Genomic DNA, 72089 nt, shown 5'->3' on the forward strand with positions numbered 1-72089 from the left:
TATCCTTCTTGTGTCTCTATGGTTGAGACGACATTTAATTTGGTCCAGCTGTCCCTTAAAATCAAAGAGTGTGAAATCAACATATATCCTAAATACATTAGGTTTACCCCCTTATTGTACACTACAACTAGCTTGGTGTTTATATTTACTGGAAAAATGTTTATGGTTTTGTGTTGTCGTTTGTAAATGAACCAAAAACATCAATTTGTAAAAGTTTCTATACGTCGTAGACCACAAAAATGTTTTGTACATGATTGATTCGAATTATAAAATCTTAAATGTTTCAAATCCTCCAAAGCACAAGCTTTTACACAGTCTGGAAGTGATTCTGATATACAATCTGAAATATGCGAATGATTTTGGATTATATAATCCGAATCATACCATAATCCAGATAGTGGTTTGGTTAGAAAATATGGTTAATTCCATGAATGTTACATATTTATGTGACTTGTCAGTAATGTTGACCACATGTTTCAGACTCACCTTGACTTCGTTACAGTCTATGTTTGCATAGTGTCTATAAATACCCATTCATATATTCTTCACAATTTCACATTCCAACTCACATTCTATCTTTTTCTTTCATACTTTTCTTCTAAGTGATGGCCCACTCTGCAAATTTGCACCAGATAACATTTTGGATCCACAATTCATCTGAATCTGGGGTTTCTCATTAGAGTCTCCTTCTCCCACTCATCATCTTGTATTCCCATCTCCTCCCTTTAGAGGATGTGCGGGAGGGATGACAAGCCTTTTCCTATTTCTCTCGCAATCTTTTTGCTCTACAACTTTAGATTGGGTGTGTAATATTTTGTTGTAATAATTGTTATAGTAATGTAAATATTTTATGAATTCTTGATCAAATAATAAAATATATTCATTTCTTGCCAGTTGTATTATATCTCTTTAAATTTTTGCATATTCATTTATGTCATTTATAAATAGTCCTTTAAAATATAACCGTATTACAAAATCGATCGATCAATTTAAAGATATTATAATAGATCATGTCTATAAAATTTAACATATTAAAAAACATTTCATATGTTCGTCAATGAAATACATCAAAATTAACGTCATATGAATTTTTGAAAAACAAGTTAATTTTGGTATATCTTATTAACATATCAAATAATGTATGATTAATGCAAAAATTTCTAGACATGATATATATTATAATATTTTTTAATTCAAGGATCGATTTTGTAATAAGGTTGTGCTTAGAGTTATATATTGAACCAGTTCCAGAGTAATATAAATACATACTTCTTGGTTGCATTTTTTAACAAGAATAATCCTTCCTTGCCAACCAAAACATATTTTAAGAATACATTTTATGAGCATTTTAAGAGTGAATATTTATGTATATTATATACCAATTTTTTCATCAGCCAAACAAACTTCCACATCAATATCAAATTCCAGCAAAAAGCATGAATGGCTTCCTCACCAAAGTTTTTATATTTTAAGTAAACTAAGAGAAGGTAAAAAAAATTAGCACCCAGATATTATCATCCTCTTTAAAAATGTAACGCCTCAGATTTTGATCCAAGGACATTACGCCTAAATTATTTTTTTTTCCTGAAAAAAAAACTACTATTTATTTATTTCATCAATAATAAGTTCTTAGTAAAATCTATATAAAATTCTTGACATAATTTAATAAAACTCTTAAACTAATATCCTTCAAAAATTTCTACTAAAGTTACATTCCAATCAAAAACTCAATTTTGTTCCCCGTACGTACTTCAAGCAAAAACTTCAAAGCTCAGATCATCTCTTCTTTGGTACCTAAAATGTTAGTGTAAGGGTCAATTTCCTTATTCAAATTGATTCATACTCAAAGCACCAGAAACAATGTCATGAAATAGATAATATCAAAACTTATCAATCAAAAAGAATTAAGAAAATACAGTCAAGTCATATGCTTCAAAGTAAGGTTAACACACATCTTATTTGCAATAAAATAGTTTTAAGTCAATAATCAATCACATGTATACAAAAAGACTCAATGCAATTATGCGTAAGATGCATGCTCTTATAACTATATGATCCGAATATAATTCCCGCCACTAAGACATCCACACAGAATATAATTGCAATTTCTGCCACTAAGGCACCACACAGATGCATATACCATGCATGATCATGAATGCAGACTAAAACCCGCCACTAAGGCACCACACAGAATATAATTATAACCCGCCACTAAGGCATCATTTCACAAACAAAAAATATAATTATTAAATCTATAAATATACTTTGAAGGCCATAAATAATATCTAAAATTATCGGAATGTTACAAAAAAAAAATGTGTTATTTGGCAACACAAAATGCGACATTGTATCCGATATTATATAAAATAAACTCTCGAATCTATCTTGTTTCCATCTGGTAAGAGAAAATAATTATTAAAACAGTCGCACCATACCTAAGTTATATGCTTATAGAGAAATGATATTTTTTTGTATAAAAAGAAAAAAAGAATTTGTAAAATGATTTTGAAACAACCTTCTTCCCTTTTCTTTTATGACAAAAGCAATGGAGAGAATGGATGGAAGAGAGAGTAAAAAACATAGTGAAAGCGAGAAAGAAAGATTGTTATCCTAAAAATTGTCTCAAAATAATTGTATTGTTTATATTATCTAGCTCGGACGTCAAATTGGGTGTCCACATAACATTCCTACTAAAAAAAGAAAGGGCCCTAATGTTTTGTCAATAAGTAGTGACTGTTTCCTCTGCATTGAAAGCTACATAAATCTAACTGCAAATTATAAACTGAATTAGCTGTTAATTTTCTTGACCAACTAGTCAGATGTTGATTGAATGTCTAAATGAAATAAATAAATTAAAAAAATAAGAAAATTAATGTTAGGATGATCACCCTCGTGAGAATGATTTTATTCCTTTTGTCTCGAATGTTTAATAACCACCAGACAATTGAACAGAACGTTCTTAGGTATATATATCAATTGAAAATAGGCAATCAGTGGGTACCAAAGAGATTTAATTATGTTCCTACCACATGAGGATTTCATTCAAATTGTTTGTACACTTTTAGACGTTACATGGTCCTTAATTTCAGTTGTTTTGCATTCGTTATATCATTGCAGAAAATGGAACAATCAATTTAGGTTAATTCTTCCATCAAATCACGAATAATTTAGGAGAATTCGAGTTTGATTTTTAAGCAGAATAATTCTTAATCAATTTTTGTTAATCTCTAATTTTGAATAACTTGGGCGTGTAAACTGTTCGGATAAAATTGATAAATCCAAAAGGTCAAATAGAGAATTACCCATTTTTTTTTCAGTTTGAGTCAAAAATCAAACAAAATAGAAGGAAACCGAACTGGTTCGATTCTCTCGATTTTCAATATACAGGTGAACTAAACCGATAAATTTACTAAACCCATTTTGTCTATGTTCAAATATGTATTCGTATAATGTTTACTGAAACTTTATAAATTCTACTTTCAATATTTAAATAACTAAAAGTATTAAAGCTTTATTTTTTTAATTGCTTTTTCAGGCGAACCAATAGCCGGACAAATCAGTATATCATTGATTTAGTTTGGTTCGGTTCACTTATGAACGCTGACAACCAAACCAAACCGACCTTATGTAGATTTAGTCGTATTTGACTTTTCTTTATTGAAAACACAACCAAACCAAACTGTTACACCCTATGGATAACTAGCAAATACATTAGACAAATTTGGAGGCCTTATACTCCCTCCGTTCCTTTTTAAGTGTCACTTTTGGAGAAATTTTTTATTCCTATTTAACCATCACTTTCAAAGTTCAATGCAACATTAAATATTGTTTTACCAATATTATCCTTAGTTATTTATTGCGGAGAGAGAAATATATGAAATGAGATATTAAATGAATAAGGTCATTATAGTAAAAGTATAGTTTATTGCATCAAAAGTAGTATCAATTGTTGATTGTCTTGGTTTGTGTAAAGTGTCAAAATGTGATAATTAAAAAGGAACGGAGGTAGTAATAATGAAGTGCACTGGCAAGTGTAGCAATAATTGATTAAATCACCGATTCACTTCTTAAAATTATATAAATCAATCAATTTACCCTTGGAATTTACGAATATGCAAGAAATCCCTGATTTTGAACGTCGTCTGGCAAATTGGTCCTTACATTAACTTGTGCCATTAGAGAGAATATGACTAGGGCGTGAACTGGTTATACGACAAGACCATATGTAATTCAACTCATTGTCACGTAATAAAGACTAATTTGTCGGATTTTGAAAGAAATTGAAAACTCATTTTACTCTTCAATGATAATAATTCCCCAATATAATGGTGACTTCATCCTCTTCAATTGTCTTGAATTTCTAAGAATATGATATGATGGACGGGGATTTCCATTTACAAAGAGTTGACAAATTAAACCAATAAGAAGTCGGTCTTCTTCTCCCTTAGATGAAAATATGAAATCTAATTTTCTCAAGTTTCACTTTGAGAGAAAGATTATTATTCAAGTAGTTGGAACTTTAGACAAAGAATTCTTCACATGACCTTTGCCAAAGAATATCCCTTTATTTCTTTTGCTTTCTCCTTGTATTATTCCCCATCCTTAAATGCTCTATTTTTTCACCTCCTTAATAGTGTTGTTCCTGTCAAAGGTGGCGGGGCTTTCATTGGTGGTTGAGCTGATGTTGTTCTTCCCATGAGTGGTGAAACTTGTGTAGGTCCTTTAAAAGATCGTGGACCTTATACCAAAACTGTTAAGGTAAATTCTTAAATACCTTGGAGTTTGATTGAGAACTGGTACTCACTAGGTAAAATTTGTTTAACTTTTAAATTTATTTTAAAATAAATTAATATATAAAAAATATGGACTAATACCTCAAATTCATCCTTGAATTTTCAAAAATCGGCCAAATTCATCCCTGAATTTTGCGAAATAGCTATTTTGTCCTTGAATTTACAAAATATCAATCAAATCGGTCCCTCCGTTAAGTTGGTCTGTTAACGGAGGTGATATGTAATGTTGACCTCTTACAAGACTTACCACGTCAGATGTCACGCCGACCAAATTGATTGATTTACAGAAAAATGTCAAGGACCAAATTGATGGTTTTTCAGAAAATTGTCAATGGCTCTTTCTCCTCTTTCTCATTAAAGGCTCTTTCTCCTCTTCCTCATTTACGGCTCTTTCTTCCCCAAATATATAAATTTGGAACCCTAATGTTATAATTTGTCACCCAGAGTTCAAAATCCCCCAAATTTCTTCCATGAATTGATGTCAATGTTCTTCCCCAATTCAAAAAACTTAAAACCCTAATTTTTTTGGATTCAATTCGAAATTAAAAAAATCAGTGGTCATTGTTGAAGATTCAGTGTTCAGAAATGATGGGTGGTGAGCGTATAGGCAAAAACAACTACAACAGTCGGTCTTCATCTTCAAGCTCTATGTACAATGATGAGGTGAGAGAGCTTCAATGTTGGTGTCTTAGAATTCGTGTTTTAAGAAAAGCCAACACTGTCAACAATAGTTATGTGATGTGTGAATAATTTGTTTAAATAGTACATATTTTGTCTTTTGATTGTATAGGATGATGGTGAAAGTTGTAAATTTTTTGTGTGGGTTGATGAAGCTGAAGAACTAGGCTATTTTAAAAATAATGGTGCTGGTCATGGAAGAAATAGAAGGTTGATGGAGAAGCCAAAGGATAGGGGGAGAGAAGAGGTTTGGAGGGCAAGGTTGATGGATAAAGTTGATTGAGTAGGAAGTGAGCTTAGGTTGATTAAGATATTGATAGGATTATTTTGTTTGATTGAGTTGTTTAAAATGTTATTGCATTGTGCCAAGTTCATGTAATGTTGTAATGAAAAGAGGTTGTCAATGAATGAATCAAACCTTTTTGTTAAAAAATTTCAATCAAATTGGTCCTTGAATTATATACATATCCATCATGTAACGCCCTCTTTGAATTATTTGATTTATTTAATTATTTAATTGAGTCTAAAATTTATTAAGAAGAGTTTAAAATATATTTATTTGATTATGTGATTTATTAAGTCGCTTATGTTATTTAAAAAATTAAGATTTGAAAATAGAAATAAGATTGAGTTGAGAGTTTGTTATGAGATTTTAGAGAGTTTTGGGGGAGAAAGAGAAATAAGATAAAATAGAAAAAATGTTATAAATAGGAGAAACCTAGTTTAGAAAAAACATAACGTACGACCAATTTTGGAGAAAAGGGAGAAAAAGCCAAGAGAAGGGAGAAGCACATAGAGGCTGCGATTTTCTTATTCTAAGGTAAGGGTGGGACTAACATTCAATAATCTTAAGTCATTGATTCTGAAAATTGGATTTAACATGTTGTAGGTTTTAGTTTTTGAGAATTTGGAAATTAGGGTTAAAAGTGATTATTTGATGATTTTCTAAAATAATGTTTTGGGTCAAATTTTATATGGTTTCGAGTCTCTTTTGATGTATATAAATGTTTAGACAAACTTTGGGATCAAATTTGGGCATAGGGAAGTTAAAATTGGGATTTTGGGGTGAAAAGTGTGTTTTTCCCGAGTTGCTCTCTGACAGCATGTCCTGTTTCATGTTCTTGCGTCTTTTTCACACGTTTCTGTTTTGAATTAGCCTTTAGTGTAAACATGAAAGTTGTAGATAATTGTGTTAGCTTTCCAGTGGTGTCAGTTTCACTTGAAAATGATTTTCGGTTTATGAGTTATGGTCAAATTACTGCACGTAGGTCACAGTGAATTTTTATGAATTTCAGCACAACTTTGTCCGAATTGAAATGAAAACTGGTATTGATTGGTACATAATTGGTCTTAGGTATAAACACGAAAGTTGTAGGTATGGATGTTAGCTTTCTAGTGCCGTTGGTTTGACTTCAAAAGGATTTATAGAACTTGAGTTATGGTCAAATTACTGAACGTAGGTCACAGTGAATAATTGATTATGATTGATGAATTAGTATATGTATGTGTATGTTTGTGAATATGATATTGTCCATGATTGATGAAGTGTTATATGTATATATGATGTTTTAAGATGTTGATTATTATTTGATGTTGTTATACTGTGATATAATTGTATATGCATTACTTGAATTATATGTGAATAATTGAGACGTTGTTGACTTGCATTTGATATTATTATGTCATGCTGTTTTTGTATACTGTTGTGTTGCTGTTGTTATTTAACTAAGCTGCATGAGTCGGTCTAAGTTGATTAAGATGATGAAGTTCCAAATTATTGGATTATATAAGAGGTTGTCGATTAAGATGTTTAAGAGGTCGAGTCCATGCATTAGCATTCAGCGATTGGGGCTTGATGCTCCGGAAGTATAATAATACTCAAATAGCGATTGGGGCTTGATGCTCCGGTAGTATAATAATACTCAAATAGCGATTGGGACTTGATGCCCCGTATTGGTACCACATGCATGATTAGAAGATTAAGTTGCATAGTCAAGAGGTTAAGTTGTCAAGTTGTCAAGTTGTCGAGTTGTTAAGTTGTTAAATCATGAAATTGTTTAAAGCTGTGATTCTTTATATGAACTATTAAAGAAGTGAATTATGATATATTATTATCTATGATGAATATTATGATGATTACATGATGTTGTCTATGAGTTGTTAAATATGATTGATGATGCTTATGTTGTTAAATGTAATTGATGAATTATATGCTTAATATTATTATTTGTGAAATCTCACCCCTTCTGTTTGCCCACCATGGGTAACTAGCAGGTAACCAAGAATAGTTGATGTCGTGTGAGCTTTCTTTCTCGTGTGTCTTAGGTGCTCTGATACGTAACGGGACGGGAACTTTGTTATTGCTTTTCTATTCCTTACGTATTGTTTTTGAAGATTTATGACTATATTTTAGATTGGATTTTTATGAGACATTTATGAAGAGGCCTTCGTGCCAAGGACTGTTTTAGTTATTGAATAAATTCCGCTGCGAAGTATTAAAGATCTTGTATTTAAATTTTAAAGGATAAATAGTTATTTATTCAGTTTATGATTTTAAGAAAAGAATGTGACATTCCGTTTATGTTGAAAAACTCTGATTATTTATGCGAAATTTTTATGTTGGGAAAACGGGGTGTTACACATCATATCGATCCTCACTCTCTCCCTCTATATCTCTTTTTTTTTTTTTTTTTTTTTTTTTCTTTTCAATATTCTCTTTAGGGGCAAAAGTGATCAAACTTTTTTGGGGTAAAATAGTGAGTAGCCGATTTGGTGAAGTGATCAACCATTCTGATAAGTTTAAATCTGTTTTTTTTTACTCCTGAAACTTTTTACCATGGGTAAAAGGATTTTTCTTGGGGTATAAAAAAAAAACCAGATTTAAATTTAGCCCAAGGGTTGATGAGGTATTTTCCTCAAGAAGGTTGCTCACTATTTTACCCCAAGATGATTTCACTTTTTACCCCAAAGAGGAAGAAAATAAGTAGATTTAGTGAATTCGAATAAATTATTGTATCAATAAAAATAAAAAATAAAATCTTGAAAAGATTAATATATATCGAAATTTTTTAATAATTAATATATTTAGAAAAAAAATCAAATTTCAAGATTTTTTTCAATACTGTTAAAATTAAAAAATTATGGAAAAATGGAAAAAATTCATATTTTTTTTTCAAAAGTAACAACTTTTATTTAAATCTTTTCCATAATTTTTTTCGAAAATTTAGTTTTTTTAAATATCATTAATCTTTTTTCAAAAATTTTATTTTTTTAAAAATGATTAATCTTTTTCAATTTTTAAATATGATATTCTGGAAAAAAAATTCAAAAATTTCAATATATATTAATCTTTCCACAATTTTTTTTTAAATATTTCCAGATTTTTTTTATAATTTTTATTAATTTTTCCAGATTTTTTTCATTATTTTTCAATTTACCAGATTTTTTTTTATTAATTTTTCCATATTTTTTAAATTTATCGGTATTTTTATTTTTAAAAAAAGCACAAATGCCACGTTTACCTAATAAAAAAAAATTAAACAGTCAGCGCGCCACGTAATTAGAAAAAGGTGACGAATCATGCCACATCATCAAAAATGCACAGTCAGCATGCCAAGGGGGGTATTCTAAAACAAAAAATTTTACAAGGATGAAATATGACAAAAAAAATTTACAGAGGGGAAAACCAAAAGTGACATATATTACAGGGGGTAAAAGCCTATTAACCATTTTTTATTTATTTAATGATTTGGAATTTCATATATGAGTTTGTGTTGTATGTTTGAAGATTTGTTCTTGTAGTTGCTTGGTTATGAATGAAAAGAGAACATGGAAAAGGAATAAGAGAAGTGTGTGCGGGTTGTGAAGACGTGGGTTTTGAAGAGGGAAGAAGAAAGGGGTAGAATGGTCATTTTGCACATGTCTAGTTTAATTAAGGGCAGAATGGTCATTTTAGATGGAATTTGTTGTGTCAACCATGTCCTTTCCCAGTCAGATTATGCCACGTCATCGCCACATCACTTATTATGTGTCACATAAATGAGATTTGGACCAAAACTCAAATGATTAGAATTTGCAGGGAAATTTTGGGAGGATTAGTAAGTACATGGACTAAAATTCAATTGAGCCCTATTTGCAGGGACTATAGTTAAGCCATATTAAAAATATCCATTTTAACTCATTTCAACCATTCCAAATTTATTCAACACGAGTTTACCCCCAAATGACATTTTCTAGAAGGATTAAACTTACAAACAATACTATATGTATTTTCATCATGTTGCCCAATAATATTATAACAAGTGGACTCACTAATACACCTCATATCATATCCAACACTATTATAAAATAAACTCCATTAATTACTTTACAACTTTCTTAGACTACGCTAATGGAAATGTGAATTCAAGAAAATCTCAATAACTAGTAAAATTTCAACTCTATTTCATCGTTTTTCGTCCATTGGAATCAATACTATTTTCCACCTCCACAGTACCTATCATCAATCACAAATCGCATTGCGTTTTTCCACTACAATCTCTAATTGCATTTGATGGGGAAACATATTTTTCCACTCCGCTAATTACAACAATTGAGATTATTTTTTATTCGCTTTTTGATGTATTAGAAGGAAGATGTTGAGATCATTCAAAGTGTTATTCCTCGCACAACAAATAAAGAGCTCTAGTCACCATCTTCAAAGAACAAGAGATTTGTAGACATTATTGTCTAGGTGCATAAAAAAGAAAAAAAGGATTATGTGACAACTAGTTTTGTTTTTAAACAGCAGTTTGATTGGACTTTTTTTGGTTTACAATTAGTAAGCAATAAAAGAGAGGACAATTTGAAGAGATAAAAGTGATCAATGATTGTTATGGTTTGGGTTTAACCAACAAGTGATAAAGTGTCACTGTTTTATAGCAATACAAAAATTATTTTATTACATGAAGAAAGTAATTTTATGTCATAATATATTACAAAAGCCATCTGACAATGAAATGAACTACACTTAGCACTTGTAAAAATGCCAAAAGAAATAATAATTGTTATTGCAATTGTCCCAGGTCACAATAGTTACAATAAAAGAGTGTCACATAAAAAAAAATTAAAAAAAATAAGAGTGTTGGCAATGCTTCCTTATAAAAAATCTGATACACACCTTATAAGGACATGTGTCATGAAGATGGGGAGAAAAAGCCACGATGAAAATGTAGTGCCACCATGCATGGAGACATGCTGTTACTAATGTCATAAAATTATGTAAGAATGAATAGTGTTAGGATGAATAGTACTATGATGAAAAGTATTATGTATGAATAGTAGTAGGGTCTTTTGACTTACAAATAAGGGCTTCTACGAGAGCAGTAACAAGCTATAAGAAAATCTATCTTTGTTCTATGAAGTTTCTCTAAGAAAATTCATCCATCCACTTACTCAAATTTATTTAATCCTCTTATTACGGCATATTATCCACTTATTACTACATCTATATCCACTACTATTCCTACTTATAGCTACGGAAGCAGCGATGGACCAAACACTAATTTATCGAAAATCATAAGTAGGTATATCTACTTAACTTTGTCTAACTTAATTTAAGCTTTTATTATATATATGTTATAATGCTAGCTCTTATGTTTCATTTATTATTATTTATTATTATGTTTAAGTATTTTAATTTTGAGAACTAGTTAATATAATTATCTACTAACTATGGGTGATATAGAACACTTAAATATTACCTAAGAAGATGAAATTATAAGGGAAGTATTTAAATTGATCCCACCCTATTTTAGAAAATACAAAAAGAAGATCTAGACTTAACTAAAGATGCTAATATGAAAGTAAAAGAAAAAATTGGTTGAATTATGAAAAGATTCAATCAAAAGGAGAACATTATATACTATATAAAATTAATTAACGATACACCTAAGGATATTGCGGATGCTCAAGGACATACATATATTCAGCTATTAAATAAGAAACTTATGGAGTTAAAAAGAAATATAAAGAAATAAGAACATAGGAATAAGATAGGATATATTCATATAGGAGCAATAAAAGTTTTAATCAAAGCAACTTTTCAAGAACACTACAAGAAAACATGGTTTTAGACTCCAATTTTAGAGTCGGCCACCGACGCTAATAGCGTCCATGTAGAGTCGGCCTAACACACTCTACAATAATTTATAGTTTTTCTTTATTTTTTGAAAATATTAGCGTTGGCCCGGCCGAGGCTACATGTTGGGAGACCCGCAATTGACTATTTGAACAAATGTAGAGTCTGCTTATCCGACTCTATATTATTTACTTATAAAAATTTAATTTTCTAATTTTTTTTTTTAACGAGTTTTCTAAAATTATTATTATCACGTTTTTACTCAAGTCAATAAAAATACACTACAAAAAAAATTTCCCTCATTACTCACCAAAAAAATTTAATCATTTTATAAAAAAACCTCCACCCACTCACTCATCTAGAACCTTATCCACCAACCTTTCATCAACCATAGTCGTTACCCAGAATAACAAAAACACCTCCACCCACTCAACCCTTAACCAAGAAAAAGTTTTTGTTCCATTAACTCTGCCTTGTCGTTCATTCATCGCCGAGAATCGTTAGGATTACGATTACCGCTGCAACATTCATTACTTGGGTTCGTCCTCTCCTTCGATCTAGAATCTCCCCGACTGATTCAACCTTCTACTTTTTCTACTGTGAGTGAGTTCTGTTTTCTCCTTTGACTGATTCGTACTAACCCTTCCTTCAATAAGGAGAAGCTTAAGGAATTCGTCGATTGAGGAAAAATAAAGTGAAACAGCTTCACCACCGTGGAGAAGCTTCATCTCTTCTCCACCGTATTACTGATTCACTACCATGAAACAGCTTCACCCAATCCGCTTCCCTACCGTGAAACCCTCCGTGTTATCCATCTCCACCACCGTCTTATCCTTCTCCACTGTGAAACCCTTCGATTATGCGATTCACCATCGAGCTCCACTCTGAGATTCACCATCGATTTTGAGATTCACCACAGCTTCTCAGCCAAACCCAGCCGAGATTCACTTCACCACAACCGTCACACCAATTATCTTCTCAGATTATCCACCATCGAGCAAAGGTAAATTCAATTTTGCAGTAAAATTCCCTTTCAATTTTTGGGGTTGTGGCTTTCGGCATTGTGTTTTGGTTTTAACCTTGGGTGTTGTTTTTGTTTGTTAGCGCTGTTTTTGTGCGGATTTGGGTTTCAGTTTGGTATTAAGGCTGTTTTCAACATAGGGGTCTGTTTTGGTTATGTATGCTGATGAGTAGTATTTACCATGTATTTTTTTATTTTATCCAAAATATATCTTGGGATAATTTGCTAGAATGTAACTTCTAAAAGAAATAGTTGCATTTATAGATCCTGTGAAAGGACCCATCCTATTTTAAGGCTTTCTTTTGTGTCAGGATTTATAATACTGAGAATTTCTTGTTTGCTCTACACCTCGGATCAGACCCTAAATGAAAAGGTGGGCTCTTAGAGACAGTTAGCACATCGGTTGTATAGGACCATGGTGTGGAGGGTTTATGTTAAGAGAAATAGTGTAAGTAGGAAATGAATTGTGCAAGGGGATTTCTGTTATGGTTGAGTGGAGAGAGAAAGGTATCGAGAGGGATCATGCAGTTTGTTAGGGGCAGAGAACATTAGTTCCTTGAAGCAGCTTAGCTCTATGGACAATAAGATCTAATGCTATTGTATTTTCCTTTTATTTATGGAAATAAAACTCTCTACTTTCCTTTATTGGTTTATTTTATTCTATTTGATGTTTATGTAATATGGGTTTGCATTAACCTCCATCATATATTTAATCTGAACTTCACGTGGACATTAGTTTAGCTGATTTTGTATGAGCAGGATTTGCCGTGGTCATCAAGTTTATACACAAGTTTGTGCTTCCTGCCATTCCATGTGCAAATAATAGCCTTTTGATAGCATAGGTGATGTTAGTTCAATATATTTTTTTCTACGTAATTTGATTTTAGCAATTACTTTTCAATATAATACTTTTTATGTGGATGGCTTGGTGAAACAGTATTCCAGCACACAATATTAATGTTTCTTTACACTTATATCATATATGTAACTTTAGTTGTCAATCATGCACATATATGGATATTGACGATAAATGATGAACTTCATTATACTTCCTCAACTTTGGTGTCAGTACATTTTCTAGTTTATATATGCTTCTGTATGTGCTTTAAAGCAGCTCGATCATTTAAGAAAATGCCTAACTTTGCTGTAAAATGTTAGTGTGTCTCTATTGTAAATCTCTTTCAAATTCCTCTTTCTTCAAATATGAATATTAAAATTTTGAGAGCCATGTCATGGTATGAGCGTATGATTTTATGGATCAAGATGTCACCTCTAGGACTAGGCGTGTCGCGGTGTCGGACACGCGTTGATGTCCGACACTCCTATGATACCCGTACGACACGTGTCAAACCGGTGTCCTAAATAATTGTTTTTTTCTTTACTTCGACACGCCTATGATCGGTGTCCGACACCTATATAACACTCATACGAGTTGTGTTGAACAACTCAAACAACTATCTAAAACAATTTTCTCTCTCTTGATTCCGCACACCATAGATACAAGAGTTACATATGTTTTGAGAAATGTTGATCAATTAGGGGTTATAGACATTATAGTTGATTATATCATTTTTAGCTTTTTCTGACGGTAGATAAATAAATAAAGGTCAAATACTATAATATCTTGTTGTAGAACTTTTTCTAATGACTAAATTGCTCAAGTTAGATGTTTATATATGTATTTTAATTTTTTATTTTGGACCGTCTATAAATAAATTAATATATATCTAATGGTGTCGGTGTCCTAGATTTTTTTACATTAGCGGTGTCGATGTGTCCGTGTCAGAGTCCATGCTTCATAGGACTTGAATACTACCTTTTTTATTAATCTGATGACTTATCATGTCCTGGTATATGTAGAAAGTTTTAAAACTTGAATTTATCAATTCTCACTTTTGAGAGCTAACTTATTTTGATTGTCGTAGAGTATTGTATCCAACTATTGACTCCTTTTAATTCTTCTTTATGAGAACAACTAATGACTATCCATTAGAACTTAAGCGAGCAAGCTATAAACTGTCATGAGTTTCTTTCTATAGGTTTTGTTGCCTTTTTTTTCTTCGTTTTTTGCTGCTATTGTTATTTCAGTACTTTATAAGTCCCTACGTCTGTTTGATAAGTTTAACTTCTGAAATTGAGTCTCGTTTGTTAGGTTTTGTTGCATTTATCTGTTGGTGTTGTTGGGTTGATCTATGTTGTGTTTTCTTTATATGATGTTCTTTCTCATCTTTTGATATATATGACTTCAGTAAGAGATGGGATAGACGAGTTTTGATGATCAATTACTTGTTGTAGGATGCTGTGAAGAGAAACGATGTAGGAATATTATGATGCAAGGATTATGGAAAAGTGAAAGACGGAGGGGAATACACTTTGAAACACTGCAAGTGCCATAACTTACTAGAGTACCTTTTGAAGGTTTAGGGACAAACCTGAAAGTTAAGCTTTTAGATTTTTCTTGGTGCTAGTTTTATTCTTATGTTGGGTGAAAGACGGAGGGGAATACACTTTGAAACACTGCAAGTGCCATAACTTACTAGAGTACCTTTTGAAGGTTTAGGGACAAACCTGAAAGTTAAGCTTTTAGATTTTTCTTGGTGCTAGTTTTATTCTTATGTTGGATTTCGTATGCTATTTGCTTGACTTTAAAGGATTGACATACTTGCAAATAATAATCATGAGGAGTATAATTATATCCATACAATCATGAGGATTTCATATGTCGTTTTCATGTCTATGGAAGATCCAAACATAGATATAACAAATGTGAGTTATCAATCTCTTAAGTTTGCTAGTAATCTTGTATCTTTGCTTGTTGGGATCAATTATGATACTATGATTGTTTCCTTTCTTCCTCTGTAGCTACTATGTACTAATGTTATTATATGAGAACTGTCCCTTGAGCTGTAAGCAGTTATACTTTTAAATAAATGAATTTTTAGCTACCGGCCGCCTCCCATCCTCATTATGATCTTATAGTCGTAACTTTGTTATTTTTGTTGTTAGTCCACATGGGTTGGCTCGTCAAGCATGTTAAAATGTAGAGTAATCTGCCAACATTGAACACAAATTTCCATAGAGTAATCTGCCAACATTGAACACAAATTTCCCTAGAGTAATCTGCCATATATTTCAAGAACCTATTTCACGTCTCTTGACCAAACACTTTGATTTTGGAGAATACAATATATTATTATAGTAATGTTTATATTTTTTCCCTATTGACCAAGATTCATTTAAAAAGAAATTGAGTACATTACAAGGGTCTATTAGCACTATTGGAAAATAGGGTATATGGTAAACAAATATATACTCCAATAAAAAAAAATCTTATAGCGTCGGCCTGACCGACTCTATATATTGGTGACTTTTGAATATTGACTTTAGCATCGAAGTAGCCGACTCTTTCAAATATTGTTGACTACTTAATTCTTGACTTTAGAGTTTACCAGTCCGACTCTACGTTTATCAATTAGCGTCGGTTTGGCCAACTCTACATGATTTGGTTGACTTTTAAGATGCTGCAACTAATAGCCTCGGCTCATTGCCGACGCTGCATTTGCCTCGGAGTCCAAACAGCCGACGCTATATATTAACTTCGAGTTTTTTAGCCTTTCCCGACCCCGACGCTATTCCGACTCAAACAGTGTTAGCGTCGGTTTTTGATCTGTTAGAGTGGGTTTCAGCCGACGCTAAAACACAGTTTTCTTGTAGTGGAAGGAATTAATTCTCTGGTAGAACTAGTATTAAAGGATGATATAATCACATATCATATTGATAAAATACTCGGAGTTATTGAAGGTAATCCAGCCTATATCAAACTAAAATTTGAAATACATCCTAATATAAGAATCCTTTTAGATACTCAAAGATTAGACCAAGCACTCATGAACATAGATTTTTTAGGGGAAATTTAATGAGACCAGGCGATAAAATATTTTCCATCACTTATTGTGTTAATTATGCATTAACAAATTCACATCATAGTATTACTTTTAAAAATAATAATAGAATAGATGTCCGTAGTCTATTTGAAGATATAGGAAAAATTTATTAACCAAAGAGAAATGAAATAACATAATTAGGAACTTTTATAAATAAATCAAAGATATTGGAGTTAAAAGGAACAAGAATACATAAACCGATGAACACTAGTTCTGGTTCCTTGTTATAATTCTGGAATCAAAGATATTGGAGTTAAAAGGAATTAGTATTAATTGGTTTATGTATCCTTGTTCCTTTTAACTCCAATATCTTTGATTTATTTATGAATGTTCCCAATTTTGTTATTTCATTTCTCTTTGGTCAATAAACTTTTCTTATATCTTCAAATAGACTACGGACATCAATTCTATTATTATTTCTGAAAGTAATACTATGATGAGAATGGGTTAATGCATAATTAACACAATAAGTGATAGAAAATATTTTATCACCTGGTCTCATTAAATTTCCCCTTAAAGATCTATGTTCAAGAGTGAGTGCTTGATCTAATCTTTGAATATATAAAGGGATTCTTATATTATGATGTATTTCAAATTTTAGTTTTACATAAGCTGGATTACCTTCAACAACTCCGAGTATTTTATCAATCGGTTCTGTGATTCTATCATCCTTTAATACTAGTTCTACCAGAGAATTAATTCTTTCTTTAAAAGTTGCTTTAATTAAAACTTGTATTGCTCGTATATGAATATATCCTATCTTATTCCTATGCTCTTCTTTCTTTATATTTTTTTTAACTCCATAAATTTCTTCTTATTTAATAACTTAATATATATATATATATATATATATATATATATATATATATATATATATATATATATATATCCTTGGGCATCCTCAATATCCGTAGGTGTCTCGTTAATTAATTTTCCATAATATATAATGTTCTCTTTTTGATTGAATCTTTTTATAACTCCACCAATTTTTTCCTTTCCTTTCATATTAGCATCTTTAGTTAGTCTAGATCTTCCTTTTGTATTTTTTAAAATAGAGTGGGATCAATTAAAATACTTTCCTCATAATTTCCATCTTCTTCGGTAATATTTGAGTGTTCTATATCACCCATAATTAATTAGTAGATAATTATATAAACTAGTTCTCAAAATGAAAATACTTAAACATAATAGTAAATAATAATAAATGAAACATAAGTTCTAGAATTATAACATATGTATAATAAAAGCTTAAATTAAGTTAGACAAAGTTAAGTAGATATACTTGCTTATGATATTCGATGAATTAGTGTTTGGTCCACCGCTGCTTCCGTAGCTCTAAGTAGGATTAGTGGTGGATATAGATGTAGTAATAAGTGGATAATATGTAGTAATAAGAGGATTAAATAAATTTGAGTAAGTGGAAGGATGAATTTTATTGATAGAAAAGTGATTGCAAGAGAAAAGAACCAAGGTGCCAACAACTAAATCCTAAAGGACTTAGACAAGTTTCTTAGATAAACTTTATACAACAAAGATAGATTTTCTTACAGCTTACTCCTACTCTCGTACAAGCCCTTATTTATAATCTAAAAGACCCTACTACTATTCATACATAATACTATTCATCATAGTACTATTTCCGAACACTATTCATTCTTACATAGTTTTATAACATTAGTAATGGCATGTCTCCATGCATGGTGACACTACATTTTCATCATGGCTTTTTCTCCCTTTCTTCATGACACATGTCCCTATATTTGGCACTTGCTTCAGCCTTTCCTTCATGCATGCATCGTTGACAAGCATGATTAATACTTTCTTTGATACTTAAACATAATTCACTCAAAATGCTTGGCTTGTAATTTAATATCTCCTTGTCCAATTAGTAAAATGGGACTTCAAAACTTGTTAGAAGTTGCATGTCCTTCTCATGGATTAGTTTGCCACTTGTTTTGCTTAAGGTCAACATATTTTTTGTTTTGCTAAGTACCTTAATATATGAATTCTTATTAATTGATTGATATTATGAATATATGCTTGCTAATTGATTAGCAATAATCATATTGATTTGTTCTTCACTAAAGATTTATTCTCTTGTTTCATATCCATTAGTGGATATTGATGATTACTTAATCCAATGTAAACACAATGCATGGCTGGCTGATTTGTAGATAAATCGGGATATGTTCAGTAAAATTTGAGATAAATAACTCTTTCTCTTGCAATATTTCTTTTGTACGATTGAACTACTTCCTTGAGTGCATCCAAAATACAAGCAAAATTCTTCAGAATTTGCGCTTAGATAAATACATTCAATAAGTTCAAATTGAAAAATATTAAATGCTAATATCTGTGAAGCTCCAGGAGTGATTATGGCTTTAAGTCCAAAACCATATCTGCCTACCATATAAAAACAATTAATTTTTTCTTCATTCGTCTCGTCCTCATATCATATAATCCGAACAAAATAGGGTGCGTGACAAATTAATTGGGTGGAAAAAGAAGGAGTGTATTATGGTTTTTGGCCTCATATTATACACAATAGGCCTCTTGTTACTTAGTATACTGGGCCTTTTTTTATTTTAAAAAACTTGTATATTGGGCCTTTGAAAGTTAAGTTATTAGAAACCTAATATGTATTAACCATTACTTTTTCAACCCTATGACTTATTCGCACACCCTATTTTTTATTTTTTAAAATTGGAAAATTATTCAGAATTCTACGAAAGTTATTCAGAATTCTAATAATTGGGATATATCTCATTTTAACTATTCGATTTATCTATATGGATTTTTATAGAGGTGTCTATTTATTCTTTCAAAAGCGATTTTGCGCGTTTCGGTCGAAAAAATAAAAAAAAATCGAGACTTATTCGGAATGTTACGAAACTTTTCACATCATCTATATGTATTTTTATAGACGTGTCTGTAAAGTTTCGTAGAATTCTGAATAACTTTCGATTTATTTTTCAACCCTATGACTTATTCGTCACCTTTGACCATTCAGACAATCTCTAAAATATTAGAGTAACCTTTTTGTATAAAAGACCAACGATGCAAGCACATTGTAGAAGAAAAGAGAAAACGAGAATGTGAGATGAGTGAATGGGAAATTGTTGAGGATTGATGAGTATTTATAGGGGAAATTTGTAAAGAATGAGTGCATAGAGTGTAACGATTCATAATATGTGGGTCAAAAAACATGTTCAACTTGTTTGACCAGTCATTAAAACGTGTTCCATTAGTTACTCTTGTTGAGCAAGTAACCATCCAAACTTTGAGCTGGTTCAGATTGTATAATCAGAAAATATCCTAAAAATGTTTGGATTATATAATCTGAAAAATGTTCAAGACTGTGTTAAAGTTCGTGCTTTATAGGTGAGGAAGTATTCTGAGTATATATACAATCTAAACTTGTTCAGTACATGATTTTTTATGTGGGCCACATTGCACCAACAATTTCTGTGGTCCACGACGCACAAAAACTTCTATAAATTAGTGTGTTTGGTTCATTTTTTGTAAAACACACCAAAGAACTATGAAACGTTATCCGGTAGATATGAACATGTAGAGATTGTTATGAGATAGATCGTGATGCCTTAGCAATAGAAATATGTCAGTTAGCAAGACAACATTATCTAACTAAAAAAAAGACTCTTGAAACACCTTTTCTTTCATCATTATTCTGTGGATCTGAACACGAAGAGTTTGTTGTGAACTTGATCCAGTTGACCTGCCAACATAAGTATGCCGGTTGACAGGGCAGCTGGATAAAATTCAAAAACCCTTATGAACACATTTGCTTTCATCATCATTTATGTTATTATGTTGTTTATACCGTTGAATTATGTTTTCTACTTTTTCCTACGATATTCACAATGAGAACCCTCCAAAAATCAAGGTTAAACACAGTCTGGAACATTTCGGATTATATAATTCGAAATTTTGGTGAGTATTTCGGTATATATAATCCGAATCATCCTAGACTGTGGACAGTGACGTTACACCAAATGTTTGGACGGTTGTAGTGGGTTTAATACATTTTTGATCGGCTTAGGGGTTGTAAATGTTTCCTTTGACCGTAGTTACGGTCTTAGATAGGTTTATGGTTATAAATAACCTTCTATGATTTAACATATTCATTCGTTCTTCACTTCTCATCATTTTTCACTTTTTCTTTCTCATTTTAGTTATGACTGTTTATGACATTATGGTCACTGCTGACCGCTCATACGATCTCTGAAACGGCTTTGCAGTTAATGCGGGGACTGCATGACAGTCAACGTATACCTTTAATATCAATTACGACACATTTTCTTTTATTTTGTTATGTTTCGAATTTTAGAATCTAAAAATCCCTATAATATGGTTTGAATTTTATATTCGGAAAAAATAATTTTTTTTTTGACAAAAATAAACGATATTCATTCATTCGAATTGATAGAGTACATCGATACAATACAAATCCAAATTCACTAAAAACAAAAAAGACGAATCTGTGAACAAACTTACAACATCCATGTTAATAGCATAAAACGGCAAAGTACATATGCCTACAAATATGACTAATATGACTATATTTATGTCTCCGGAATACTCATGTCTCCGGATCTGCAATGTTGACGACGTCAAAGTCATTGTCATTGATCGGATCTGCACTTGCTCAAAGCTAATCTTTCAACCTGAATCAAATAAGCACAACATTAAGACGAGGAATAAAAACACACCGCACAAAGACGGGAAATCAAAACAAACAAAGTCGTTCAAGACGACGAAATCACAAAAACAAACAAAAAAAAACTGAAAATATGTGAAATCACTTATTCAATTAGGATATAAGGAAAAACAATTCGGAGGGATGATTTTTTGGTCAAAATTGACCTTAGATCATCCCTCTGAAAAGAAGAAGAAAGAGGTGACGGTTAGGGTTTGAGAAGAATTAGGATAGTAGGAAAAACAATTCAAAATGGTGATTTTTTTTTTAGTCAAAATTGACCTTAAATCACCCCTCTAAAAAGAAGTAGAAAGGAGTGACGGTTAGGGTTTGAGAAGGAGAGAAAAGATGCTTCTTACTATTGAAATAGTAATGGGTAATCGGAACAAATATTATATGTTGGAAAAAACAATAGTCATATGTATTACCTTCTATGTGAAGTACCGTTGTCAATTCACAAAATCACAGTAGAAAAGAAGATTAAGGCGGAATGCAAATTGCAATCCACCTTCCACTATTGTCGATTCTAGGCTAAATAGACAATTTCCAATTAGTTTCTCTTTTGACATCATTATTTCTAGCCTATCATGTTATGACAGTTTGAAATTAAGCATAGGAGAATCAAGTTTAAAATATGACTATAGTCAAATTTTTTAATTTAGTATAATTTCTTGATTTTTTTTTATTAAACTATAATTTTAATTTGGTCTTTCTAAGCTAATTTCGGACTTCGATCCTAAATATATCAAGTGATACTCAGTGTATATATATATATATATATATATATATATATATATATATATATATATATATATAGTGATTCAACTAAAAATTAAAACTTAAAAATAATATTTTTAAGTTAAATTGAAAATTTATAGGTGATCCATTTAAATAAATAACTCGTGTTTTAGTGATAGGATTTGGATTCTCTCCTACCATTTCTTTTAAGTTGTTGGTGTTACTTAATCTCAACGATTCAGTCCACATGTTTTTTCTCTTTCTTTTGTTTTGTTCTATTCTCTGCGAGTTAATTAACCATTGAATTAGAAAAAGAAGGGATGACCCGACAAAAGGGACAGGAGAGGATCGAGTTTCCAACAATACCCTTTCTTGAGGTAAAAAAAAAAAAAAAAACTAGCACTTTTTTGACAAAATAAGCCTAACTATCAAAACAATCGGTGCATTTGATAAACTCCTTGAATCATTGTTTTCATCTATATCAAAACCAAATGTCAAAAAGAATTATGATACCCGAGACAACAAAACTACAAAGAACATTTTTCTTTAATATTCAACTCACTAGAGTTGGCATCATTCTTCATTAATTCATCTCAACATTTGCATCATCAAAGAACATGTATGTATACATAATAACTGTAAAAACAGACAACTATCTAGCAATAGCATCATGCAAGTCCAGCCTCCAATCCATTGAATGTATCATAAAGAGGCATATTCAGTGTCTCCGGCAGATAAAATGCAAACATCCCACCTAAAATGCCGCATACCGCAAATACTCCGAACGGCAACCAACTACCTAAAACGACCACAAAAGGCGCCAAAATCGCCCCCATTTGCGCGGCTTGTGTCGCACTCCCTAGCGCTGCGTTCCTCACCACCGTAGGAAACAACTCTGATGTGTAAATAAACAACAAGTTATAAGTTCCCGCCATTCCGAATATCCCTAAAACACCACACACCAATTTAATTACTTTCCACACCCCTACATTACCCATAAAACTCCCCAGCAAACAAAAGAATCCACTAAACCACATTGTCCCTATTGTCAATGGTTTCCTTCCAAACCTATCCAATAACACTGCGGTTATCGTGAATGCTGGCATCTCTGCGACTGCATTTAGAAGCACGTTCATGTAGAGGTTGGTTTCGAGGTTTGTAACGTTTAAGCTAAGACCATAATACACCACCGAGGCTAAGAAATTAAGAGCTATCGCTAGAAATAACCTAATACGTGTAACTGGGTAGCGAATCACATCAATAATGGATCCAACTTGTGCATCCTTGTTTTCCACGTAGCTAATTAGGTTGTATTCAAGATCACTTGTTGATTTTTTTGAATTTGATACCTCTTCATCAAGTGCGAGGACAACTCCGTCTGGGAGGTGTTTCCCATTGAAAGAAGCAATGGTGGACATGAGTGTAGTCGCTTCGTTTATTCTTCCTCGAACAAGGTACCATCTTGGGGACTCAGAGATGAAGGGAAGGACAAGGATTATGTATAGGATGGAAGGGATGGAGGAAACAATGTAGAGTGTGCGCCATGTTTGGAAGGTGTAGGCAATGCCAGAGAGAATTGCTATGCCACTCGAGAAGAAGTAGAAGGTGGACATTCCTGCCATGCCACGTTTTGATGGGCCAATGGGCTCGGTGGCAAGGACGAAGGCGCAAAGGCCAACACCGCCAGTGCTGAAACCGGTGAGGAGGCGGAGGAGGACATAGATCCAATAATTAGGGGAGAATGCTGTTAAGCAGCCAAATATGGTGTTTAGGGCACAAACAACTATGAGAGAACCCTTTCTTCCTAGTGATGAATCTGAAAGGTGTCCAAATACTCCAGCTCCTGAAATGACAACATAAAAGTCATAAGTTGTTTTTATGTCATGATTATTCAGCAATTAGAAATAAAGCTTGTAATAGTAGTATGTATTATGTTCTTTTTTTAATAAGTATATATTATAGTTTATGGATGAAAATAATAAAAAGTAAAAATAAATGAGACTTTCATGGAACAAGACAAATGTATTTGTGACGTAAATTGATTGATATTGGTTCTCATACATAATTAAAAACATGTAGCAAATTGCTTAGGATATATATTTTACTAACGTTTTAATATGTGGTTGTTATTCTCCTAATTTAAGGCAGAGCGAGTGTTATCTACACTCTCTTTAGAACACTTTCTCTGACGCTTATTATTTTATTAGATGAAACTCATAAATTTTACATTTCAAAAGTTGATCTCACATAAAATAATAAGATCCACATAAATTTCATCTAATAAAAAACAAGTGTTAGAGAGTACAAAATGAACAAACTTGTTCTTGATATTTCTCATTGTTGGACCGATAATAAAGTGAAACATACATTGGCATGATTCCATTCCCCTAAGAAAGATTCCTTCATTCTCACATAATATCCCCGCAAGATACCACTACAACCCATATTTTCTACAATATTGGTCAAACTATATTTAAAAATTTCAAAACAGACAAATTGATTGGTGTGCTGAAGGACACTAAAGTACTAACTAGAAGAAGTCCAAAGTTCAACCCTAGAAACTAATATAACCCACTAACATTTTTCCACCCAAAAATATAAAACTTGTAACAAATATAGCATACAATATTGTATAACTATACATGTATGTAACCAGACTTAATAATATCTAATAAGTTAATTAAAAGAGAGTAAACCAAGTTGCTAGGGTTCTAGGAAATCCTTCAAAGGATATATCAGGGAATATCATATTCAATTCTCAAGGAAACAATGTTTGGTCAGTGTGCATGCCCCTATGCATGAGTCAGATTAGTCACTCAATTTTGGTGGGTCGGAAACCGGTACGAAAGATGCAGGTTTATATTTTGAATTTTACATGCATATCACAATCTAAAACCAAAACATTGATCACTATATAGTATATGGTGCATATTTTTAGTTTATCTTATGATATCTTCATTATAATCATTAGAGTATATAGTAAGATAAGACAAAACTCCTAGTAACATTTTATCCCCTTTATGTCTATATGAATAGTTAGTCGACACACAAGAAGTTTCATGAATATATACAAACAGAAATATAGAAATACCCAATGAATCGCCTACGTAACTGTTTTATTAGTATTAATATCATTATCATTAGCATCTAATTATATTATTTTGCCTCTAAAGTTTTTGTCCACTAGTTCTTGGAAATGTTGCAGACAAATTAGAACCCCGTGGAACTGGTAAACTAATTAAATTACTAGAAATTAATCGAACTAGCAAGACGACAAAGAGAAAGTGAAAGGTATGTTGTGGTCCTTTTCTCTTTCAGGTTTCTTAGACTTTAGTACTTCCCTCAAGTTGCACGTTCCTTCCTTATCACAAAAATTTTATGTCTTGGAAAATATAATAATAGAAAAGATTTTCTAGAAATGGACTGTGTGGAGAGAATGAAAGAGAATTTATTTTATTTCTAACAAAAATGAAAAGATGAAAATTTATTTAAGAAATTAAAAAGTTGTACATTTTTTTGGTATATAGCAAAGTTGTACATGTCAGTCACGCCTGTCGCATGGCTCATCATCTTTTTCTTTTCTTTATTCTTTATATATCTATGTTCTCACCTTATTAGAGAAAATTATGAATACATTATTTATTCTCATGATAGTCTATAAACTATTCACAGCTAGCCATTAATATTCTCTCACAAAAAAACAAAGCAAGCTATTGATAATTTTAAAAACAATTTTATAGCCCGTATAAGGACAAAATCTCGAGTTAAGATTGTGAGATTTTTTTAATAAAATATAAATAAGTTCAACAATTTTTCCATTCTTCAACAAACGACATTGGTTGAAAACTTCATTGATAAAAAAAACTAATTATATTCTTATTTATATAAGAAAAAAAGAGTCATATGTGATTTACACTAACACTAGTTAACATTGACCTCTAATGAAAATTTTGCATTTTCAAATGTACTCATAAAATAAATAAATTTCTGCGACAATCTGATGAATGTCCTTTGATGTAGGTATAAAACTAATTTACGTTTGTGGACCATCACAATGTTCTGAAATTATTAGTCTCTCCGTGCAGTACTTTTTTCATAAGATAGATTGACTTTTGATAATATGGTGAATTTAGTGTATTTTTTATTTTATTTTTAAGAATTTAGTGTATTTAGTTGATAAATAAATAATTAAAATAAGTTATTTTGATGAAAATGGATGAGTAGTTAAAAAAGAGATAAAGAAAAAGTTACAAAAATCACCCAACTTAAAGTCATCTAAGTGGAACCAAAAAATAAATAGTTAATAGGATAATTTTTTTTAGTATAGTTAATAGAACAATTGGATAATGTTTAAAAAAAAAAATAGAACAATTGGATAAGAAGAAATTCAATAAAAAAAATTAACAAATATAGATTCAATAAAAAGGACTACTTTGGAAAATAAATGGAATTAATATTTTATTAATATTTTGATAAATAAGATAAACAAATACTTTATATATGACACAATTAATAAAAGATGATTGAAGTAATTAATATAAAAATATTAGCATATCTTATACATTAAATTGAATTAATGAATCTTGACTTAAAAAATATAATTTGCTCTCAACTTGATGATTAATCTTATAACGGGTCTAAAGAACATATTTTCTCTCCATTTCATTCAATTTATCTTTTAATTTGAATAAACAATGAAACAATTTCCAATAAAAAACAATAATAATCAATCAAAAACAATTATTCAAATAAAAAAACAATAATAATCAATAAAAAGAAAACAAAATGTAGAAGATAAGAGAAACGTGAGTGAACTAACCAATCATACACCCAGCAAAGAAAAGAGCTTGAACAAGTCCAATCTTAAACTTATCACCACAAATCAAACTCCATTCAGACACCGTAGAAGCACCTTCACCAGCAACCCACTGCCACGACGACGATGCCATATCGCAGACACTTCCATTGGCGGAACACTCCATACCTTCAACACACTTCCAATCAGGTTCCCTATCAGCAAAAATCATAACCATAGTATGAAAAGCTTCCAACGCCCAAGCAAGACTTGTGAGAATGAAGTGTTTCAGCTGCCATTTTCCAAACTCACCACAGTATTTCTCAAGCATCTCATCGATGCAGATTTTTTCAGTTTCATTGGAAGTTTTTGATGATGGTGGTAAGATCGGTGAGTTGAGATCCTCGGAAAGGGAAGAGAATGTAGTCGACATCGGTGCTGTTTGGTGCGTTTTGCTTTGGAACGTGGGTTGGCAGAGAGTGTCAGTTCAATCATATATATATATATATAAGACTGGTCAAGAATTTTGTGAACAAAAATGGATTTGGTCGAAAAGTTAAGAATATTCTCAATTTGATTAAATATATTTTTGGTCCCTATAAATATGCTAACTTTTCGTTTTAATTCCTCTAAAATTTTCCTTCAACTTTTACTTCTAATAAAATTTTCAATCACTACTTTTGGTCCCTATTTTTAAGTTAATTTTAGTATTTTATAATGAAATTTAGCAGAAATGTATAGAATATTATAAAAATCTTTCATAAAAAAAATTAGAATTTTTTAACAAAACATAAATTTAATATAAATTTTTAACCATCAAAAATATAAAAATTCATATTAAATTCATGTTTTGTTAAAAAATTCTAAATTTTTTTAGGAGAAATTTTTATAATATTATGAATTTTTCTGCAAAATTTTACTAAAAAATATGAATTCTACATATGAGTTTACTTTAAAGAAGGGACCAAAAGTGAAGATGGAAAATTTTTTAGGGACTAAAAGTCGAAGGAAAATTTTAGAGGGACTAAAACGAAAAGTTGATATATTAATAGAGACCAAAAACATATTTAACCATTCTCAATTCAAATAACAAACTATACTATTTTTTTTTTCAACAATAACAAATACTCCATTCGATTATTGTTATAAATAAAAAATAAATTTTTAAATTTATTAAATAATTAAGGGTTAATTAAGTTTTTAGTCCCTATAAATATTCACAGTTTTGTTTTAAGTCTCTACAAAATAAAATCACACTTTTTAGTCTCTCTGACATTTTTCTTAAGCATTTTAAGGACTAAAGATGTTGATGAAAATTTTTTATAGGGACTAAAAATGCCGACGGAAAATTTTATAAGGACTAAAAACACTAACGGAAAATTTTGTACGGACTAAAAAGTGTGATTTATTTTTATAGGGATTAAAAACAAAATTGCAGATATTTATAGGGACCAAAAACTTAATTAACCCAATAATTAATGTATTTCACCTATGTATAGACCGAATACATGATATATCCAATGAATTTAAAAAGTAATTTTTTTCCTATAAATATGACATGAGAGAGTATATATAATTTTTTATCTTTTTCATTGACATCAAATTGTTATGTTATTGATGTTATTAAAAAAGATAAGAATTTATATTATATTTAGTATATTGTTGATTTTATTGAAAAAGATAAATTTAGTTTGTTACAATGTATAATTGTAAAATATTTATACCTATAAATTTAATCAAAACGAAAATAACTTTAATCATAATTAAATCAAAACCAAAATAACTTTAATCACAATTTATAAATATTAACGCAATAAAAATGGTGGATAGAAGGGTACATAATGACCGCCTAAACGCCAGTTATTATAAGAAATTTGTTTAAGATTATACTTAGATTATTGAAAAGACCATCTCAAAATTCCTTATCCACTTTATATATTGAATAGATGAACGTCGTTTTTCATGAGGTTTTGAGTTTCATTAACAATATACATGTAAATATTTGTGGCATTCAAACTATAACAAACTTAATTAACAAATCATATTTATCTTTTTTAATGACACAAAAAAATATAGCAAATGTACCTCTTTTTTTGGTAGTGAAGTACTCCATCCGTTCCTTTTTAAGTGTCGTTTTAAAATTTTAACACAAAAATAGCGAAGTGTATTTTTACACACTTTTTTTCTATTATACCCTTATTTTAATCCACTGATAATTTCCTATTTCTTTGCACACACTTTATCTTTCCAATAAATTTAATATGTAACAAACAATTGTTAGTTACTACTCTATTTCCCCGACAAATTCCTTTTTTTTTTTGTGCGCTTTATTTTTCTTTCATAACAAACAATTTTTAATTTTCTAAATATTATGCATATCTCTTGAAATTTTTAACAAGTACTACTCATGTTATTTATAGAATTTTAATGGAACTATTATCATAGGTAACAAAATTTTGTTTAAATTTGAAGATAACAAAAAACAAATTTTGTTTTAAAACAAAACAAATAAACTTTGTTTAAACAAACAAACTTTTGTTTTCCAAATATATAATATTAATTAGTTTTGTTGAAAAATATAATAATAATCGACAAAGGGTTTAATTGACAAATTATAACCTTAAAATACAAAAACGACATTTAAATATGAACGAAAAATTCACCCTAAAAAGACACTTAAAAAGGAAGCTGAAGGTAATTGGTATCCAATTCTATCACTTCCGATTCATTTCTTGTTGCCATTTAATCTAGACTGTCATTTCCATGACCGTTGATTGGATATGAGTTGTATTTCACTATTGAACTATTTTGTAACTAATACATTGCGTGGTACTAAGCTTGAATGTCTAATTGGTCCTTTTAGTTTGACAGAATTCTCAAGAATTTGAATATGAGAGAAGCTAAAGGAAAAAAAAAAAAAAAAGTATTGTGTGTTTTGTTTGTGAGAGTATAGGAAATAGTGTGAGTTGTTGATAAATCAACGAGTTTGTTGAAGAAGTTGGAGATTTTTGAATAATTATTTTACCAAAAAAATTAGATTCAATTAAAAAACGCCACATAATTTTAAATATGTAATAAACATGTATTTATCAACACAGCATAACACATCTTCAATTTTTCATTATCATTTGTCACCATTAACCAAAAGAAAATAGCATCCAAAAATCACAAGAAAGAGAATAGCATTCAAAAACTAAAAAAACAGTAAATCTTAATGTTGTGAGTTTTGGGGAATCGTATATTGAGTTTGATCATCACGTTAGATTAAAAAAACAACACAAGTGATTTGACACCACATCTTCACCCTAAACCTCAAGTCATTAATATATGAGTTATATCACTTATATGTTGTTCAACATCTATTATTGCATCCAATGTGGAACTTTAAATCACACTTGACACGTTAACCTCTTTCTCTCAAGTATGAGACTCTCTGCATCTCTATAATCTACCACCAAGAACTACTATTGTTTCCCCCACAAAGTTGAACCAGGTTATGGTATTGTCGTTGGACCGTACGGGAGAGACAACACTGGTGTAGATTGACTCATTGAACACAAAACGACCATACAAATGTGCATGATACCACATCTTCACCCAATATATTAAATTTGGCCAAAGTCTAACCCGTGTTTGGCACATGTTTCCATATTAGTAGTTGTAAATAATTAAAGGATGAATTGTAACAAATTGTATTTTCAAATCTTATTTATGTTTTATGTTTCTAATTGAAAATCGTGTTCAATGACAATATCATGTTTTATCCCATTTGGAAAGCTCATTGAGATATTGAATATCTCACAACATGTTGATATCTATTTTTTCTAGGTATAATCCCTTTTAAAGTGTCATTAGAGGGTGGATCACAATTAGAATATAGTTTAGGTTCTATTCAATTGATGTACCTTTCAAAATTACTATTCATGTCATTTGCAAATATTTTGTAATTTTTCTTATAAAATAAGTCATAATGTAGTTAAAGTTTTGGAGTTTAAATTTTTAAGTAAATTTTCTACATAATCCTTATATCAAAAGTCTTCTTGATAATGGTGGTGAAACAGCGTGTACTGTTGTTCTTTTTTTCTCTTGAGGGAAGGTGTCCCGTTGTTGTTGAATGCCAACGACGAAGCAAGTATATACCGACGAAATTTTTTAGCTTAAGGGGAAGCAATTCAAACTGTATGTTTGAATGGACTCAATATTAAGAAGGAGATTGATAATATCAATATAATTAAAATGTTTACATTAAATAAATAAAGTAGGTAATGATAAATATCTAAATGAGAAGACTCGTATACTAAATATTTTAAGATTCTATCTAAAGATAAAGTGTCTAATTTTATTTATATGATCGTTCAAAACTCAAGATAATTAGGAGTTCCCTCGTGACTAAATAATTTTAACATTATTATAGACAGCAAAATTAACAACAAACTTAGCAACAAAGGCATAAATTGGTCTATTGGATTAGTTATTTAAGAGAGATAATATTCTTTAATATTAGTTGTTTTTGAAGGATTTCTTTAGCATTAGTGGTAAGTGGTAGAAGTATAAGTAGGTATGTCATGTGTGAAATGTTGAAAGTCACGTGTGACTGCTAAAAGTGATGATTGATGACATTGACGCACAGAGGACCAATCTGCTGTATTTTTTTGACTGGAGTACCTATCTGTTGTGTTGATCCGTTCACACTTCAAACTTTTTTTTTTTTTTTTTAAATTTTTTTTTTTTGATGCAAAGAGCATCAAAAAAGGAGTACAAAAAAGAAAAGAAGGACTAAACCAAAACTTTTTTAAAAGGTGTTAAATTTGAAATTGGGTATTCCCAACCTATTCCTATTGTACTCTCCCTTAATGAAATCAGGGATAGTATCAGACCAAAATAACTCAAGAGATGATAAAGAAAGATGTAGGTTTGCAAGGCTATCAGCACATACATTACATAAATGTGAGACACAACAAACCTCATATCTCTAAGTCTAACTATTCAGTTATACCATATATTCCTTAAGCTCCAAGGTATCACATAAATAGATTTGAAAGCAAGGATAACAACTGTGAATCAGATTCTAGCCAAACATTCTGGTAGCCTTTGAGATGAGCAATTTCAATTGCAGGGCAGCCACCAACTCAGCATACAACGCATTTTTAGGGCCTAGGAATTGAGAGAAACATCCAATGCACATGCCTTCTGCGTTTCACACTTCAAACATTGTTGACTCATAAGAGGGCTCTATAAAAACTCGAAACTTGTTCAAAAAGTATCATTGTCTATCTAAATATGCTCAGATTCCTATGCAATGATTGATTGGGTTAGAAAAGGGTACTGGTTAGCATTCTTTGTATGTAAGTTATGCTTTAATATGCAGTGCCATGGCTGTTAAACTTTTTGTATGATTCTTTGTCATTTTAGAATTCTTTCTTACTACATAACACATTTGATAAATGTCACCTGAAGTTTTGATGTGAGGCAGGACCATAAATATCATCAAGATAATGGGGATCGTATGAGGAGGGTTTATGTACCTTTGATTAAGATAAGTTCCCTCCACTAAACTTAACTTATGGTGTTAACTGATGGTGATGTCATTGGCAAGATGTACATTCTTGTCATAATTTTGATGTATATGTTTTTATAGTATATATAGTCTCTTACTCTATTAGATTTTTCCATTTCTTGTGTAAGCAATTAAGCTTTTAAAAATTGCTTTTGGAGATTAAATAGAAGGGTATTCAATTTTTCTCACAGGCAGAGATAAGGGATTGGTTGACATACTTCTCTCGAACTTGATTGTGGAACTTTGTTTTGTGTCAATCTTATAAACATGATTTGGATATATTGAATGCAGATGTTTTGTGCATACAAGCCTGTAGGAAGATGATAATCCTTGAATTTGAATGTTCATTCGAAGAAATTATCCGCATTCGACATCGTATTAGCAAAGGAGGACATGGTTCTATATTCAAGAATATGTAAAAGCTAAGGAAGCTCTTCTTGTCCAAGCAACTGATGAAAGTGAGGTAATTGATGTAAAATTTGTGATGGTTAATAGTCTTGAGATATATCTATATAGCAAGAGAAGCTGAAGCTAGAAGAAAACAATATTTGATTTACAGCAAAGGAGAACAATATTTGATTCATCTATTCCCACTTAATGGCTTAATTGCATTGCTTAACCTTTGGCGAGGAAAGAAAAGGAGAACATATTACAACGAGTTGAAAACATTAGAACATAAAAGCAAAGTAGCCAAAGAATTTAGTATTTATGAAGCTAAAGAAACGACCTTTTATACATCATGGCTTATTTATGCATCACAAATAAACTACTACATACATACTATTCATATAACATCTTTATATTTTATTTTATTTTATTTTTAAGGTTAATAGGTCTTTACCCCCTGTAATATATGTTATTTCCGGTTTCCCCTGTAAATTTTTTTTTTTATTTTATTTATCGACTGTATTTTTGTTTTGTTTTGATTTACCCCCCTAATAGGCAAAACAAAAACCAATTTTTTTTTCAAGAACTTTTCGTTTTTGTTTGGCTTATTAGGGGTAAATCAAAACAATTTTTTCTTTTACAGGAGGTAAATCAAAAAAAATATTTTACAGAGAAAAAACCGGAAATGACCTATATTATAGGAGGTAAAGACCTATTAACCCTTATTTTTATTTCCATAATTAGAAGGTGAATGTTTAGGATAAATCATACTATTAGAATTTAGAAGGATAAAGTGGGAATAACCTTTGTAATTAAGCCATTAATATGCTAATTACTAATATTAAGGATAAATTATGTTTTCAAATTGTTAGAATAATACGAAGAAGTGATAACTTCTACACCTCAACTCGTAGAAGAAGTGAAATTTACTTCTTGATTGATAGACTACTCCATATAATCATGACTCGTTCAGTTTCTATAACCACAACTGATAGATCTTTTTCAACATGAAGATTATCAAGACTAAGTTGAGAAATAAGATGAGATGTGAGTATCTAATTAATGATAGTATGAAAATTTATATTGAAAAGGAAATTAATGCAAGTATTAGTTATGAGTATATATTATTGATGCTTTAAGTCACTCGAAACAAGTAGAGAATTATTTTAAATTTTTAAGGTATATATTTTAATTGTTTTTTATTATCAACTTTATCCTTAATGCTTATTACTACATATATTTTATGTTTATATGTTATAATTTATTTTGACGACTCATCCAATTTTTTTTTTTGTTTGGCTCCGCTACCAACGAGAAGCTGAAGGTAACTGGTATCCAATTCTAACACTTCCGATTCATTTTTTGTTGCCATTTAATCTAGACCGTCATTTCCATGACCGTTGATTGGATATGAGTTGTATTTCACTATTGGACTATTTTGTAACTAATACATTGCGTGGTACTAAGCTTGAATGTCTAATTGGTCCTTTTAGTTTGACAGAATTCTCAAGTTAGTCCTTTAAATTTCGAAAATTTCAATTAGGTCCTTTTAATTTGAAAGAATTTCCAAGTTAATCCTTTAAGTTTCAAAAGCTTTTATAACTAAAACAATTTTGTAACTAGTTACTATTTCTTAATCAATACTTGGTGCGAGTATATCTTATGAAGTGGAATCAATATATTTGTATGAATATATAATATTCATATAATCTAGTTTAAACAAATTGGTGTTTTTTCTCTCATTAATAATAACCATTTTATAGCGCTTAGAGCTATAAAAAGTTGGCAAATGGTGTTCATTTCCGGTAATTAACATGTACGTACCGGCCATTTTTGTTTTTGTTTTTTTGCTACAAAAGCATTTTCCTGTTCGTGAAACATTCACGAGATTTCTCTCATCATATATAACAATCCCCTAAAAAGTTATACATTTTATAGCAAAGGCCAACACAAAGAAAATTAATAATTTGTGATGCAAAGGCCAGCACAAAAAATAAGCATTTCAATGGATTAAACTCCTTGAATTTTTTTCCAACCGTACAAATATTTGACCAAATAAAAACAACTTGAAAGGGAATACATTGACACCAGACGAGACAACAAAACACTACAACATGCATGTATGTATTCAATCCAATAATTTGCAATTTAATATTCAGCTAGCAAATAGCAGCAGCATCATGCAAGTCCAGCCATCAATCCCTTAAATGTATCATAAAGAGGCATATTTAGTGTCTCCGGCAGATAAAACGCAAACATCCCACCTATTAATCCGCACGCCGCAAATACCCCGAACGGCAACCAACCACCTAAAACGACCACAAAAGGCACAGATATCGCCCCCATTCTTGCCGCCTGCATCGTACTCCCTAGCGCCGCATTCCTCACCACCGTAGGAAATAACTCCGTCGTGTAAATATACAACAAATTATAAGTCCCAGCCATTCCAAATATCCCCAAAACTCCACAAACCATTTTAATTACTTTCCACACCCCTACATTACTCATCAAACTCCCCATCAAACAAAAGAATCCACTAAACCACATTGTCCCTATTGTCAATGGCTTCCTCCCAAACCTATCCAACAACACCGCCGTTATCGCAAACGCCGGCATTTCTGCTACCGCATTGAGGAGCACACTCATGTAGAGGTTGGTTTCGAGATTTGTAACATTTAAGCTAATCCCAAAGTACACAACTGAGGTCAAGAAGTTAATAGTTATCGCTAGAAATAACCTAATACGTGTAACTGAGTAACGAATCACATCTACAATGGATCCAACTTGTGCATCCTTATTTTCCACGTAGTTAATTAGGTTGTATTCAAGATCACTTGTTGATTTGTTTGAATTTGATACTTCTTCATCGAGTGAGAGGACAACTCCGTCTGGAAGGTGTTTCCCATTGAAATAAGCAATAGTGGACATGAGCGCAGTTGCTTCGTTTATTCTTCCTCGAACGAGGTACCATCTTGGGGACTCAGAGACAAAGGGAAGGAGGAGAATTATGTAGAGGAGGGAGGGGATGGAGGCGGCGATATAGAGTGCACGCCATGTTTGGAAGATGTAGGCAATACCAGAGAGAATTGCAATGCCTCCGGAGAAGAAGTAGAAAGTGGACATTCCTGCCATGCCACGTTTTGAATGGCCAATAGGTTCAGTAGCGAGGACGAAGGCGCAAAGGCCAACACCACCATTGCTAAAACCGGTGAGGAGGCGGAGGAAGACATAGGTCCAATAGTTAGGGGAGAATGCTGTTAAACAGCCAAAAATGGCATTTAGGGAACAAACCACTTTGAGGGAACCTTTTCTTCCTAGAGAAGAGTCTGAAAGGTGACCAAACACTCCAGCTCCTGAAATTGCAACATCAAAATATTTTAAGCCATATGATTATTCAGCAGATGGAAAAGCTTGTAATAACTTTTTTAATGGTAAGTGTATAATTATGTTTTTTTCTTCATATAACAAGTGTGTGTCTCTCTCTCTCTCTATATATATATATATATATATATATGATAAAAGTGTTATTTGAACAATCATTTGGTTGATAACTTACGTGACAACCATAACTTACAAAGAAAAAGTAGATATGTGTACGAAAACTAAAACAATAGGGATAAAGTGAAAAATAATGTGAGTATAAGAGAGAAAGTTGTCACAAAAATTGTTACAAAATATATATTCAGATATCATTTCTCAATGTAATGTATGTAGTGTTTTGCTTTTTACGAAATATTTGTTACTATCTCCGTCTCTAAATATAAGAGCCTTTTGCCAAAATTGCGGAGATTAAGAAAGTTGATTGTAGTATTAAATTTGTATATAATTACTATTGTTTTTACAATTTTATCCTTAAGAGAGGGAGTAAATTTATGTTTTCAATATAATATTTATTGTTGATTGAAGAAAAAATGCAAAATAAATAAGGATATATTGGTAAAGAAATAATTAATGTACTTGGAAACATCAAAGGGGTCTTATAAAAAGGGACAAATTATTTTTTAAAAAGGGTCTTATAATTAGGGATGGAGGTAGTATGTTTATCCGTTAAAATCATGAGAAACATAAATGAGGCTTTCATGGAATAATAGCATGTGGAATTAGTAACCAAAAGAAAAAGACAATGTCTTTGCTAAATAAGGTACGACACGACACTCTTTTTTTAAAACAAATGTTTTTTTAGATGTGGAGTGATATTTGTACAACCAATTTTGTACAACTTTTTTGACAACCATTTTTTCTCTATTTTTATTGGACAAAAACAATAAAGAAAAAAAAAATAAAAATAAAAACACATGAGAATAAAAGAGAGAGAATATATATTTTTTAATATAAAGAAGGATTTTGTAACACAAACTTGAATTGCATCATCAATCAATTTCACAACTTTACTAACCACAAAATGTACGCTGTTAACCCCTTTTTTAATATAAATCTCATTAATCATTTTGACAACTTCACTAACCACAAAAAATGCAATGCATTAACCTCTTAATTATTTTAGTTTAATGTACGTAAGTAAATTTTATTTAAATTTTTTTAAAATTTTGTAAAATGAGTTGTTAATGTCTTGCATTTTTGTGGTTAATGAAGTTGTCAAAGTGGTCAAAGAGATTTATCTTAAAAAAAAGGTTAGAACATGCATGTTTTTGATAAATAAATAGTAAAATCGGTTAATGACACAACTCAATTTTAGTGACAAAAATCATCCTCGATAATAAAAAACTAGTTTTTAAAAAATATATTGTTCACTGTAAGTATAAATACAGTGAATCGTACACATGTGTTGTATAGTTGTCAAATATTTGTGTTTCAATAGTATTACTCTTTAAAAAAAATTAATAAAGTTTTGGTACACACATTTTAAAAATCAAATTTTTGTCTCAAATTTCACCTTGTTCTGATTTTTTTTTTACACCAAATCTCATTTTAATATCAATTCGTTCATGTGACATATTCATTAATGACATGAAAGAGTTTATATATATGGCCACGGTGAATATTCAAGTCACCAAAAAATGTCTAATAAACCGTGACATGTCATTAAAGATTTGATCATATAGTGTGTTTGGTTCAGCGGTGAAGAGAATTGATTTTGATAGAATTGAGTTTGACAGAATTGATTTTGATTAAAAGTGAGTTGAATGTGAATTGATTTATGTTTGGATACAATAAAGTAAAAAGTGATTCTTATAAATTCATGTTGTTTGGATCAAAATTGATTTTGAATGCATAATTACCAAAATGGATATTAATATCTTTTTTATTTGGGGTATCAATATCTATTTAAAATTGAATTTCATTTCTATTTTCTTTAATTATTCAAATTTTTGTTACATTATCAATTTAATTATTGAAGATTAGTAAAAATATTTTTTTCTTAGAAAATAATCTGCCAAAAGTTTAACAGGCTTGCATAAGAAGGAGAAATTAAAGGGCCATTAAAACCCAACTCCATTTTGTGAAAAGAAAAAAAAAATACAAACCAAATTCCACTTCTTCTCAAACCCAGAGAGAGAATGTTGAAGTTTGCAGTTGACCATGAAGGCTGAAGCAGAAACATGGTAGAGAAAATAAATTGAGAAACGGAAGAAAATAAAAGTGATCACTTTGGCTGTGTTATTTTCAACTTTGTAGGAAAATGAAAAAGAAGATCAGGGTTAATTTGGGAAAGCACATCAACCTTAAAGCTTCAATTTGTAGCTTTTAGTAAACGTGGGTTTGAGGGGTAGAAGCACGTTCAGGTGAATCAATTTTTCAGTTTTCCAAACTCCCGTTTGAGCCTAGAAAACGGATTATCAAACAAGTACATAAACCGTTTGAGTTGGTTTGGTGGTGTTGGCTTGAAATCCTTCAGTGTGTTTCCATCATTTTTTTTTATAGATTTGTTTCTTATAAAAAATGATTAGACCACGTAAAAAATGACCTAAAAATGAGATGATAAATGATAATCGTGAAAGAAAACAAATTTGAGGACCAATAAAGAGAAGAATTTTCATCCAACCAACCAAACAAGACAAGAATTTCTCCCATTTCTATCCTTTCTTTTTCACTTATTCAAAACAACTAAAAATATCCTTTCACTTTCCACTTTCTTTCCTTGTACTATATTTTTTCTTTCACAATTTCTTCTTTTTTTTGTCAAGTAGTCTAGTGGCTATAGATCATACAATTAAATTGTGGAGAAGTGGAATGTGTGGGGTTCGAACCCCAACCCCTGCATATAATATACAATATCCCTATCAACTAAGTTAAGCTCACGTGATTTTTCTTTAACTTTCTATTCTAAACCAAACATATTTATTAACTTATATGCATACCTCTCTGTCATACCCCAAATTTGGACCATTTGAAATCTTTTTTGTCCACATTTTTTAATAGTTCAGATTCTCTTTTATTCGTTTTTTTTACCTTTTAAAACTCGTGTTTTTCGTCATTAATCATTTAAAAAAAAAAAAAACTTTCATATTGCATTTAAGTCCTCGCTTGCATTTTCTACAACATTTAAAATCACTCCATTTGCATTTTTATAAACGCATTTTATAATCCTTTTAAAGTCATTTTAAAATGGCTAATTGTATTTTAAAAGGCGTTTTTTTATTAATCATTTCAACCAAAATTTCGGCAGGGAGGATACTTTGAAGTACCTCATGTCGGATTCCGAAGGGACTTTTTATTTTTTTTTTCTTTCTTTCTTTTTTTTAGGCTAGTTTTGTTTTTTATTATTTATTTTCTTTATTTTTATAAAAGTCACTCACGTGACTTCTTTTCTTTCCTTCTCTTTTCTTTTCTTTTTATTTTTTATTTTATTTTATTTTATTCATTTTGTTTTTTTATTTATTTATTTATTTATCTGTCAAATCTTTTTCTCCAAGTCTCAGCTGCAGGGGTATTTTTGTCATTTGTTTGTACCAGAGCCAACCCTAATTTGTCACTATAAAAACCCTGTCAATCATTGGGAAATGGGCCAGAAGTCACTATTCACGTCAGAAAAATCAGCAGCAATTCACAAACACTCATTTTCTACTTTTCCAACCCTTTTTCAGATCAAACACTAAAAATTACAAAGAAATAACATGAACATATGAAGAACATTCATAGATTCATCAAAATCCAGCAACACAAAACTTAAACAACAACCTCAAACCATTCATACAACCACAAATCATCATCATCCCAAACAAGCCAAAACCGAACTGGACCGAACCAGAACGGAAAGAAACCGAACCGGACCGAACCGTAGCAAAAGAGGGGGAAGAGAACCGGACCGGAAAAGCTAGGAAAGGAGGCGAACCGGAAACGCAAACAGTACCGAACCGGAGAAGAGAGAAACGGAACCGCACCGGAAAAAGAGGTAAAATTTTCACATCTTCATTTGTAGATCTAGGATTTTTGGTGCATGTTTTCGAAATTTTGAGTTTAGATTCGAGTAGAGGAAGGGAAGAGGAGTATTTTGATGTAAAAAATTTTCAAAAAAAAAGCAAAAAAAAAACTCCGGCGCGGCGGCGCTCCGGCCGACCACCGCGCCGGAGCAGCTCCGGCCGCCCCTCTTCATCTTCTCCGGTCGCGTGTTCTTTGAAGGAGGGGAGAGCTTCTCTCTCTAAGTTTAACTTAGAGAGAGAAGTGTTTTAGTTTTATGTTATTTTTTTTGTTAAGATTGCTTTTATAGTGCTTTCTTTTTTGCTGGATCATACGTGCGCGTATTCATAATCTTACGATGTTCCATCGCGTTAGTAGCCATCAGATCTGGATCGTTCCTTGATCTGACGGCTACCGTATGATCTGTTTTTAAATCAAGTGTGTGTTTTTTCTGCGTGAGTGTGGTGTGGCTTCTGTTTGGACCGTTAGATCGTTGATCTGACGGTCACTGTGTTTTCAGTTTAATCCCTTTGTTTCTATGTTGTTTTTGTGACCCTTGGATCGTTGGAACCAATGGCTGTGATGAATCCAGTGAATGAATCTGGACTATTGATTTAATCCAATGGTCCAGAATTAATCCTGCTGAGTCAATGTTTTATTATTTCTTATTTTTAATTGTCTTTATTTTTAAATACTGTTTTTACATTTTTTGACATTTTTTGTGTTTAGAAAAATTCCAAAAAATATTTTTCTCACTATTTTAATTTTCTCTAATTTTAAAAATCCATTCTATTTGTTTTCTTTTATTTTATTTTTTTTGTTTATTTCTTATATGATGACCTTAATTATTATTTGTCTTAATTCTTGCTTATTATTTCTCATGTCTCATTCATCATAATATTTCTTGTGATTACTAACTATTTAATTTTTGTCTTGAATCATAGCATGCACTTTTAATTTTATCATTATTTTATTTTGTCATTGACTTAGTATGTATAAATAGGGAATTGATGTAATTTTATTTTTTGCATTTTATTTTGGCATAAAGGCCTTAGGGTTGTATTTAGGAATTGATGTAATAATGTAGGTAACACAAGCACCGACACTACCACATTTTATTTACCGCTTTCCGTTAGTTTGTACGACGTTACGTTAGTTTTCACCGTTAGTTTAGAAAAATCATTTTCTCAAAAAGTCAAATATGCAAAACTTCAAAAATCATTTTCTTAATAACTTTTTTTCTTTATTTTCTTAATCAAATTCTCAATCAATTTTAATTCAACTTCAATCATTTTCAAAATTTAAAAATCAATCAACCTCACTTGTTTTCTTTATCTCATGCCTTGAGGCCTCTTTCTCTTCTTAAAACCCATTTTCAAAAAATCTTAAAATCAACCTAACCCACCAAAGAAATTTTTGAGTGGAACTACGTCGGTTTTGATCCCTTTCCCAAAAAGGGTACGTAGGCAGAGGACTTGTCCTTCCAAATCAAATAAAAATAACCAAAAACATACTTCTTCTCCCTCCATTCTTTCACTTAGACATTAGGCAATAATTTTTCAAATAAACAAGTAGCTTAGCACAAGATAATCTAGGTAAGAGGTTCCTACGGAATACCGTAGATGCTTAGGGTGCTAGCACCTTCCCTTCGCATAATCAACCCCCGAATCCAAAGTCTCGATAAGGGTTTTTACTCATTTTTTCCCTTCCCAAGAATAAAAATCGAGAGTTCAAAGATTGACGATTCAAATCAATTAATGGTTTGACATCCGAAAATCGCGAGCACACTCTCCAACCATAAATCCACTGTTTAGCTATGAGAAAATGAAATATGTATTATTAGTGTAATATCGTTTACAACGACAACCAATATATATTTATTATTATTATTATTAAATGTAGTTATTAAATAAAATTATGTGATAATATGACGAATTGTCATTTTTTTTTAAGAATGATAAATTGTCATTTTTCACAAATTCTAGCTTAATTAATAAAAATGTTATTTTAGTTTGTTAAAAAAATAAAAATGTCAAAATTGTTCGGACGGATACCATTTAATTTGTGTAAGGTTTAATGGTTATTTGACGTTTCATATATCTATATAAAAAAAAAAAAAAACGAGTGATTGCAAGCCATTGTACCAACAAAAGAAAAAAGAGATCACAAACCAATAAGGATAAGGTTGATATCTTTTTTGACAAGTTTTTTTTTTTTTTTTGAAGGATTGTCAAGTTAGTGACTATAAATTCATCTTTAGGATGAATAAATGAAGAATCTCAATCCGAACTTTAACTCTTAATATCTATCAATTAAGTTAAGCTCACGAAGATATAAGTTGATTTAAATAATTACATTATATTTTAGTTTTATTAACTTTTAAAGTTTACTCCTCCCTTCGTCTCACATTAAGTGTTACATTTGAGTTTTACACGGTTATTAAAAAAATGATTAATAATGTTGATTTTAATGACAAAATATGTATCATTTACTAAAATATTCTTATTAATTATAGATAGTAGAATAATCATAGTCATAATGTTTGAAATATAATAAATAAGGGTATGTTTATAGAAAAATATAATAAATAATTTATTGTTATTATAAATGGGACAAATCATTTAAGGGAACTTCTATGGTACACCCGTAAATTAAGGTGTACCGGCACTAATACTTCAAAAATCTTTAAATTAACTATTATTTTTATGGAATAAAGAGCTATTTGTTGATATTTATATTTTAGAAAATGTCATTTCATAAAAAAAAACATAATTTCATTGTTTATAAAAAGCATACTAATTATTTTACATTTTATTGTAAAAAATAATAAAAACTCTCTATTATGAGTACTAAAAATTCAGAAAAATTAAATTTTATTTCCTCGATGTTTTTGGTAAATAAGATTTAATTATTATAATTATAGGTGATAGAAAACAACTTTTCTCTTCAAAAAAATAACACATTTAACTATTAATTTATTGATTTGGTGTTCCAATACACTCAAATTATTGGATGTACCATAAAATTTGCCATCATTTAAGACAAATATTTTTTTGGAAGGAGAACACGTAAAGTGAGATGGAGGAAGCCGTTTTTAGGCATGTTAATCTAAAAAAAACTAGCACGGTCGACTTATCAAAATACGTACCTTTAAAAGGTATTTATTAATTGGAAAATGTTTCTCCATCCGTTTCTAAATATAAGTAAAATTGACTTTCTAGATTCATTCAATTAATGATGTATATGATCCATAATATGAACCACATTCAACATTAATTCAATGAATCTAAAAAGTTAATTTTGCTTATATTTAGAAACGGATGGAGTATCATGTGTCCTAAGGAATCATGCTAAGAAATTTAAAATAGAAACAATTATCTTTGTGTATTTAAATTTATTCAAATTTTAAGAGTCAAAATTTTGTTGTTTTTTATGAAAAGTTTTTAATTTGAATTCCTTAACTTGTGCCCCTAGGACACAAGATAACAAGACTCTTATTGATTATAATTATTGGAGTAGTTTGATATGATTAAATATGATCAAAATTGTAGAAGAGAAGAGAAAAGAATGAACGAACCAATCATACAACCAGTAAAGAAAACAGCTTGAACAAGTCCAACTTTAAACTTGTCACCACATATCAAACTCCACTCAGTCACCGTAGAAGCATCTTTCCCTCCGATCCACTCCCACGACGACGACGCCATATCGCAGACACTTCCATCGGCGGAACACTCCATACCTTCAACACACTTCCAATCAGGTTCCCTATCAGCAAAAATCATAACCATAGTATGAAAAGCTTCCAACGCCCAAGCAAGACATGTGAGAATGAAGTGTTTCAGCTGCCATTTTCCAAACTCACCACAGTATTTCTCAAGCATCTCATCGATGCAGATCTTTTCCGTTCCCGCCTTTTTGGACGGCGGTGACATGATCGGTGAGTGGAGATCATCGGAAAATGAGGACAATGTGGCCGCCATCGGTAATATTCTGTGCTTGAAAGGTGGGTAGATAGAGAGCGTCAGTTCAAGCTTATATAGACTCCAATTTTGGAAACCAAAGAGGACTTGTCACAAGTCTGAAATTATTCACTAAAATGGACCCTCATTAGACACTAAAGAGAGGAACGTAATAATAAATACAATAGATAGATAGATAGAGATAATAAGTACATAAGAGTTAAAGTGTCGAATTAATGAATGCCGGGGAGTTATAGATAGGGTGTTCAAATTCAAACTGATCCAAAATGAAACCACAAACCTATCCAAAAAAATCGAATTTTTTTAATGTGTTTGAATGTTAGTTTGTAAAAACCGCTAGAATTGGATCGGATTCCGGATTACTTTTTCAAAACCGAACCAAACTGCATATGTATATTTTAATATTTATTATTTTATTAGTGTTATATACTGCGTTAATATATTGTTTTTTTTAATAAACGTTAATATATTGTTTGTTTGTATTTAATCTTATATATTGCATTCATTTAAATCTATATTATTACAACATCATATATTTTAAATATAATCGATCATTTTCATTATGCAATGTTAATTTTTTTTAAAAGAATTGTGTTATATATTATGCATCAAACCTATTATTTTATTGTTGTAACAAAACAAACTATTATTTTATTGTGTATGTGTAATATTAGTATTAATAAAAATAATTATATGTTGCACTTTGAATATCCAAAAACCGACCCAAATTATACCACATATATTTGAATCGGATCGGATCAATTTCTTTTAGAATAATCATCAAAACCAAACTGAACCGCATGGATTTTTATTTTTGATCGGTTGATTTTTTTCCCCAAAACTGAACCGCAAACACCCGTAGTTATGGATTTCCAAATATAATTAAATTGTCAAATTAGTTTTTTCATCGTTAAAGAATTATTATATTTTATTTTTTAAAATGTTTTGAAAATTGATGAGTTCTTGAAAACGACGAACCTTGTCTTCAATTCATACAATAACTAGTGCTGAGACGAGTACCGATGTGTTTATCTTTTCATTTTTTTTAAATCCTCTGTTTCTTTTTGTAAAATGTTAACCGGTGTCTCCGAAACACCGGCTAACAACATAACAAGTCAAATATAAATTTTTATATTTTTCCAATGACACCGTGTGTTTCTATTTTTAAACAACTCTTGCATTTGTATACCTTAAATTTTAATTTTCATGCAATCATTCATCACCATCTTGTCACTTTAATTACTTAGTTACTTATCGCTTTATATTTTTATCTCTCTTTTACGGTTGAATGAGTATTGGATGTACAAAAATAATTCTCTATTTTTAAATGTTTAACTCATTATCATACACCGGAAGATTTTTGACATAAGTTTTGGTGACAATGTGTCACACAGCTACAAACTGAGCCCCCCCACCTACCCCATCAGTAATGACCACGTCCTGCATGAAAGTGGCAATCAGATCTATCAACAACCAGCTAACATTGTTAAACTCATGTTACCCAATAAGGTTTACCAAGTTAGAGAGTTGGAGGCAAAACATGACAATTTGGTGACAACTTTGTCACCTCCACCATTCAAGGAGCTCAAGGGTGCCAATTCTTCCATGCAAATTCAATTGATCATCACAATGACGATACCTTCACTAGTTCAGTTAAATCCTAGCTATGCAACATATATTTTTTAGCCTAGTACTTTTGCAGTGGGGTTACCCTTGGGAACAACCAATGGTGAATAATACGAATAATCAGGATAATCATCGATTCGGATAGGTACATATTACAAGGTGGTCACCTAAAGTAGTAGGACAAGTTGTACAATTTGTAATTTGCATTGAAAACATGCTCAACCACGTTAGATGCATGGTGTACGAACACAAGTTGTATTTTACATCTCATAATTGTTAGGGAAACAATTGATTAGGGTTTGTGAATTTGTGTAACTTGACAAGTAGGAAACAGTTAGAGAATAAGAAAGACAGAATGAGGGATTAAGAGATTAAGACAGGGGGACTTCTACGGTGAAGTCAGACTTTTTTGAAAAAGTTATTTTATTTGGTCAATAGTATAATTGCCGTTATCATGTCAGCTAGTGTCATGTTGGTGGATCACTTTAAAACTAAGCTTTATCTTATTACAAATCAGTCCTCATACAAAATATAAGGGGAATTTCAATTTTAGTGCACCAGTCCTCATACAAAATATAAGGGGAATTTCAATTTTAGTGCACAAATGAGAATCTATGTTTAATTTTGATTTAATCAGGGACACAATTGCAATAAGTAAAGATATAACGACACATCTTATGGGCAAATGTGCAATACACCATATAATGACGTGACATGAATTAAATACACAAATATTCAATAATTGGTCATTTAACTTTACCAAAAAAGTCATTTTCATGACTTCACCATAGAATTTTCCTTAAGGGGAGAAACTATGAAAGTAAATGCATTAGCTATTATTCAATGAGGAATCAGAATATATAGAATATATACACAAGTGTTCCTCTTATCGCTTGCACACCAAGTAACAACTATAGATGTAACAAACTTAGCAAAAAACAAGAGAAATGATATTTGTACAACCACTTTATGATAATTTTTTGACAACATTCTCTCACATACTCATATTATACTCTTATTCTCTCTGTTACTTTTTCTCTCTCCATTGTTTTTGACCAATAAAAAGAGAGAGAAAAGAGGTTGTCAGAAAAATTGTTTCAAATAGATGTTCAAATATCACTACTCAAAAAACAATGAAATAGTTAGTTACTTATGTTACAAGGTAAGTAACCCTAACAAAACTAAACAATCGAGAGAGTTTGAATTACAAATTAACAATAATAACAACGTTTAAATTTTAAACATTCAAAAAAAATTAAATATACAATTTTTCATCATTTCCTAAAAAAACATTTTAATTTTAATTTCTTTAACAAGTGTTTTAAGGACACTTTTTAACATGTTTCTTATATTTTAAATAAAGGGTCCTGCTAACCGATGCCCCCGGGCACTGGTTAAGCATACCATAAAAGGGAATTATTACCATAAAAGAAAACTGTTTTTGACTTTATTATAAATTAATTACACAATTTCAATGCATTAACTACTATATAATCTTCTTTTTCATATCCTTAACATGTGCCCCGGGGCACCGGTTAGCATTTCCCTTAAATATTTTAGTGGAAAACTTCACTCAACTAACTACATTAAAAATGTTTTGAATCAAATGAATTATAATTAATAAACTTCACTTAACTAACTGCATTGAAAATGTTTTTGAATCAAATGAATAATAATAAATAAAATTCACTCAACAACTTTGATGCATGTACATCTCTTATTTTAACTAAATAATAATGAATAGAAATTTATTATTATTTTATTAATAGTAATCTCGGGGATAGGATTCAAATCTCATCTGAGCATTTATAAAAATGACTAAAAGCACAACCATTATTAATAATGATTTCACCTCATCCATCTAAAATTAAATAAATAAAGTTTAACTGCTTTTAAAAAAAAAATATTACATAAAACTTCTCAAAAATATTACATATTATTTTTATTTATAATCTATATTTTTAGATGTTAAAGTATGGACGAAATATATGGACCATTTTTCATATAGATTGAAGAATGGATGGAGTATAAAATCAGAAACTTATTCGTGTAAACAATCACACATTATTTTTTAAAATGTTAAATATATTACCCGTCCAAAAAAAATGAGTAGAGTTATTCATGCTAAATTGACATCAATCAAAATTATTAATTTATATTTTACTACTTATGTTATAAAATAGTGGAAGACAAGTAAATAATTTTGATTTGTTTCAACATAGAATGAATAACTATCCATCTTTTTATGAGGACTATAAACACTTTTTGTTGACGGGTAATAAGAAATGAGCTTTTTATGAAGACTATATTCATCGTTGGGTTGGTCTATCTACGACCGCTCCGTTCTCCCCATCAGACCATTTTACTCAGTTCAAATTGGGTGGTGGGGGACCTCATATGCGGCAATCTCGGTTGAATGTCATCTGATTTGCTACTGTGTGAGAATTGTGGAAAGAAATAAATAACAAGATTTTTAAAAGTAAAGAGTGCTCGATCTTGCAGTTGGTGGACAAAATTAAGCTACTGTCCTTCTCATGGTTGAAGATGAAACTTCATTTATCTCTCAACTACCATGGTTGGTGGCTGAATCCACTCGCAATGTTGGGCTATGGCTAGTTGTTATTTCTGTTGTCTGTTTTTTGTTGATTTTCTTTTACCTGGTTGTAAATATTGCTCATACTTTTCATGTTTTCCTTGACACATCTTGTGCTAGGAAAAACATTTTGATTTGGTAATATATTCCATTTTAGCCTCTTTAAAAAAAAAGAATTGAGCTTTTTAAAAATAATTTTATTAAGAAATTTAAAATAATTTATATTATTAATTGTATTCATTTGAATGAGTTTTTAAAGTATATAGATGATAAGATTGATTGTTCTCGTGAGTTTATTTCAGTTGGTATAGACAATGCATAATATATACAAAGTTTGAGATTCAAACTCCGACCAGCACCAAAAGAAGATGATAAGATTGATTTACCTAGTTGATACACAAATCAAACAACATATAAAGATAAAAGATAGAGATAAAAAAAAATAGTTTACCCCGCTCACTTTATTAGGTGTTTACCCCCTCACTATTCTCTCTATTAAGTGTTTTTTTTTTTTTTTTTTTTCCCATAGCCTCTATTGAGATGCTGATAAGGCTCCAACAAAGCACATCCGATTTGGTCCAAATAAACCAGACAGAAACAGATGGTTGTGGGTCCCTTTATTTACAAGAGGTAGCTGTGCATGACTGCATGGTCCTTTTGAAGCCTACATCAGGATATGTTATGACTTATAAGGCTTGCATTAAAAAAGGCCAAGACTTGCATTTACTCTCATGAAAGGTATAGTTAATGATGAGAAGAGATGGGAGCTGCAACTAGAGAACGCGCAATGATTAATGAGATTCTCTGTTTTTTTTCTTCAAGATAATGATATTACAACCTCTCCTCTCATGTTTTAAAACATACCCAATCCTTTAAAAATGTTAAATTACACGTTTTGATCTAAATCTATATGTTAAGCAACCTTTTATTAACATAATTTCTTGTCCAATTATCTTTAAGTTATCTTTGCCATCAAAAGAGTAGTACAATCTCTTGCTCTTGATTATGGGTCCTAGCTTCGGTTTATATAGGGAGGATAACTAGATATTCATGTGGTCCCATGATAGTGTTGGCAAGCTTGACATTGTGATATCTATTACCATGTGGAGTATTTGGTGTGCTGGAAATGGAAAGATTTTTTATGATATAAACACACCTTTGATGGCTTCTTCAAAGATCAATGTTATTATGACTCGTGATGTTATTCAAGCTTTCAAGAGTATGCATATGGAGATTACTGGTATTCAACCTCAGTTTATTTCTTGGAATAGAGGTCATTATGGCTCATATATTTTTAATGTGGATGGTAGTGCTCAAACTCATGGTTGTCAAACTCGTGAGTCTATATGAGTTTATAAGTCTAGAAGTAAAAAATGAGTAGATTTATAGATAGAATCGTTTTTATGGTAGACTCAGTAGACTTAAATAGACTTATATGTAGAGTCGCGAGTCTAGGACGAGTTTACTGAGTCCGTGAACATTTTTGTAAAGCAATTTAAGAAAATTCCAAAATACAGCCCAAATTCCAAATCAAACAAAAAATGTCAATAGAAAAAAACCTAGAATCTTATAAACATAGAAATGAAAAGTTTCTTCATTTGAAGATATTAATTCTCATGATGAGTAGATAGCTGAAGATGCTAATGAAGAGAATGTTGTGCAAATGCAAAATCATGACAATGTCGAGCAAGCTGATGTTAATGTTAACAATGTTTTTGGAGCTGATGTTGTTAGTAATGTTGTGGAAAGTGGTGACTATGTTGATTTAGATGGAAGCTCAAGGAATCCAAGTTCAATTAATGATGATGGTGTTTTATCCGGGGGCAGAATTTGATGATGATGATGATGCTGACGATGATGGTTATGATGTTGGCGAAGATGATGGTGGTGGTGATTTCGATTATAGATAAGATTTCATTGGAGTTTTGTATGTTTGAAGACATTATCATATATGTTTTATATTTTTTTTTCTTTATGTAGTAGCCATTTCTGAAGGAAATAAGACATTATCTACTTATTTTTGCTATGTTACTAGATTTATTACGGAGATTTTTTGTTAACAAGTTGGTTTTGGAGTTTGAATGTTTAGATTAATTGGTATTTTGTTATATATATATATATATATATATGTCATTTATATAATGTCACAGGATTTTAACGTCATTTTTAATTTTTCATAAATTCGTACGAGTTTACAAGTAGAGTCTATGAATTGAGTCTACGGACCCTTTTCGGGTCCATGTAGACTCGCGAGTCTGACAACCTTGCTCAAACCAACTCACGGATGACAGAATTTGATTGCATAATTAAAGACTTTCATGAACAATTCATGCATGGTTTCCAAGGTAATATTGGCTACATGAATATTTTTCACGTCGAAATCTTGACATTAATGCATGGGATTCAAATTTGTTATTAGGAGAAAGGTCTCAGAGACATTATTGTTATACGAATTACATGCATACTATTCATCTGGTGTGACGTGCTGATGTTTCCCCTCACCGCTATGGGAATGAGATAGCTATTATCAGAAAGTACATGGCTAAGAATTGGAATTTTCAATTATGTCACAATCCGAGTCGTTTTAAAGTGAGTTAATTAAGTAAAATATATATTCTTTTTAAATATTCACAATTTTGTTTTTAGTTTTTACAAAAAAAAAAAAAACATAAATTTTAGTTTCTGCAATATTTTCAGTCAGCATTTTCCAAATAATAAAGTAGTAAATTATAGTCTCTAAATAGATTGTTGTTTTTGACTCGTATGAACTAAACTTATAAGTAAAAACAGTAAATTGGGAGAAGTTTGTAAGATTCATTGGTTGCTGATAAATTTGAAAGGGTTAAAAGAAAGTTTTGACGACAATTAAGATTCTTTGAATCATCTCCATGTCTTTGTTGGATTGGCACATGTTCCTAAACCAAATACTATTTCAGTTTTATACTCACACCGTTTAACAATGTACCTATTTTAGTTATAGTTCCATATCTCCCTATATAAAAGGTTACTCCTCTATTGCTGGCAGGGACTTATATATTATCACGAGTATGTGTGAACGTTAAACCTAGTCATGCATGAGGAATTCTTAATCTCTCAACAAACGTCTCTAATAAATTATATACAATGATTCTGGTCAGAAAGGTAAACTTAATCAAAGATTTCTAACCTAGAATTGATTCACGATGAAAGGAATTGAAAAGCAATAAGAACGATATATATATAAAATAAGCATAATTCAAATAGTATTGTTAAAGTAAATTATTGTGCACTTGTAGAGAAATTCAACAAATAATAAAGGTTCATACTCTAATCTAAAGTGTTGAGTTACTATTAGTTTAGTTACTATTAGTAACTGAATACATCACTAAAGAGAAAATAAAAAGTAACATCACAGGAACAAGTGGAAAAGGGTTGAAAAATACTCTTTTTATTGCTCCGAATGCACTTCTTTTTCTATGAACCATCATGTTTATGAAAAATACTCTCAGCTGCTTCATGTGATTTCCACACGTGGGGTGTATGACCAGAAGCTTTTTTTGCTTGTTTTCTTCATTCTTCATGCATTCCTCCTAGATATGAACTTGGGACACAATTTCCCCAAGTTGGTTTTCTCGATTCTCTAGCTTCCATAACTTTCATGTGATGTCTTGTTTTTTCTGAATTATATGATTTGGCAAAACCGGATTGCAAAAACCAGTGGATCCAAAACAGGGAACAAAACCGGATTGCAAAAGAAATACTTCATCCGGTCCTATTTATAAGAAAATTTGACTTTTTTAGTTCATTGCATAAATAATGTATTTGGTTTATATTTTAGACAAGATACATTGATTACACAATGAATCTAAAAAATCAACTTTTTCTTATAAATAGGACCAGAGGGAGTAGATGTGTAAACATCCCCAATCATCTAAACAAAACTAGTCAAGTTCAAACTGTAGCATTACAAATTGAGTTACCGATACAATAATAAAACCATTCACAGTTAAATCAAATGCAATAGTACAAAGGTAATTTATATTTCAAATTGTGGCATTATAGTTTGAAGGCTTAAATATGTATTTCATCCTTGTAATTAGGGGTCATTTAAAAATTGGTCCCTATAATCGCAAATCCTGACAATTTACCCTTGCATTGTTTAATAATTTAAATTTCGTCTCTCTCCCCACTTAATCACTGCCACATCACTAATTTGATGACGTGACAATCACTGTCACACATGAAATTCCAATTTTACCTCGGGATTTCCAATTCTTTCCTCTTAAGGACAAAATTGAAATTTCATGTGTGCCAGTGATTGCCACGTCATCAAATTAGTGACGTGGCAGTGATTAAGTTGGTCAAAGGACGAAATTTTAAATGATTAATGATTGCAAGACTAGTTTGCAAGGATTAACGAATATAGGGACCAATTTTTAAACAACCCCTAATTGCAAGGATGAAATACATGTTTAAGCCTAGTTTGAATTATCAATACAACAATAAAAACGATTCACGATCAAGGAAAAACAGAAGGATTAAAATGTAAAATAGCCACTTATTATAACTGATCTTGCTTCTTCTACTCACTTAGCTCGATGCTTATAGGATCCACAAGTAGTGCAACAATGTAATCTTTTAGCAGTTCTGGTTTTGTGTATTTATCCTCAAAGTTTTCGTATGCAAACTCAGTCACTCGCGCCACATTCATAATAAATTCAAGCACTGGTCTTGGGATGTTGTCTAACTTGAGACACTCTTCATTCATGACCTTCCAATAATTCTCGATTTCCTTGCGAATGAAGTTATAAGCCTCTTCTCCTGACATGTCATATTGCTTCATGCAACATTCCACTGCAGAAGCAACATGCACTCTTTCTTGCTCAAACTATAAATAAAGCAAATACAAAAACATGTATACTTCAGTTTTGTAAGATACTTTCGATGTACTTTCATATGCAGATACAAAATATGCAGTACCTTATGTGAGGATATGTCATCCGCGAGTCTACCATGAGCCGATATAGCATCGATGATTGTTGGATAGTTGAAAATCCAATCGAGAATCTCGTCGTTTGAAAATTCTCCAAGTCCAATAAAAGATAATATTTGAAGCGGGTATGAAGAAGATATAGATCCATTAGCCTTGTATTCATCATATGTTGGAATATATCCTTCACTGCACCATTTTGATTCAACAAAGTAGGATCGTGCCAATTTGTAAAACTGTAAATTAATGAAAATATTGATCAACTAATTCACTGATAGAGCAAAATTAAGCACAATTGGTAATTTTGAAGTATATGAATTTTTAAGCCTACATTTTGTTTGACATATTGTATAAACACCAAACTTGATGTTCCATTCTCAACAATTGTTGTTTCAATTTCATCACACAGTTCAACAATTGAATTAAACACCACTTTCATACTCTCTGGAAGGGATTGAATGACATTAATATCCCACCTGAAATTCAGAAAAACAAGATAATATTATAAATGAGCCAAATACATAGAAAATAAAAACAAGATTCTAATTAAGTTCAAAAGTCGTACTCCCTCCATCTCAAATTATAAGTCGTTTTGATAATTTCATAGAAATAAAATCAATGTTGTATATAGAAAAGGAAATTATAATTAACTTTATAAACTTATACTTCATTAATGGTACATGGAAGATAAATTCAAAAAATTGAAAGAAGAGAGTATTAAATAGTAAGGGTATAATATGAAGAAAAAAATCACTAATATGTTTTATTGTTATTATAAAATGACTTATAAGGTCATTCAAAAAAAATAAAACAACTTAGTCAATATCTTTTTGGACTTGAATCAACCTTTGCATTGCTTCTGTGAAAAGTTCAAGTTCTTCAACCGTGCCATAGGCATCATAAGTATCATCTAAAAGAGAAACACATGTTACCAATTTTCCCACCATCTTTCTAGCTGTGCTATATTTAGGCTCATAAGACATAGCCAATGGCCAAAAGTAAGCCTCAGCCACTCTATCCCTTGCGTATGGGACGTTTGTTGCAAATTCTGAGTCTTTCCACCACCTACAATATAAATACAACTAATTAATATCATATATATTAGGAAAAATTACGTTTATAGTCTATTAACTTTTTAAAATTAAAATTTAAAATTAGGTGCCATTTTGAAATTTATAGGAGCCATTTTGAAAATTTAAAAATATGGGGACCAATTTGTGAAATTTTTAAAAAAATATGACCCAATTTAATATTCACATTGTCTAGAGTAAGAATTGAATTTCATATTTTTAACTTTTAGATGTCATTTAAAATTCTCTAAATTTGACATAGAAAAATTTGAATTCACTTAAAAAATTATATCACCTCAACAATTTTTAACCAAATACATTTTAAGGATTTAATTTATATACACTATCTGTGTAATATTTTTTAGATTAACTTTCAATTATAACCGATCAAATCATTGAAAATATTTGACTAATTATAATTATTTCTAAAGTCGTATATATTAATGGTTATGTTGACAATGTCAAATGTTTACAATGACACTCTGTATCAAAATTCAAATATATATATATGATTTTGCTAGAAGACACATTTTATGAAGGTGTCTTTTAGCAAAGTTATAAATAAAAAGTGGAAATCACACCTTGAGGTGTGGGTTGCTAAAAGACACCTTCATGGATGGCTTCTAGCAAAACCCATATATATATATATATATATATATATACTATTCTCAAATCTTTTTGATACTTACTTGGTGATGCTGCCGATTTCATTTTGATGCATTTTCTGCACCGTGTTGAAATCTAATTTGGCAAAGTTTAGAAGAACTTTACTATGTGAAGGTTCTTCACCATAGGAAGAAATATAACACCTTGTCTCTAACCTAGGAACTCCCTTGTGAAGAGGTGTCCTTAAGCATTGGCATAGTTGTTTAGCAAGAAAAGGACTCAATTCATTGGTGATAAGGGAATTAAGGTGAGAGTATGTGAAATCAAGTGCTTCATCTAATATATCTTCATCATGAATCCTTAATTGTGCAGCCTCGTACAAACTCCACATTCCTTGTACATCTTTGGAAATATTTTCATTCAAGCTTCCTTTATTGTTTTTGAATTTTTCAAATATCTCTGTCAACATTCACCCACATTATTAGCCTTGTGAGATTTTATCGTAATATTATTATTAATGGCTCTAAATATGCGTAAAAATTTCTACTTACCATCTGATGAAATGTGATATCCTTTTTTCCTAAGCAAACGAAATTCTAATGCAAGGAAGTGAAGGGAACCTTCTTTTGTGGTTATTTCCTTATTCTTAGTTAAATTCTTGTGGATTTGCTCTAATGCTTCATCAATTTCACGTTCAAAATGATAAGATATTCCCAAACGTTGCAATGAGTCAATGAAGTTTAACTTTTGTGAAATATCATTGCTTGAAGATTGAAAAATCTTCCTCACTTCCTCCTTTTGCATTTGCACTTGTGTCTTCATATTGTCATTGATTTCCTGCATTTAATAATAGTCACAAGGAATGGAACATTTCCAAGCAGACAATGCTCTTTTCATCTCAAAATAATAGTTTGTTCACGTTTTTAAAAAAAATTATTAATTATGTTGATTTCGATGAGAAAATTAGTATTATTTACTAAAATATTTTCATTAATTCTAGTTATTGAAATAGTTTAGTTGGATGAAATTCAATAAATAAAGGCATAATACTGGGAAAAATTAAATGTTGCATTGATATTCTAAAGTGACAATTATTTTGAGATAGAAAAAAAATACTAAAGAGACAATTATTTTGAGATGGAGGGAGTAATAGTGACAGAGAATGGAATATTTATAGAACATTTAAATTTCTAAATACTATAAGAACAGTATTTTATATATATGACAAATATATATCGTTATAAGTTATAACCTTCTAAAAAAATAATATATCATATCTATAAAAAGCTATAAGAACATTATTGTATGTGAAATTAATAAAATTTAGTACCATTGGTTGAGAATCATATTGAAGGAATACATCCCCCCAAATGCTAGGACTAAAATCTACAATTGGTCGCTTGATATCAACTGGTGCGGGAGCTGCAAGAGACTCCATTCTGTGATAATTTAGCTGATGATGGTAAGAGCCAAAGAGAGTGTTTTCTAATTAAGTTGATGAGAAAGTAGTTTTAGGTTGGGAATATATATAGTACCTTGGCACAGGGGCGCAGCCCTTCAAGTGGATGAGGTAGTCAAAGCTATCAACAAAAAAGACATGGTCTGAGATTATTTATAATATATTTGATGGTGTTAAAAATGAAAAAACTCATACAACATATTTCTAAATATAATTCATAGATGTTTGAACGTATTTTATTACTTATATATTGATATTTGTTTTTATAAGTCAGGAAAAAGGACAGACAGGAAGCAACGACCTCTGAAGAACTTCCATCCTATGATGTCAATCTCAAAATATTATTAAAATATGATAAAATATATATATATATATATATAGGGTTAGGATCAAATGACACCATGGTGTCAAAATTAGTTTGACACCAAATCTCATCCCTTCATTTTATTTAATCCAAATGCTTAAAACTATCACCAAATTAATTAATATACACCAAATACTCTCTATCACCTAATTAAGAAAAATATCTATCATCATTAATTTATAATCAAACATTCCATTTTTATTTCCCCAAATTTATTTGTTCCTCTTTTTTATTTCCCCAAATTTATAAATTTTCCCAGATTTCTATAATCATACTCAAACTTCTTTTCTAAACTTTTTTATGAAATGAATGGTTGAACTCATATACCTATGGTTGTTTGAGTCATCATCACCATCAATGATATTTCTTTGTCTTTATCTTATATACTCATATTTTTTTAATAATTAATTAAATTGTATTAAAAAAAATCAACAAGATTGACAAATGATTCTTGAATTGTTCATGCTAATTAGATTATTTTGTCACTCATAGGTCTAATTTTTTTTAGAAGACTCGTTGTGTATCATGTTTAACTGAATTAAGATTTATCATGATTTTATAAAAATTATAAAGTTTGAGTTTGTGCTTATGGCCAAAAGAAAAAAATTAGGGGAAAATAAAAAGGGTTTGAATCTACCAAAAACAAGAAGGTATTGTTTGATTATAAATTAATGATGATAGATATGTTTCTTAATTAGGTGATAGGGAGTATTTGATGTATGTTAATTAATTTGGTGATAGTTTTAAGCCTTTGAATTAAATGAAATGAATGGATAAAATTTGGTGTCAAACTAATTTTGACACCATGGTGTCATTTGATCCTATCCCATATATATATAAAAGAGGGAAGACTATACCAAAACCCTCAAAATAAGAAAGGAAGGAAAGAAAAACAACATGTTTTCATTGTGATGAAGTTTATGATATGCTTATGATGATGAGGTAGAAAACGCAATTCTCATGATATGAAAATTGTGCCTAGGTACATAACTTGACAATGACTCTGTACCAAACCATTCTTTGTTTGCTTCAGCACCTCCAAGTGGAATGTGGGCTGTTACATAAATTCTATGCTTTGACAAAGCACTTAAAATAATTAAATATTATAATCAAACATAAAAAACTAGGTTCAATGTTGACATCTACTCCTTATACGTGTTGCAGAAATTTTCATATTCCCGTATATTGTATTCAGAATTTGCTTGATAATATTGTGATTAACTTTTTTTTTTTTTAAGGAATATTGTGATTAACTTAGTTTGTGTAAAAAATAAATAAAACTTTTAAAATAAATATTTCACTTAATCAACCAAGGAAATCCCAAATGATACATAATCTTAGAGGTGGTCCTATATATATCTATAAAAATTATATTGTTATTATGCTTAGGCATGTTTGTTACGTATTAAAATAAAAGTGATTTTATTATAAAATAATTTAGAGACTATTTTATAGAGATTTTGAGCCCGCTTGTTATAGTTTTTTTAAGAAAAAAAAACCATTTTTTTAAAAAAAAAAAAAATCACTTTTAAGAGTTTTGCATCTGTTTGTTACAGCCTTCTAAAAAAATTAGAATCTAAAAAAAAAAATCTAAAAACAGTTTTAAATGAGAAGTTGTTAAGAGCAGCTTCTCAAAAAATATATTTTTTTAGCGAAGAGAGAAAGTATGGTTTAAAATATTGAATTAATAAAAAAATATCTTTTATATATAGTTGTATCCAAACAAACAAAATTATTTATTTTAAAAAAGTAATTTTTATCAAGGTGTAAACAAATGCAAAATAGATTCTGATCTTTCATAAAATCTCTAAAATATAATCTCTAAATTATTTTATGTTAAAATCACTTTTATTTTAATCCGTAACAAACAGAACCTTTATGAAAAATCAGAATCTATTTTGCATTTGTTTACTCTAATAATTTTTATTTTATTTTAAAGAATCTAGTTTGTTTGGATACATCTATATAAAAGCGATTTTTTCTTACAAAATTAATTTAATATTTTGATTCATATTTTCTCTCTCATCTAAAAAAAATCTATTTTTTGATAAGCTTCTCTTATCAGCTTCTCATTTTGAAGCTGTTTTTAGATTTTTTTAGATTCTGATTTTTTTAAAAAGTTGTAACAAACAGATGCAATACTTCTAAAAATGATTATTTTTTACAAAAAAAAAAATTCCTTAAAAAATCTATAAAAAAAAGGGCTCTAAATTATTTTAAATGTTCTCGAATGATTTGTGTGATACATGGCTTTCATAAATTAAATTTATTGAATCTCTCACTCAATGACAACCGAGAGAAAAATATATTACTCCCTCGTTTTAAAATGAGTGTCGTTTTAGCACAGAAAATTGTTTTAAAATGAATATCATTAGGAAACTGTTGTGCAGACTATTTAGCTAATTTGGGTCACTATTTGGTTGGTGCAGTTTGGCTTGATTCTCTTCATGATGCCTTGAAGTTTGACTTCTTTCGGGACAGATGTGGTTTACCTAACTGCAGATTCCGATAATCTGTATTTTGGCTGTTTTTTTTCTTTCTTCCTTTTGTTTTTTTTTTGTTTTTCTAATTCTTTTCTTTTCTCTTTTTGAGGGTATTGGCATAATCCCCCTCCTTTTGTAATTATTTTCCCCTTTTTTTTAATAAAATCTTCTTAGAGTTTGGCGGCATAGGATGGAGATGTCTCGGGGTGCCAACCTAATTGGGATGTCGATGATGTCTCTTGATGCCTCTCCTCTCTCCTTGCATATATATAAATAAATAAATAAATAAAACTGTCAGTTTTCAATACAATACTAATTTTTTATTTTCAATTGTATCCTTCAATTAATCATATATATAATACTTTCAAAGTATTATTTTTGTTGTATATTTTCAATATTTTAAAAGTAATTTAGTTATTATTTTATTTTAGTTTGTTTAAATTTATTTACAAATAAATGTTGTTGACTTATGCATGATTTCACGTTGTCATGTGACAGGAGTTGTAGAATTTCCTTTTGAAATTGTCTACCTATTTTTTAATATGTTCAATGTGTTTTAAAGTGTAGTATCTAAGTTTGACTTGGTATCTAAACCAGTAATTCAATTTTTCTTAATTTTTGGTGATTCTTGGTTACTATTTAATTTGTAAAATTCGATATCCGATCCAAAGACGAACTATAAAATATATTAATTAATTAATTAATTAATCAATTATATTGTTAAAATTAAGTGAAATGTGGAGCCTATAAAATATTTGTTACGTCTTTTGCATTAAAATAGCTCTTAATAACATTCTTTCTAAACTAACCTCATTACTTTAAGAAAACTTTGGTTCTTCTTTTCTTCTTCCAACTCTTTAAAGTACTGAGTGCCTGCTGAGATATTGATAGTGTATTTCTCGTGTCTTGATAGTCTTAGTATGGTTACCGTCGAGAAGAACCTGTTATATTTTGGGGGGATTTGTGCAATCCTACGGATACTTCCGTACTCCAGTGATGTAGTCACGCACGCCTTATGTTTGTTTCACGGTTTGTTATTTTGCAGGTTAATCATTCTCCGGTCATCCTCTACAATAATTTTTTCTTTAATAAAAATTAAACCAGTAGTTGATTAGGATAATTTGGTAAAAGAACATCTCTCTTTCTTTTAATCAATGAATTTTTTAATGGAGAAAACTTAGGTACAATTCCTTAGGTGCTTTTCGTATGGTTCTTAATTAAAAATACATATTTTTTGGATATAACAAACTTTGAGAAAATTATAGATTTGAGGAAATTATGATGAATTTAATTAGGAACCATACGAAAAACACATAAGAAATTGTACCTAAATTTTCTTCTTTTTTAATATATGTGTAAAAATCTTAAACAAAGTTCATTTTAAAACGGATGGAGTGGATGAGGTTAGAGGTTTGGGAACGAAAAAGAACAAGAGTTAGTGGGGACAGTAAGTGTTTCCTACCAAGTGTTTGTGTGCCGCCGTAGAGAGGACACAAATTAATGACAATATAGTTTAGCATGCATGTACATTCTCGTGAGGCCATAGTGCTTAGTTTGTTGGTACAGTTTGATCTCTATTCCTTAACAACAACTAAGCTTAGTTTTTTGTTGACACCGTTTGATCTTTACTCCTTACCAACAACTAGCTTGGTTTTTCTAGTGAACTAATCCCTTCATTTTAATATGAGCGTCCTTTAAAATTTTCATATAAAAATTAAGAAATGTAATAATGGTGGCAAATAACATAACAATTTTATTAAACTGGTTTTATTTATTATTGGTGTAAAGTTTTGGAAGTACTATATACTCAATTAAGTAGATGATATAATTTGAAGTAAAATAATAATTCCACATTAAAAAATGTAAGTGATTTTCATTTTAAAATAATTTTTTTTTAACTAAAATCACATTCAATTTAAAACGGATGAGGTACAATACTTGTATTTGTCTTTAGTGTCAACATGTTGGCTGTCATTGTTTTCCAAACGGTTGGATGCTATAAATCACTCATTATCGATTAATCAGATTATCTTAAATAAGTTTTTATATGCATTCAGAGTAACTAGGACTGTTATATAAAATAAGTTTTTAAATAAGTTTTTATATCCAACAAATCAAATTTTTATACAGATTTTGATTAATTTTAAAACAAATACTGAATTTAAAATTTAGACTATATTTTCTCCACCCACCGACCATGGTTATGCAATACCGAGTGGAAAATTGCTTTTTTGACATAAAAAACTTTATAAAGACACAAGTAAAATACTTAAATGCCCTCAGCGGTAGTTAACTATCGTTGGGCAAATCGGCGGCAGTTAACTGCCGCTGGACCCAGCGGTAGTTAATTGCCGTTGCAATGTTAATGATATGAACACAGAAACTTCCAGTTCTGGTTCCAGAACACATGCAACACAAACATCAAATTTTAATCAACTTCACTCAAATCTTCATTTGCACGAAAATCATCCAATTTGCTTCAAGTAAATCACAAGTAAGTTATTTTCTTTCTATTTACATGCAATGTAGTTTGTTTAGGGTGTTATTTTCATAATATAGCAAAATGTTAGTATTTAGGTTACATTTAAAAAATTTCAAATTTTTGTTAGAATTTGATGTTATAATGTAGGGTTTTTGCTGGCATTGTTTTTTTAGAGTAGGTTTAGGTACAATGTAGTTGAATTTGATGTTGAATTAACACTAATTGTGCTAGTATTTTAAAATGCACTTAAGGTGTTTGATGAAATGCCTAAGTGAAATACTGTTGTTTTTTTTGTGATTTTGTTTTTCAAATATGTTAAATTTATAATGTATATATGTTATAATTATTATAAGGTTGGATTTTGACATTTTTTTGCAAGTTTAAGAATGACATAATGTTATATGATACGTAATTTTTTTTTATGAAATGCCTAAGTTGAATGATTCTAAGTTTGAATTTTTATGAATGCCTAAGTTGAATGTTACATGTTACTTGTCTTAGGTTCAATATCTTAGGTTCAATGCCTTGGATTTTTATGATATAATGTTTGGATAATTTTTATGATATAATGTTACATGTTACATAATGTTTGGATTTTTATGTCTTCTTTTAATTTGTTTTTGTACAGATATGGCTGGGGAGGATGATGCGCGAGAGCGACGTATTAGAGAGGGTAGGGTGCGCAAAGGTAAACCTGTTGTGACAAATAGCGCTCGAAAGGAGATGGAGGCTGAACACCCGCATGTTCCAAAGGCCTAGAGACGTAGGGACTTGAGGATAGGTGGAGTAGAGGGGTCGGGTCCACAGTCACAGATGGATCACTCCTCACATTACCGCTTACGGCTGGATCTCTTAGAGGTGGATGATGTGAACTTTTGTACTTATCGTGATCAGAGAGATGTGCGCCCTTTTCAGCTTCTGTGCACTTACTCGGGAAGGAGAGGGTGTACCGTCATTTACCTGAGAGAGACAGTTTTTATCTGTACATGATGTTTCCAGACATCCGTCAGATGTCGCTTAGATGCCTACGCAGTTGCTGACCACTGTGTTGCAAAACGCTCATGCGTGGTTCTACCCTTATTGGGGACATGGGTGTGAGAGACCATGACATCATGACCCTGACTACATGGCTTGGTATGTCAAAGTCTCTCACCCTCGTATTCTCCCACCTGATGAAGGATCTCCTCCATGCTGGCGAACATGGAGCAGATTATAGAGGAGGAGCATGTCAGGGAGATGCCTGACACACTGACGATCATTCGGGATGTGGTGCATATAGCTGATGATATTGTGGCCAGGCAAGCCGAGATGATTAAAGAGGTGATTGTCCAGGAGGTGATACAGATAGCAGGTACCGGTCTCCCTGCCCTTACATATCAGATTGCCAGGCGGCGCAGGGGGCATATGCATGGTAGGCAGCTCGTAGTATTGGGCCAATTACACACTTTAGGCCCAATAAGCAAACCCAACCTAATATTGGGTCAATTACACACTTCACACCCCCTCTTTGTGAGGGAGGAGCTCGTAGTAACACGGGACATCAATTCAAAACACAAAATCATAATTAGACATGGCAACAAAGCCCATATCCGTGGGTGATCAAACTCAAATTAACGGGTTTTCCCCACTTAAATTGGGTTTGGGTTTTCTCCAATTTCAAAACACGGGTACGGAACGAGTAATGAAGATATATGTATCCGTCCCGAACTCCTATCCAAACTCGTTCGAATGTAAAAAATAAATTTATTATCCCTTTTAGAGGACACTCAATTCAAATTAAATATTAAATTAATAAAATTAAATAAAAATTTAATTAAAAGTACTCTAAAAATATAATATTACAAATTTTGTTAGCAATAGGTATTGGCAAAGTTAGCACACTAAATAACAACAAAAGAACTCATCCAAAACATTAAAGACTTCTGCTAATAATGTTTAAAATGTTCAGCTCCACAATGATTATCTTCGTACTGTTGACGAAATAAGTCGTCAATAATTTAAAAATGTATCTGGAAATATATGTACTGACAAATTACCTCAATTGGTAGAGATATTACAATTATATACAGGGATCAGGATTCGAACATCGGACACCACACTTCTTCACATTTAAAATGTGTGAATTCCAACCACAAAATTACTTTGAAAAAAAAAAAATAGTATGAAGGTAATTTAGATTTCAAATTGTGGCATTACATACCTTTGAATTATCAAAACAAATATAAAACCATTTAACAATTAAACCAAATGCAATAGTACGAAGGTAATTTAGAATTCAAACTGTAAAACGATTCATGACTAAGGAACTAAGATGGATTAAACTGGAAAAATAGCCACTTATTATAACTGATCTTGCTTCTTCTACTCGCATTGCTCGATGCTTATAGGATCTACAAGCAGTGCAGCAATGTAATCTTTGAGCAGATCTGGATTTGTGTATTTATCCTCAAAGTCTTCGTATATGAAGTGAGTTCCTCGCGCAAAATTAAGAATACATTCAAGCACTGGCCTTGGAATGTGGTGTAATTTTAGGCACTCTTCATTCATAACTCTCCATAAATCTTCAATCTCCTTGAGAATGAGTTTATAAGCCTCTTCTTGTGATATGTCATATTGCTTCATGCAACAATCAACTGCAGAGGCAACATGCACCCTTTCGTGCTCAAACTGTAAATAAACCATCCAAAACTTTTATAAATGAAGAATATCCCAAAATTAATTTTGCTTTTTAAGCAAAGGATAAATGAATTAATTATGATAGATTATTATTAAATTAAACACGAAAGTTCAACTTAACAAAAAAGAAATACTACTCTTGTAAAAAAAATAAAAAAATACTTGTACTGTAGTACCTTATTTGTGGATATATCGTCCGTGAGTCTACCAAAAATTGACACAGCATCGATGATTGTTGGGTAGTTTAAAATCCAATTAACTAACTCTTCGTTTGAAAGTTCTCCAAACACAAGAAAAGTTAGTATTAAATTTGGAATTGAAGTGCTTGCTAATCCATTAACCTTGTATTCATCATATGTTGGAATATATCCTGCTTTGCACCATTTTGCTTCAACCAAATAGGCTCGTGCCACTTTATAAAACTGAAAACAAATAAAAATATTGATCAATAAATTAATTGAAAACCGAAAGATAGGGAATATAAAGTAGGTTTTGTCTAGAAGTCCTAGCTCAACTGACAAATGCCGAAATTGCAAGGCCGGACGTTGTGACCCGGGTTCGAACCCAGAACCTCACAGTTGTGTGTGAGTTTATTTTCAGTGGATTACCACTTCATCTAAGACCAAAAAAAAAAAAATAAAGCAGGTTTTGCTGCTGCGGTGATTAGGTTGGTTTCAGGTTCGATTCTTACCACCGATAAATACTACTCCACAATTAGGATACTAACATTTGTTGTTCCAAAAATATTTGAAAAATCAAAAAATAATTGTTAAGTTATGAAATATAGGAATTTGGAAGCCTACATCTTGTTTAATATATGGCAACACCAAACTTGATTTTCCAATCTCTACAATTGTCCTCTCCATTTCATCATAGAATTCTACAATTGTATTAAATACAACTTGCATGCACTCTGGAAGGGATTGAATGAGACTGATATCCCACCTGAAATTGAGACAAAAGATGGATAATGATAAATGGTCCAATAGTATATATGTATAAAACAAGTAAAAAAGAAGAAAAAAAAACAAAGATTTATTATAATCAGTATAAAACTTGTCCATAGGACTCAAATCAACCTCTGGATTGCCTGTGTGAATAGTTCAAGTTCTTCAACTGTGCCGTAGGCATCATAAGTATCATCTACAAGAGAAATAACTGATATCAATTTCGCCACAATCTTTCTGGCAATGCTATCTTTAGGCACATAGGACATGGCTAATGGCCAAAAGTAAGCCTCAACCACTCTATCCCTTGCATAAGGGACTTTTGTTACAAAGTCTGATTTTTTCCACCATCTGCAATACAATTCATATCATAAGAATTTATCAAGCTAAAAGTTTCCCAAACGGTAGAAGTTATTCTTACTTGGTGATACTGCCGATTTCTTTTTGATGCATTTTTTGTAGCATGTTGTAATCTAATTTTGCAAAGTTTAAAAGAACTTTACTTTGGGAAGATTCTTCACCATAGGAAGAAATGTAACACCTTATCTCAACCCTAGGAACTCTCTTGTAAAGAGGTGTCTTTAAGCAGTGACGTACTTGTGTAGCAAGAAAAGGACTCACTTGATTGGTTTCCAAGGTATTTAGTTTAGAGTATGTGAAATCAAGTGCTTCATCTAATATATCTTCACCATGAATCATTAAATGTGCGGCTTCGTACAACCTCCACATTCCTTGTATATCTTTGGAAATCTTTTCATTGAAGTTTCCTTTAGGGTTTTTGAATTTTTCAAATATATCTGTCAAAATTCATTCACAATTTTAATATTAGGCCTTATGAAATTTATTGCTATTTTTAAGAATATATGTTTATAATAAAAATAAATAAATATATATGGCATAAAAATGTCAGCATACCTGAAGACATGTGATGTCCTTTTTGCCTAAGCAAACGAAATACTAACGCAAGAAAGTGAAGGTCACCTTCTTCTGAGGTCATTTCCTTATTGTCACTAAAATTGTTGTGAATTTGTTCTAACGCTTCATCAATTTCATGTTCAAATTGATAAGATATTCCCAAACGTTGCAATGAGTCAATGAGGTTTAGTATTTGTGCCATATCATTCCTTGAAGATAGTAAAAGTTTCTTCACTTCCTCTTTTTGCATTTGTACTTGTTGCATCATATTGTCATCGATTTCCTGCGGTCAATAAGTAACAAGGACTGGAATATTTACATTGCATTTAAATTTCTAAATATAAATCTCTGAAGACAAAATTAGGTTTAGTTTACATGTGCAACTAAATCTCTTTAGTTAGGGTTTCTTGATGAATCATTCTTATTTGTTGGATTAAATTAATAAAGTTTTACATTTAGTTTATGTTTTGATTGTCAGATTTAGATTGATCAGCTATATTGATTGCATTTTAAAGGTTGAAAATACATGAACGTTCTATATGTAAAAGAAAGTTGAGTTATCTGATCTCTTATATATAACATTGGAGGGAGTACTTTACGATAACCGGATCCTATAATTGATTTACTTTTTTATGAATGGCACATTGAATAAATAAAAATGTTCAATGCAATACTACCGTTCCACATATACAACTTAAGATAAAACTCCAACGTACGTAGTTAACTATTGTTGATGTTTTTTTTCTTCTTAAGTTGTATATGTGGAACGGTAGTTAAATATCGCCAGAAAGATCGAACGGTAGTTAATTACTGTTGGGCAAAAACGTTTTTTTTTCTGCGTTTTTATGAAATTTGATGTGTAAAATTATTTTTTCTAACGTATTTACTTTCAAAAAAAAAATGTTCAATCTAATGTGGATATCTTTAAAAATTGATTTCAAAGGTGAACCATTGCTATATCACAATAACAATATCCATACTAACGCGTATGTATATAAATGTACGTAAAATATTGCATGCAAAATAAAATATATGTAGTACCATTGATTCAGAATCATATTTTAGGAAAAGATGTCCCCAGATGCAAGGACGAAAATTTGCAATTGGTCGTTTGAAGTCAGAGACTGCATGTTGAGTTGAATCAACTTGTGCACAAGCTGCAAGAGACTTGGTCTGAGAATATTCCATTTTATGATACGTTGGTGATGGTAATAGCCAAAGACTAGTTTTATTTTTGTGGTGAGAATGATCTTTGGTTAGCAGTATAAATAGTACTATAATGCACAAGGTGTTAAGCATAAGGGAGTGTCTATTACTCCCTCCATACTTCATCATTATTTATATCTACCAAACAAGAGTACTCTTCATTATTATCATTTCCTACTTTCTCTTTACTCATGCTGTAACTTTTTAATGCAACGTGTAGATAGATAAGCAACAACTCACAGCGACGACTTGAGGTCCTTCAAGTCAAGGTTAAATATTTTTATGATTTTTCTTATTTTGCTGAGGATAACATTTGTTTTTTTTACGGGTTTTGCTTATTGGTGCACGGAGAGTAATATGATTAAGGAATTCGTTAGTAAAAAGTTTGTTTTGAAAATGTAAACTTTTAGTTTATCTTAGCAATAATTACACAACTTTTTATTTTAAAAATTACTTATTTTAGTACTTTAACTAATACTTCAAGGGCACTTATTAACATTTTTCTTTATTTATATATACAAGACAAGATAATATCTTGACGACATGCTGCTCAGGATAAAACTAGAATTTCATTAGATTTTTTCAAAGAGATAATTACATTTGTGTCCGTTCATGTATCTATACTTTGTTGTATTGATACTACTTAGTCCATTTGTCCTCTTTTTTTTGTCAAGTAGTTTAGTGACTTGAGGTCACACATTTTAAATGTGAAGAAGTGGGATGTTCGGAGTTCGAACCTCAGCCCATGCATATAGTATGCAATGTTCCTCCAATTGAGATAACCTCACAGGACCCATTTGTCCCCTCTTTTTACCGTGTTAATGTGTGTATTTTATTATGTTTGTATAATTTTGATTTCAATTTTTAAATTTTAAATATTAATTGAATTTATTTGTACATAGATTTATCTACAAATTTTTGCAAAAACATATAAAAAATTATTTTATCAACTCGACATATTTTTGTTTGTCTGTGTATAAAATAAAAATAAAATAATGAGCATTATCTATCTTATTGATTATATACATAATATGTCATTTGGTCCCCTAATTAATTACCAGTTTTCATTTTGGTTTGATAATTAATAAAACAAATCTTTTGGTCCATCAGGTTTGCCTCCGTTAATCAAATAAATCTCTGACTGTTAAGTTTAACCCCAAATGTCTATCGTTGACCAACCTTAAGAGTGGTCCACCATAGACCTTATTAGATTTTTTAATTTAAACTGTTTGATCTGATTTTTTTAAATGATTATCACTAGATTATATGTGTCATTGTAACTTACAGTGTACCAACATCAACTAATTTTTTTTTTCTTTCTTTATTCATCTTCTACCTTACTAATCTCCATTATCTTCAACTCACATTCATCAACATTCATAAGAAAATATTAAAAAAAAAAATACAGAAATAACAACTATCAACACCAACAATACATAATCTTTTTTTTTTTTTTGTGGTGGTCAAGATTCGAACCCGGAGCTTGCATATATTATGCATTGTCCATACCAACTGAGCTAAACTCACGAGGGAATGGATTGTCCCCCATGAGCTTTTTCTCCGGTTTTCTCCCTTGATTAGTTGATTCAATCTCAGGCCTCCATTTTTTCTAATGACATATCAACAACAACTAATTAAATAAAATGGATTTTGATTGTTTCCTTTCCTATTTTGGTATGTCATATATCATTGGAATCCCTATATTATTGGCATGTGTTCACTGTGGGATGCATTGAAAGCATCAAAGCGACTTGTCTGCGAAATAACGACAAAAGTTATGGTGCATAAGTTATTTCCTTATGCACCGTGCATAAACATATCACAACCATCAGATTTCTTTTATTTTGAACAAAAATGGTTTTGGCTCACTTTAGGGGTGTAGGAAGCAATTATGTTTGGATTTATGCACGGTGCATAAGGATTTCCTTATGGACCATAACCACTCTCCGAAATAACACCACACATACAAGTTTATGGGAGAGGGGGTTCTCTAGGGTTTTTTCTCTCCTGTTTCCTCTTGTGAATAGATCTCATCCCTTCATTTATTTAAATGAAAAATCAATGGATAGAAGTAAAACACATAATGAGATGTTGTTTTCTCTATTTCATGTCGTTTTGGCTATCTCCAATTTCCCCTTTTTTGCTCACAAACCCATCTCAACATTGAAATCAAACGAGTACTCTACATTAATTTTTAATCTGTAAGCCATATGGATGAAAATCAAATCAGTTTAATTTTTAATCAATCATAAATTCTAATACATTTCATCTTATCATGTATCAATAGTGGTTGGGCTAGCAGAATGAGATAGAATTCAACAACGTGATAAATTATTGTTCAAATTTCGATTGTAAGAAGTGATTTCAATTAGTATTTAATATTATCTCAAATATGATTAGATATATATAATGAAGTGAACCTATTAAAAAAACTAAAAAAAAAAAAAAAAAACTCATATTAATGATATTGTAAGAAGATTGGTTATGTATTCGAACGAGTACTCTACATTGAACCACATAAATACTAAGAAAAATTACATTGACCTCCCTTAAATTTTCATTGAATGTAATAAACACTCCCTCGACTTCGTAGCTCTTAACACCGTTCATGTTAAGAGCTACATAAAGATACCTGCTCACAAATAAACCACTCAGTAAAGATTATTCTCGATAGAAGAAGAAGGACAAGAAGTCAGAAACTACTATTCATTTATAAATCTTGTAGTTATTTCACCTTTTTTTGTCCATAACTGGTGTATAATTTCATCTGTCCCTCTTTCCTTTATTTTATTTTGGGGTGATATTTCAAATCCCTTATTGAGTTGGGGATCTATTGTCAGGATTGTGTTTGGGAAGACGTGGTTTCGTTTTTATGAAGAGCCTGTTGTTGTGAAAGTTCAATTGTGGCCTTCTCATAAATGAAAATGAGTAACGTCATAGGAACAAGATTAGAATAATTGTTTGTTAATTGCTTAAGGTGGAGATTCATACCCAAAATCATTGTCTCACTATTGTAAATTGCAACTAAAACATAAAATTTATTTGACCATTGTAGTTTTTCTAGCCAATTAGTCAAATATTCAAGATACTTATTAGTGATAATCTATTTTATGAAACTATAGCCAACAACATGAAATAAAGCTATTAGGTACTTCCTTCGTTCTAAAATATAAACAAATTTTACTTTTTAGGTTCATTCAATTAATGATGTATGTAGTCCATAATATGAACCACATACATCATTAATTGAATGAACTTAAAAAGTCAAATTTACTTAAATTTTGCAACAAAGGGAGTATAAAATAAAGGCCATGATGATAATAAAGATCATGTTAACTTTCTCTTAAATTTTGTTCATCACTTGACCAAAAGTTAAAAAATTAAATTCAAAACACAGATTTCAATAAAATATTTCCACATTTAACTCATTAACTTGTGCCTTAGGGCACAAGTTAACATTCCCTTAATAATAAATGAGCAAGGGAAGTTGCAGGTTAAAGTGGAAAAGCCATAAAAATATACATCCAAAAGAACAAGGAATCGACGTTGATTTCATGAGAAAGAAGAAAGCTAAACATGGTTGGAATTGACATAATAAGGAGAATACCAGAATAAGCTGGAAATGTCATTTGTGTTTCTTTATTAATGATAGATAACTTACAGTGTTAACCTAAGGGAGGTAATTGCTTTGTTTAAAACTATAGAGGGTCTCTATGTTATTTAGTAAAACCTCAGAGGATGTTAGTGCAATTTTCCCTAAATACTATTACGCCCTCCAACTTTAAAGTAGACCAGATATTTATACTTCATTATTTATATCTTCCAAAAAAGAGTACTCTTCATTATTATCATTTCCTACTTTCTCTTTACTCATGCTGTAACTTTTAAATGCAACGTGTAGATAAGCAACAACTCAGCGACGACTTGAGGTCCTTCAAGTCAAGGTTAAAACATCATTATTATTTTTATGATTTTTTATTTTTGCTGAGGATAATATTTATTTTTCTTATGATTTCTCTGATCGGTGTCCTAAAGATAATAGTTAAGAAATTCATTAGTAAAAAATTTGTTTTGAAAATGTAAATTTTTAGTTTATGTTAGCAATAATTACACAACTTTATATTATAAATTTACTTATTTTAATACTTTAACTAATGCTTCAAGGATATTTGTTAGCATTCCCTTTAACTTATATACATAAGACAAAATAATATCCTGACGACATGCTGCTCATGATAAAACTAGATTTTCACTAGATTTTTTCAAAGAGGTAATTACATCTGTATCCCTTCCTTGGTCCATATTTTGTTGTATTAATACTACCGTATTCATTTGTCCGTTCTTTTTACCGTGTTAACGTGTGTGTAAATTTTATTATCTTTGTATAATTTTGATTTCAGTTTTTAAATTTTTAAATATTAATCGAATTTATTTGTACATCAATTTATCTACAAATTCTTGTAAAAACATATGACGAAATATTTTATCAACTCGACATATTTTGATTTGTCTGTATATAAAATAAAAATAAAATAACGAGCATTATCTTATTGATTATAGGCTTAATATGTCATCCGCTACCCTAATTAATTACCAGTTTTTA

At 30.6% G+C, this 72089-nt stretch overlaps 4 protein-coding genes and 1 long non-coding RNA gene across 5 annotated transcripts; all 5 read right to left on the reverse strand.

The window, feature by feature from the left end:
* Nucleotides 1-15272: 15272 nt before the first annotated feature.
* LOC120578245 (uncharacterized) lies at nt 15273-18160 on the reverse strand. The gene is made up of 2 exons (XR_005644187.1): nt 17837-18160; nt 15273-15660 (listed from the first exon to the last, which is right to left on the reverse strand). It is a non-coding gene; the product is annotated as an uncharacterized lncRNA (long non-coding RNA).
* A 4299-nt stretch (nt 18161-22459) lies between these two features.
* Nucleotides 22460-27318, reverse strand: LOC11411992 (organic cation/carnitine transporter 4). Its single transcript, XM_003596504.4, has 2 exons — nt 26829-27318; nt 22460-23852 (listed from the first exon to the last, which is right to left on the reverse strand). Exons 1-2 carry the CDS (start codon nt 27235-27237, stop codon nt 22678-22680), a joined length of 1584 nt encoding a protein of 527 aa, XP_003596552.1. The 5' UTR covers nt 27238-27318; the 3' UTR covers nt 22460-22677.
* A 7545-nt stretch (nt 27319-34863) lies between these two features.
* Nucleotides 34864-44209, reverse strand: LOC11413532 (organic cation/carnitine transporter 4). Its single transcript, XM_039830726.1, has 3 exons — nt 43685-44209; nt 35758-36101; nt 34864-35668 (listed from the first exon to the last, which is right to left on the reverse strand). Exons 1-3 carry the CDS (start codon nt 44088-44090, stop codon nt 35612-35614), a joined length of 807 nt encoding a protein of 268 aa, XP_039686660.1. The 5' UTR covers nt 44091-44209; the 3' UTR covers nt 34864-35611.
* An 8511-nt stretch (nt 44210-52720) lies between these two features.
* On the reverse strand, nt 52721-56442 carry LOC11405529 (probable terpene synthase 2). Its single transcript, XM_003596509.3, has 7 exons — nt 56285-56442; nt 55506-55791; nt 55038-55413; nt 54125-54343; nt 53610-53754; nt 53269-53514; nt 52721-53176 (listed from the first exon to the last, which is right to left on the reverse strand). The coding sequence occupies exons 1-7, from the start codon at nt 56390-56392 to the stop codon at nt 52871-52873; spliced, it is 1686 nt and encodes a 561-aa protein (XP_003596557.1). The 5' UTR covers nt 56393-56442; the 3' UTR covers nt 52721-52870.
* Nucleotides 56443-64103: 7661 nt separating this feature from the next.
* Nucleotides 64104-67468, reverse strand: LOC11407907 (probable terpene synthase 2). The gene is made up of 7 exons (XM_039831105.1): nt 67322-67468; nt 66281-66563; nt 65907-66162; nt 65498-65716; nt 65222-65363; nt 64595-64840; nt 64104-64409 (listed from the first exon to the last, which is right to left on the reverse strand). The coding sequence occupies exons 1-7, from the start codon at nt 67466-67468 to the stop codon at nt 64104-64106; spliced, it is 1599 nt and encodes a 532-aa protein (XP_039687039.1).
* Between the last annotated feature and the right edge of the window lie 4621 nt (nt 67469-72089).

Source organism: Medicago truncatula, chromosome 2 (genome assembly GCF_003473485.1).
Source record: "Medicago truncatula cultivar Jemalong A17 chromosome 2, MtrunA17r5.0-ANR, whole genome shotgun sequence".
NCBI classification, from domain to species: Eukaryota; Viridiplantae; Streptophyta; class Magnoliopsida; order Fabales; family Fabaceae; genus Medicago; species Medicago truncatula.

Excerpts from the sequence above, each read along its gene's own strand:
- LOC11411992 (XM_003596504.4), bottom strand. The coding sequence starts at position 27,237 with ATGTCGACTACATTCTCTTCCCTTTCCGAGGATCTCAACTCACCGATC. Across the intron at positions 23,853-26,828 it reads CTTTGCTGGGTGTATGATTG|GAGCTGGAGTATTTGGACAC; the intron begins GTTAGTTCACTC and ends TTGTCATTTCAG.
- LOC11413532 (XM_039830726.1), bottom strand. The coding sequence starts at position 44,090 with ATGGCGGCCACATTGTCCTCATTTTCCGATGATCTCCACTCACCGATC. Across the intron at positions 36,102-43,684 it reads CTTTACTGGTTGTATGATTG|GAGCTGGAGTGTTTGGTCAC; the intron begins GTTCGTTCATTC and ends TTGCAATTTCAG. Across the intron at positions 35,669-35,757 it reads CCATCCCCTCCCTCCTCTAC|TATTGCTTATTTCAATGGGA; the intron begins ATAATTCTCCTC and ends GCTCATGTCCAC.
- LOC11405529 (XM_003596509.3), bottom strand. The coding sequence starts at position 56,392 with ATGGAGTCTCTTGCAGCTCCCGCACCAGTTGATATCAAGCGACCAATT. Across the intron at positions 54,344-55,037 it reads GAAATCGGCAGCATCACCAA|GTGGTGGAAAGACTCAGAAT; the intron begins GTAAGTATCAAA and ends TTTATATTGTAG. Across the intron at positions 53,755-54,124 it reads TTCACAGAAGCAATGCAAAG|GTGGGATATTAATGTCATTC; the intron begins GTTGATTCAAGT and ends TCTGAATTTCAG.
- LOC11407907 (XM_039831105.1), bottom strand. The coding sequence starts at position 67,468 with ATGGAATATTCTCAGACCAAGTCTCTTGCAGCTTGTGCACAAGTTGAT. Across the intron at positions 66,564-67,321 it reads AATATGATTCTGAATCAATG|GAAATCGATGACAATATGAT; the intron begins GTACTACATATA and ends TATTGACCGCAG. Across the intron at positions 65,364-65,497 it reads TTCACACAGGCAATCCAGAG|GTGGGATATCAGTCTCATTC; the intron begins GTTGATTTGAGT and ends TCTCAATTTCAG.